General features: G+C 38.5%; 1 protein-coding gene across 1 annotated transcript; it reads left to right on the top strand.

Moving 5' to 3' along the window:
• The first annotated feature begins 4,887 nt into the window (after nucleotides 1-4,887).
• EGF (epidermal growth factor) lies at nucleotides 4,888-59,792 on the top strand. Its single transcript, XM_070948493.1, has 20 exons — nucleotides 4,888-5,014; nucleotides 8,552-8,683; nucleotides 12,420-12,619; nucleotides 14,512-14,690; nucleotides 15,081-15,311; nucleotides 15,759-15,961; nucleotides 21,579-21,701; nucleotides 28,157-28,279; nucleotides 30,010-30,135; nucleotides 31,220-31,356; nucleotides 33,440-33,588; nucleotides 35,247-35,351; nucleotides 37,655-37,878; nucleotides 43,790-43,957; nucleotides 44,815-44,970; nucleotides 46,308-46,424; nucleotides 46,970-47,095; nucleotides 49,637-49,778; nucleotides 52,766-52,930; nucleotides 59,654-59,792. Exons 1-20 carry the CDS (start codon nucleotides 4,888-4,890, stop codon nucleotides 59,790-59,792), a joined length of 3,072 nt encoding a protein of 1,023 aa, XP_070804594.1.
• Nucleotides 59,793-60,827: the final 1,035 nt, after the last annotated feature.

Genomic DNA, 60,827 nt, shown 5'->3' with positions numbered 1-60,827 from the left:
TTACAATGCATTAAGGAATAGCCTTCATACTTTTGTATATACCTGCTTAGTAGGGCTTCTATCTATCTTCTATTCAATGATATATTGCTGTTGATTTTAATATTTTCATTTTAGCCATTCAAAATAATAGTGGTTAATGCATCAGTTCTTGAGGAATGTGAATGAACTGATCAATCTGTTCTTAAATAACTAGTAACATTATCAGCCTTTATTATGGTTAAGAGGCTGAGGTGCCTCAGCGGTTCAATCAGCTGAGCTTGTCATCTGGAAAGCTGACAGTCCGGTTCAAGACCTGAGTGCCACGTGTTGTGATGAGCTCTTGTTACTTGTCCCAGCTCCTGCACAGCTAGCAGTTTGAACGCATGCAGATGCAAGTAGATAAACAGGTACCACTTTGCTGTGAAGGTAACAGTGTTCCGTGTACATTGGCTTATGGTCACGCTGGCTACACGACCATAGAAATGTCTGTGGACAACACTGTCTTCCTCGGCTAACAAAATGGAGATGAGCACTGCCTCCTAGAGTCGGAAAGGCTGGACAGGGGAAACTTTTACATTTACCTTATTATGGTCAATGGCCAAATGTATACATGTTTACATTATGAAGGTTACAGAACTGGAATTTCAGAAAGTAATGAAAACAGAGATAACATAGGGTGAAAGAAGTAGAATACTACAGAAGAATTCAAACACATAAAACAGAGCTAAAATTACAGAAATACCATATTCTGGTATTTCTCCTAAGAGTGTATTAAGTGTACTAATGCTTGTCTTTTAATAAGAAAAATATTAAGTTAGCTTGAGCTCCCATTACTTGTCCCAGCTTCTGCCAACCTAGCAGTTTGAAAGCACGTAAAAAATGCAAGTAGAAAGAATAGGTGTTCCTTTGGTGGGAACAGTGTTCCGTGCACCTTTGGCGTTTAGTCATGCCGGCCACATGACCACGGAGACGTCTTTGGACAGCGCTGGCTCTTTGGCTTTGAAATGGAGATGAGCACCACCTCCTAGAGTCAGGAATGACTAGAACATATGTGGGAGGGGCACCTTTACCTTTACCTTAGAAGACCTAATACCTTTTATTTATGATGTACCCAGAGTATATCGCCTTTGGAACAGTTTCTCCTATTGGATCTGGATGGCCCTGAGTCTCTTAGCCTTGAGGAATGTGTTAAAAGCTTCATTCTTTTCCATTACCCCATCCCAGGCACCAGGCAAGAATGGTGGATAAGCTTGTTTTTTGAGAGATGGTTTATACAATTGGTGACCTCCAGCTGTTTATGCCCTGCTTTATGAATTTAGGGTGTTTTGATGGTTGATGTGTAGGTATTTATTTACCATGTTGTTTTGGGGTTTTGATATATTGATGTACGCCACCTTCGAAAAGTTGGACAGCTATGTAAATCATAGACAGAATATCAATAAATTTCAAAATTACCCCAATAGTTCTTAATTTTTTGAAAACATGTTTTTATGTTTACGTTTTGGTTCCCTTCCCAGTTGTGCAGTTTCTTATCTGTAGCCAGCAAGAGAAACAACAGCTGTAGATGTTTTTTGGACTCTGTAAAAATAAGAACGCCAACTTTGGGATTATGGTTTTCATGTTGTAATTTGGTTCTCTGGGGTATGGCATGGCTGCCTCAAGAGGTTTTGTTGGGTCAAACTATCTTGACCTTTACTGTATTTATTCACTGCATATTATATCTTGATGGCATGAAGATCTATTTACTCCTGTTTTATAGTCAACAATAAGTTTCTAACAAGCCAAACAGCTTATGATAACATTTCCTCCATTGTATTTAAGGACAGATGGCAAATTGATGGAGTACAAGGCAACTGATATGGTACATACAACAATTCACTTAGTGACTGTTCGAAGTTACAGTGGCACTAAAAAAAAGTGACATGACCATTTTTCACACCCTAAAAATTGTTGCAGCATCCCTATAGTCGTGTGATTTACGTTCGGATGCTTGACAACTGAATCACCTTTATGACGGTTGCAGTGTCCCAGAGTCATGTGATCTCCTTTTGCAACCTTCTGACAATTGGGAAACCAGATTCACTCAACAACCATGTTACTGATTTAAGAACTGCAGTGATTCAATTCACAAATGTGGTAAGAAAAGTCGTAAAATGAGGCAAAACTCACTTAACAAATTTCTCACTTAGCAACATAAATTTTGGGTTCAGTTGTGGTCTACCTGTACAGATGTGCCTCTGTTGAAGGGCCGGTGCCAGGGAAGGCTGTTCCTATTGTCCTTCTCATTGTGTAAGACAGGGCTGTCAAACTCCCGGCCTGCAGGACTGAATGCGTCACACACTGGCCACGCCTATGCCCAGTTTAGCGAAGGGGGAAAAAGTTCCCATATATCATGTGACGCCGCCGTGACAACGTGAGTTTGACACCCCTGGTGTAAGAGAATGCACCTCATTCTTATGCCTAATAGGGATAAAAATAATTGCATAAAATAATAAAGACAGTACAAATCCATATTTACACAAATATACCTCTGAATAATTTTAGCAAGGCAAGTATATTTATTTTATTTTTATTTCCAATTTCTATATTCCATGACAGAGAATTTTGAGCATACACCTAGATTTGTGTAAAAAGCTAAGAATTTCTCAAGCACAGTTCAAATAAGGAAAGTGAGAAATTACCTTGTCAGATATAAGGCAATTAGATTCCCTTATCAACTTCATAGCAACAGATGGAATACATAAAGTAAATAAGATGTTACTATGTAGAGATGCCTCAACATGAAAGAACATTTTTCATGGTCTTGTTTTTTGGATGGGAGAGAATGATGCAGCCACTAATGAGTATTTCATGCTATTTCTTTTCCAGAGTGCAAGGGTATAAACTCTTGGTAATTTGGGCCAAAAAAGTCAACATTCCCAGGAATGGTTTCATATACAGCTGTGGTGCCGTCTTGATAATGCCAGGATGACCAGCTGCTGTAGCCTGCCATTCCAGCAGAAACGATACTGTCAACTTGACATTTACCAAGGCTATGTGTAAAGTTTCCCACTTAAGCAGTTGACTGAGTCCAGTGGTGAAATTCAATTTTTTTACTACCGGTTCTGTGTGCGTGGCTTGGTGGGTGTGGCAGGGGAAGGACACTGCAAAATCTCCATTTCCACCCCACTCCAGGGGAAGGATACTACAAAATCTCCATTCCATCTCCACTCCTGGGGGATGGATATTACAAAATCTCCATTCCCACCCCACTCTGGGGCCAGCCAGAGGTGGTATTTGCCAGTGCTCTGAACTACTCAAAATTTCCGCTACCGGTTCTCCAGAACCTGTCAGAACCTGCTGGATTTCACCCCTGATTGAGTCCCCAATTTCACTAGGAATAAATCAAGCCAGTGATGATGTTAAAGTTATATGTAACCTATAAAGCTAAACTCTCCCATTAGACAGAGGTCAATAGATTTCAGAGAGTGATAAAAGAGAATTATTCTTATGTCACATAGAATCTCCTGGATTTAAATAAAATGGAGGCACCAGATATATTCAACTTCTATTTAATCATTTTTTATTCCTGAAATGTGGTAGATAATATTCAGTACTTAGCTGGATTATTTTATATACAGGTAGTACTTGATTTATGATCACAATTGAGCCCAAAATTTCTGTTGTTAAGTGAGGCAGATGTTAAGTGATTTTTGCTTTATTTTACAATCTTTCTTGCCACCGTTGTTAAATGAATAATTGTGGTAGTTAAGTTACCACATGGTTATTGTGTGAATATGGCTTCCCCATTGATTTTGCATGTTAGAAGGTTGCAAAAGATGATCATGTGAACCTATGACCCTGCAATTATCATAAATATGAGTACGTTGCCAAGCATCTGAATTTTGATCACATCACCATGGGGATGCTGCAATGGTCGTAAATGTGGAAAATGGTCATGAGTCATTCTTTTCAGTGCCTTCGTAACTTTGAATGGTCACTAAATGAACTGCTCTAAGTTGAGAACTACCTGTATTTATTATATTTTCAGTGGTTCCAACACTTTTTGTTTCTCAACTACTGGCTTCAATGGGGGGGGGGGTTGAAATAGAAGAGTTAGAAGACAAATAACTATAAATGTAAGTTTAAATAATACTGCAACCTAAAGTAAAACATCTTATTTTAAATACTTTAATTTTTTTAAAAAATCTGATTAAAATCAAGCACAAACACACAGCCATCCTAATCAGGCATTTATAGCAAGAGGGGTCTCAGCCAGTTTTACTTCAGCAAGTTGGCTTCATTTCTATTTGCAAACACAAGCTTCACTCAAGTGGCACTAAAAAGAAAAGAAAGGGCGGTTGGGGAACAAGCTGTATAAAGAGAGGTGTCATTCTACCATCAGGGTAAAACAGAGATTTGTGTCTGGAAGATTCTAACACCAGCTGAACTGATAGAAAGGAATTATTTTGAAAGGTTCCTAGAAATTGACTTTGTTTCATTTTACTTAACATCTTTAGAGACCTCAACAGCTCGTTCATTTGTTGCTTTGTTTCAGTCCTGGAATTTGGACGTGTTCTTTGGTTTTAAGCCGCATTAAATTTGTAACAAGTGGGTCTGGCATTTCATACTTGGTTTCCAAAAGAAAAAAAGAAGAAGAAGAAATCCCCCACCATTACATAAAAAGGATGTGGAAGCACAGGCACTGAAGAGTTCACCCTGGAATTTCTTTGAAGTTCAGAGCTACTAATAAGGCTGCACCTCAGTTCTCAAATGAGGCAGGAACAAGATTTCTTTGGTTATTACAGACAAGTGCATCTTGAAGAATTGGTACACCTGCTATTTTTTTTTTTTTTTGCGCCAGGGTATGACAAAAGATAAAATAAACTGTGTACTACTGCAGAGGTTTTTTTAAAGAAACTTTTTAAAATGATGTTTCTCTTTTCCACACTTTTGCCTGTTGTTTTTAAAATGAGTATTATCGATCTGTCAATTCAGGAGATCAGAATCTGCCCCAGAGGATACCAAATGGGGAAGGAAAATTCCTCTTGCTTTGGTGAGTGAAATTAAAACTTCAGACACCCTCAGAGACTTATTGCATTTTATTAGTATTTCTATTTCTTTTATTTAATTGTGTCTGTTTTGATTTGGTAAATGCACAACATGTGTTACAATAAGCTAATTGATTGATAGCAGGACTTGTAGTCTTTTTCCCAAAGTCTTGTCAACAAAATAAAAGTGTCCATGAGAAACATTTTAATAAATGGAACTGTTGATCTGGAAAAATCAGGATTACTTCTTGAAGAAGCTAGATCTATAGTGAACTCTAATTCTTTCTTGGTTTCTGGTGGTGGTCTAGATTTTTGCACTCCAGATCTGATATAATCTCAGTAAGATGCTAGAAACTAAGTATTTGGTACTGATAAGACTTGGAGTACCTGAATATTTTTATATTGTTCAAAAATTTAAGGCTTAATCTACACTACAAACACACTTCGTTTTTTGTTTATATTATTTTAGGAATAGTTGGTTCTGTCAACCTATCTGACCTGAGAAATATAAACCAGAAAAATGACTTGATTTTTACATGGTTTAGTTTTTGGGAAATTCCTTGGGAAGATGGCATAGCTGTTAAACTAGCAACTTGCCTAGTAGCTATTCCACTTGATATAACTCTTATAACCTCTTCAGCCTGATTATTGGCCAGACTACTTAAGTATTATGCTTGAGGATTATAGGAGCAGTAGTCACACACCTCAACAAAACAAGAGGCTTCTATGCATCTAATGTGTATTAACTTCAATGTTATGCACGTTAAATTGGAAATTGGAAATAAATCCCATGAACCCTGTGGGACGTGTTCCTTAGATTGCTTCAGCGGAAAGTGTCCCAAAATCAATATATTTTTATCAAATGAATTATTATTGGTAAATGGTTTCACTATTTTTATTTGTCACTGTTATTGGGTCTTTTTTTTCAGCGCCAGTGTCCATCAATCCATCAGGTTTCTCTGTTTAAAGTTGGATTTCCATGGCCATTTTGTTTATTATTCATTGAATTTCCTGAGTTTTAAGGCCCTGTCAGCACTAGTCATGGAAACAATTCATCATTTACTCCTATCCTATACACTGAATGCTACATAGTAGTGACATTTGATCATCGTTTCAGATGTTATAGACCTGGTTTGCAATCAGAGATAAAAGATAAACAAAAAAAGTAAGATTAAAGAAAGAAAAAGTGTGTGTTGAGAAATTAAGAAGTGTGATTAAGAAATATAAATAGAAAAAAACAGAAAACGTACCGTATATAAGGAAGCAACTCCCAATTTTCTTTGCAGCAGTTACAAACAATCCTATCTCATTCCTAATTACACTTGTACTATAATTAACTTCTTTTTGTGTGCAACTTTTTAAAATAGTAAATCCATTAATCACCAATTCATTTTTTCAATTTTCAGCAAAAAAAAATAAAAATAAAATCCTTAATAGATTTCCAGTGTTTAATAACTTGTGAAACTTCCTTTGTAATTGCTAAATATCTATGGAGATTCTCAGTCATCCAGATCATGGTTGTCCCAAAGGTTCATCTCTGAGGAAGCTTCTTGGATGAGAAGCGAAACATCTTTAAAGAAAAATCAGAAAGTCCAGTGGCCTCTTGAAAAAAAGCACCTTTGGGACTTCCTTTGTTATTATTGCCAAACATTTTGTGGTGTTGTTTGTTGCTAAAAATGAGAAGTCAGTGCATTTGTTACATTTGAACGTTATACAAATGACTGAAGACATTGGGTTATTGTTTACGGGTTAGTACTGTTATTATTTCTAGTTCTGCTAAGTTTTTGGAGGGGAATTTTATAGCTCATCACTCAAAGTTTCACTCTCACATAGATTTATTGTGGAATATTTTTTTTTCTCACATAAATTGAGAAACCCTGATAACTACAGAAATCATTATAGGCAAATTAAACAAACAAACAAACAAATGACAGGATGTGCCACAGATAACTTCTTTCCCCAAAAATCCTAGAAATTCTGTTTTTTCAAAAATATATTTTAAAGTTGCACCAAACTTTGCTCAAATTGAAGTTCTGTATTTATTAAAGAGGACTGTGGTTTGCTTTGCAGTGAGTCTCTCTGCCTTCATACCATGCATACTAATGTTTCGCGTTCTGTGACTGGAACTTTGCTTTTATTCTTGGTAAATGTAGTTCCTTGTGTCTAAGGATTCTGAATTTTACTGCCAGCTTTGCAAAGACGTGATTCATTATTTAGACTCATTCTCTCAGGCTGTCTCTGCTGAGATGGCATAAAGAGGCTTTTGAGCCGAAACCCAGGCTTTCATTCACTACTGCCTGTCAAGTTTTTTGTGGATAGACTTTTTTGGCAGCTGCAGCTGCTTCACTTCAAGAATAAAAGAGAAGCAGGTGATGAAGGCAAATATACGTGTCCCAGGATAATGTTAAAGGATCTACGGTAATCTAGGTCGGTCAGCGGAACCAGAGGTTTTGTCTTCCGAGTTTTTGGGCTCATGCTGGAGCCCATCTTCAGGAAACCTCTCTGTTACACACTCTGCTGGAGAGAAGTTCCCTGAAGATGGGCTCCAGCATGAGTCCGAAAACTTGAAAGACAAAATCTCTGGTCCAGGTGACTGACGTAGATTGGATCCTGCATAAGCAGATGATGTTGGGTTAACATTTCATGATTTGGCTACTAAGAAACATAGCTGCCCAACTCTGGAATAGAAACAGGTTTTCTAATAAGAAAAGATGAGAAAACCATATTTTCTCATTAGTTGAAGTAGATGTTTTCAGGTGTGCCAGAAGAGATGATGGTGCTGTTTGGGTATCTTCATCTGCAGAATGATTTGGAACCTCTTGCTTCTAGAAAATGATTAGATCTGATCTCTGCATTAGTTAAGAAAAGCCCCTATTGTTAGGTAGAATGAAGCTCTCGTGCTGGGGAATGGATTGGGATAGGTGGGGAAACAGACCGAGTACCATTGCAGTAATCCTTCTGATCACCTGAGCATACAATAGGCATCACCATGAAATGATATTTTTTTTAAAAAAGAGATGCATTATGAAGTATTGGAATAAATATGTCAAATGCATAGGCATTTATGTAAGCAATGTTCAAAGTAAGTACTCTGCACTTTGGTTCACTGGGAATTATTAAATGATAGATGCAAAGCAATATAAATAGAACACCTGCTCCATTATCAACATGGGTCAAAGCCATCTTGTTGGATCAGGGCACTTGCATAAAAAGATGGATTTTGCTCTGGAACAACATCTGAGCGTTATTTAGACTTATACAATCACCAATGCTGTTTTAACTACTTGCAGCCCTGTCAAACTGGCAGCCTGCGGGCTGGATGTGTCATGGGCAGGCCATGTCCACCCTGGCTCCACAAAGGCAAAAAAAACATCATGATACATCACGATACGTCATGTGACGGGATCGAGTTTGACACCCGTGAACTAGAGGAATTGAAATGCATAGTCACTAATCACGGCACTGATGTCATTAGCCGATACATAGGAAAACATTTCTAAACTTCCCATTTCTGCTCTGATCTATACATTAATATTTTTCAGATATTGACGAATGTCTGGAAGGTAGGATTCAGATTTGTAGCCAAAATTGCCTCAATGTTCCTGGATCCTTTATCTGTTCCTGTATGCCAGGCTATTCTTTGGGAGATGACAAGAGGTCTTGTCATGTAAGCGGTAAGGTTGGTTTGTTGTTTTTGACTAGTCTGTCATAAAAGCTGTTTTGGTCAAAGGAAACGCTGACTCCCTCCCTCCCCAAGTTTTCATCCTTCATCTGAAACATGAAGATGGTGATACTTTGTATGTCTTTTTGCACATCAGCCCCCAAACTGTGGAAATACTTTCCCAGGGAAATCTGACTAATCTTATTTGGCTAGTTACACTAAATTCACTCTCTAAATATATTACTGATTCCTAGCTTTAGTGTATGATTTTCCCCCCACTGTCTGTCTTTGCTTTTTGTTCTTTGTATATTGTCCTTTTTATTTAAAAAAAGTATTTAAAAGCATCTTCTGTGGAAGAGAGCGTGAAGATACCTTTTCAAATGGAAACCAGACATCTCGACATGAATGTGTCTGTCCAGGATGCATATTGGCACCCGTGAATATGCAGAGCTGCTCCTCTCTCAACATTCTTTGAATGTGTGAAACTTTGCATATAAATGACTCAATTGTATCTTGCATTTTGCCAAGGAGCGTTCCAGTTCAAATCTTGGATTCACTTTTACTTGTATAATATAACTTGTAAATGAGGAAAGAAATATTAAGGGGATCATTTACATAGCAGATTTTAAAATTCATGGGTATGGAACACAGTTAGTTGCAGAATATTTGGTGTTAGCTCTTAAACTAAGTAACTAGTTTGCTGTAGGTAGAGGAAATAAGAACTCAAGCATATAAAAGCCTAGAAAGCTTTTTCTTCGTTGGGGTGGAGAAGGAAAGGAGGGGAATTTGCAACACACACACACCCAGCACTCAGTGGTGGGATTCAAGTAATTTAACAACCAGTTCTCTGCCCTAATGATTTCTTCCAACAACCAGTTTGCCAAACTGCTCAGAAAGTTAACAACTGGTTCTCCCAAAGTGGTGCGAACTGGCTGAATCCAACCACAGCCAGCATTGTGTCTCACTGGGACTTCACTCTGTGTAGCTACAAAGGAGATGATTAAACATATGCATGTGTGTGTGTGCACGCGCATGTATATCTAGTCATGACTTTCTCTCTCTCTCTCTCTCTCTCTCTCTCTCTCTCTCCCTCCCTCCCTCCCTTCCTGCCTGCCTGCCTGCCTGCCTTCCTTCCTTCCTGCCTTCCTTTCTTTTTTTCTTTCTTCATTAATTTATTAATTTATTCAATTTCTATAACTCAACCAAATCACTCTGGGCAGCTTACAATTCTAAAACTATAAAACAATTTAAAAACATCAAAAAATGAAAACTTTCACAAAAATAAATAAGTAGCAACAGCAGCCATGATTCTTAATCAACTGATAGCAAAGCCAACAAATTAGGCCTTTAATGCATTGCGAGATCCAGGCCCTGGTACACAGGCAAGTTTTTAAAACCTTGCAAAAGATCAACAATTGGGTTCAACTGTTCTAATCTCTGAAGGGAGAATGTTCCAGAAGGCAGGGGCTATAGCAGAAAAAGCCTATCTTCTAGTTTGACACTCTTTGGCTGACAGGATCTGTAGAATGCCCAATCTGTTGCATCGGTTTGGACAGAAAGAATCTCTTAGAAGATGACAGTTTCTCGGAGTTCCTCTCCACTTTCCCATGGTTAACACACTGCCAGGTGATTGCAAGCTCCATATCTAAAAAGCCAACACAACTTCATATTGATTCATTTCAATATGAAATGAATACACACACACTGGACCAATAGTCCATTAAAATATTGTTCCTTGAGTATAATTAAAAGCACCATAATTAGTGATTCTTGCCTTAGATAGCAGATGTGGGAGTGTACAAGTAGTCATCAATTTACAATCACATTGGGATTGGAACTTTTGTCACTAAGTGATAAGGCTATTAAGTGAATCACTCCTGATTTTATAATTATTATTTTTTTGCATAGTTGTTAAGCAAATTTGCTTCCTCGTTGATTTTGAGTTTCCAAAGCCGCCTTGGAAAGTTGCAAGTGGCGATCACATGACCCGAAGATGCTGCAATTGTCGTGAATTCATGCTGGTTGCCAAACACTCAAAATTGATCATGTGACTGCAAGGGTGCTTAGACAATCATAGACAATCATAAATGCGAAGACTAGTCATAAGATAGATAGAAGATGATAGGTAGGTAGGTAGGTAGGTAGGTAGGTAGATAGATAGATGATAGATAGAGATAGATAGATAGATAGATAGATAGATAGATAGATAGATAGATAGATAGATAGATCGATCGATCAGCATTACCTTCCATGATACAGGACTGAACTACTTACCTTTACTACCGGTTCGCAACGCGATCGCACATGCACGCTCGCTTTTCTCGTGCATGTGCCTTGCTTCTGCGCATGTGCAGATCACTTCTGGTGATGTCAGGGTCAGTGGGTGGCACCTCCCACCGGTTTTATTACCAGTTCTATAGAACCGGTCCGAACTGTGGGCAACCCACCACTGGACTGAACCCTTTACGTAAGGGGTGTCCAACCTTGGCAACTTTAATATTTGTTGACTTCAACTCCAGAATACCTCATGCTGGTTGTGGGATTCTGGGATTTGAAGACTATGTTTTAAAGTTGCAAAGACTGGACACTCCTGCTTTACACATTACTCCTAGACAAAAACCCCTGGCGCCTGTGAATTTAGATCCCCAAGAAATGTATATAAAATTATAGCAAAACTTTTAAATAAGTGTTCTGTCCCCATCTCACACACGCACCCCCACAGACAGGCAACAGTTAAAGTACTCAGCCAACAACAGTTTATCCGGTATCAGAATTGGCAGCAACCCAGTGGCTGGCTGCCAGGTATTCTTTACTCACGAGGGGGGAGTTTCTCCCTTCGTCTGGGAACAAAGCCAATACACAATAATCAACAAAGTCCAGTAAATACAAAGAAGGTCGTCCGATATCTGTTTTTTGCTTGTCACAGAGCTGAACTGGCCACCACACCCTCTTTTATACCCTGTGGGGTGTGGTCCAGTGACTCAGCCTAATCCCTGGCACGCCTCTTCTTCTGCTGCGCGCGCTTATCTCTGCGACGCTGCCGAGGGTCCAGCCAAGATTCATCTTCCTCATTACTGTCCACCTGTGGCTGCGTGGACATGCTTGGCCCCGGGCCTATCTCTTGACTTTCGGAGGACACCGAAGGCATTGCCAGAGAGGAGGGTCCTGGAGAGGGAGGCCTTGCCAACTCCTCTCCTTCACTCTCGGAGTCCTCTCCTGCTGTTAACACAGGCTCAGGTAACGGAGCCACAACAATAAGGCTGTTTTAAACAAAGTCATGAGTTATGGGTAATAAATATAAAATGCTTGGTCTTAATGTTGTCCATTTTCTTCTGTAATACATATATTTGTATCTTTTTAATAGATTGTCATCCTGCCTTTTTTATATACAACCTAAGGTGGCAAACGATATTCCTCCATTCTCCTTCTCTCCCCAACCAAAGCTCAGTGAGGTGGGTTGGGCTGAGAAAGCGTGACTGTCCTTAAAGCCACCCAATTGGTTTTTCATGCCTAAGAATGGACAAGAACTTACACTCTCCTGGTTTCTAAGTCAATAGTTAAGTAATTAAGTAACCATAACCCTAACCCTACCCCAAACTTTTTAATGGGATTGTTTGCTACATTGCATATTTTGGAAGGATACATTAAATGTTGAAGGAATATATAATGCAGAAAAAAAATAAAATAAAACTATTTGCTTTGGAGCCAGGCATTTTTTTCCCCCACTTTCCACTTTTTTTTCTCTTTAGATCCTGTACCATTCCTAGTTTTCAGCCAAGGAAATGCGATCTATAGAATAGATGTAGAAGGAACCAATCACCAAAGACTGGTAGCTGATGTTGGCTTATCAGCATTAATTGATTACCATTATGAAGCAAAGTATCTTTATTGGGTGGACAAAGAAAAATGTCTTCTCCAACGTGTACATTTGGATGGTTCAGATCAAGAGGTAATGAAACAATAATTTTCAAAATTCTTCCTGATGGTAAATAAGAAGGGACATTTTTACCCAAAGAGTATCTCTGTTTCTTCTTGGAAAGGAAGTGATACCGCATGCTATAGTTTATCTTGGGGGGGGGGGCTGATGAAGTTAATGCAATTTAGATGGCAGACCTTTCTCATCATTTATCCTTATTATAATTGAGGAAAGAAGAAGGAAACCAGTGTCTCAGGGGTGGGCTGCTGCCCTTGTAACAACTGGTTTGGCCGGAACCGAAAATGTGAGTGTGCTTTACTTGCACGCACGCCTTCTGTGCATGTGTGCGGCATCAAAAAACTGGCAATTATATAGGACATGATATAGGCGGATGGGCGGGGCCAGTCCTGGTTGGAACTACCAGTTCACCAGAACTGACAGCAGCCTACACTGCAGTGTCTATAGAACTGTTCTTCAGAGCTTGGTGGAAATTCTTTGAATGATCAAGGTCAAACAAACAAATGAAAATGGTCACTCAAATGTGACCAGTTTTTGTATAGAGCGATGTCTTTCATTCTCAGCAAACTTAAGATATATGGACTTCAATTCTGAGAATTCCCCAGCAGCATGGGAGTTAGTCCACACATCTGAAAATTTGCTGAGTTTGAAAAACACTACACTAGAATTTTGCCTCTGATAAGGAATTCTGGGACTTAAAACAATTAATAACCCCAGGGGGAGGGCCTTCTCTGTGGAGGCACCCACTATCTGGAATGAGCTCCCCCCAGAGATATGGAGGATCCCGGATCTGCGCACTTTCCGCCGTGCTCTTAAGACCCTCCTATTCCAGCAAGCCGGCGTGGCCTAATTTTCTCCCCTGTTTTAAAATTCTTTAAATTGAAATTTTAATCTGTTTTAAATTATTGGGATTTTTAATTGTCTTGGGCTAAATTATTTAATCTGGTTTTAATTATGTTTCTAACTTTTGTATCTATGTATTTTATTTTGTGCCTGTTCACCGCCCTGAGTCCTTCGGGAGTAGGGCGGTATATACGTAAATTTAATTAAAAAAAAATAGAATTTGTGGCTTGAAATGTTTAAAACTCCTGGTCTGTATTAGAAATGCATTTTGCTCTGCCTTTACTACATATGATGCTTGATACAGAATACAGTATAACTATACTTTGCACATAATACTGTAGATGCTCAGGTTTCCCAGTTGTCAACTCTTTTTTAAGCTGCAATCCTGCCATTCATGGATGGTGTCCCAAGACCCATTTAGATAAAGGAGAAAGAGAAATAGATCCATGGACAAATGTGGCTCATCTTTCCAAGTCTCGTGGTGGGCATGGACATTTCCAACAGTGTCATTTCAATCATAGCAATGACAAAACTATACATTCTAGAGATGTTTAGTGGCTGAATCAAGGTAGTTTTTTTGCATTCACGTGATTCTGAACTCTTGGGCTCTCCCAATAGATATTCACAATAGATATTGGCAGGAAATTTGGGCCAATGGGAGAGAAGGACTGAAGAAACACGAAAAATGAAAAATGAACTATGTTCTTGAATTTTTCTTATCCTACCACCAAGGGACTGTCTGCCCAAAGCATGAAAAGATTTATGAAAGTATAGAGAAAAAAAATCCCAGATTTGTGTTTCAGGAGTAATAGCTTATGTAGATTTAGATTGATTTTTCTTCTTTTTCTGAATTTAATAATAAATACCTAAAGGCATTTCCTTAAATGTTAAACCATTTAAATAAATGCCTAAAGGCATTTCCTTAAATGTTAAGGTAGTATCCATCATAATGAACATATAGTTGTAGTTCCTGAATTCCAATGCCTTAATAGTAATCGAAAAAGGGTTGGTGGCATTTTAGTATACCCATTTCAATTTTGTGTGTGAATGTGCTTATGTAATAGACCATCTGCTCCATAAAAAAGGATGTCACTGGATTTGCAATAGATTGGATAAATCGAGGCATTTATTTGGCTCACTCCCAAGGAGCTATTGAAGTAATCAGCTTGGATGGAAACAATTCTCGAATACTTATAAAGAACAATCACAATCCTACAAGTATAGAAGTTGACCCAAGTCAAAGGTATTTCCATGTTTAGTTACCACAGAAGCAAAACTCAAAGTTAAATGGTATGCAGTAATAGATTGGAGAAAATGTAATGGGGAAATGAACCCAATATTTCCTATCTTTCCTTATATGTTCAATTTAGTAAGTAAATGCCTGGTTTAATCAAACAACAATTTGTTTTTCTATCCATTTCTGCATGCACAGATACATTTCTGCATATTGCAGGGGTTGTAAACCACTTGTATGTTGATAATAACAAATGATGCATAAGTATTTTTAATAATTAAGCACTGGATGAAAACAAAATAAAGAATACTAGATAACAAATTAATGAATAAAATAATCTATAACCTTTACAACTGCTTTGATAATTTTTGAAATAATGATAACCGTTCTTATTGGCAGGTTTTTATTTTGGTCTACGGAAGGGATTTTTGATAGCATCTATCGAGCAGATCTGGTTGGAAATAAAATACGGAGAGTTCTAAGGAGCACAGAAAAAATCAAAACCATTTCCTTGGACTTTATCAATGTGAAGCTGTTCTGGATACAGCATGACACCATTAATGAAATTTCATATTTTGGAACCTGTGACTACAATGGGCATTTTATCAAGCTATACAGACAAATGGGACGGTACGTTTATGGATATAAAATGGCATTTTAAAAAATTGCACCCATTAGCTATAGCCCCTCTGTCTGTGGGTGCAGACCTCTACTGGGGTGCTGTTCAAGTGATAAGTAATTGTTTATATGACACATTTATTGTATGTCCTCCAAAGAAGGCCAAATTAAAGTATTACGTAAAATCAGAAGGAGGAAAAAAAGTTCTTTGCCAAAAGTGTGAATTATCCGAAGTTAACTAAAAGATCCTATTTCTAAATAGGAGAAAGTTAGCTTCATTTTTGCTATTTTGAATTAAATGGAAAAGGTTACTTGTAAAATCCCACTGATTCCAATTAAATATTATACAAGTATTTCTAAGATGCTAAACTACCTTGCTATATTGATAATGTATTTTCCTTATCTTGAGCATGAGCAACTTCATAAACTGATGCCACTACTTGTTTTATTTCACTACAGAAGTAAAGCTTATGACATATTTATCTTTGGTGACCATATATACTATTCTGACTCAAGGACCGGAACTATTCGGAGGGCCAATAAATACACTGGAAAGGATATTGTTGTGCTTAACTTGAAACAACCATTTCCTCAACCTACTGAGATATTGGTGGTGCACCCATTAAAACAGATTGGCAAAAGGATGGATTCTAAAGGACTTGGTAACTTTACTTATCCCAATAAGGAAAATGTTTGCTCCACAATGCAGCCTAAAAATGCTTCTTATAGAAAACATAATTATTACTTATTTTTCAATTTCAAAACAATTGAAATTTCAAAATTTCAAAAAAAAAATTGAAATTTCAAAACAAGAAGAATATACAGTGGTACCTCAGTACTCAACTACCTCAAAACTTGTCGAATTTGGTTCTTAATGCATTTTCAGGTGAAAATGTTGTCCCAGTACTTGGTCTTTGTTTAGTACTCAACATGCTGCCATAGGAAGAGGAGGATGGCTATGGGGAACAGACAGGAAGTCAGCCATGCTGGGAAGGTCGTTGACATAGGAAAAGAGACAGACAGAAAGTTCTTCTCAGCTGAAACAAAATATTGCATGGTAATTCACATGGTTTGCTTGGAATTTGTCCTTTCCAGTACCTATCATACCGTCAGAACAAATTAATATCGAGTACCAAGGTGCCACTGTAAAACATTAGAAAGACATTGATATTGAATAGTAAGTTAATAAATATGAAAATAAAAAGAGATGGGGGTGAAGTGCTAAGCTCTGAATGTATGTCCACTCAGGAAGTAATGCTGGAGGAGATGGCCCTGCTATCACAGAAAGGACTCTCCTGCTGTGGTGAAATGTTTGTAAGAAGTGGGTCCCCAGGATGGAGGGGGCACATTCCAGAGAAATAAGGGGCAATTTAGCCCAGATATCATGTGTGAGGAACAGAGGGTGAAATAGCCCAGTGGTGAAATTCAATTTTTTTTTACTACCGGTTCTGTGGGCATGGCTTGGTGGGTGTGGTGGTTTGGTGGGCGTGGCTTGGTGGGTGTGGCAGGGGAAGGACACTGCAAAATCTCCATTTCCACCCCACTCCAGGGGAAGGATACTACAAAAATCTCCATTCCATCTCCACTCCTGGGGGATGGATATTGCAAAATCTCCATTTCCACCCTACTCTGGGGCCAGCCAGAGGTGGTATTTGCCAGTTCTCTGAACTACTCAAAATTTCAGCTACCAGTTCTCCAGAACCTATCAGAACCTGCTGGATTTCACCCCTGGAAAAGCCCCTTCCTAATAGTTCACAAAGTATATTGCAGATGCAGATAGTAGAGTGCTCAATCTGGCAAGATTTTTTCTATAGCTGTGGAAATAATAAAGAATTCAGCTTGGAAGAATTTCTCCATATCATTCTTGGTTTGGGGCTTCACACCAACTTGACAGGTTTATAAACTGAGAATCCATCATTGAAATCAACTAATCTTTATAGATTTAAAGCTGGGTATTAAGAATATACATTTTGCCCAGTATTGGCAATGTAGGATTTTCACCACTGGCATCAGATGCCCTCCTAATTTTGGACCTTTTAAATTCAAATTGCTTACTTTACACCAATTGCAATTTCTGAAGAATTTTCAAGGGTAGTCCACGTAGAACCTATTTCAACAGATAACTTAATCTGTCATCCAATCCTATCACATATAGAAGATCTGTACATGGGAAAATCACAGGGTTTGTTTAGACCAGAGGTCTTCAAACTTGGCAGCTTTAAGAGTTGTGGATTTCAACTCCCAGAATTCTCCAGCCAGCATAACTATGCTGGCTGGAGAATTCTGGGAGTTGACACCCACAAGTCTTACAGCTACCAAGTTTGAAGACCTCTGGTTTAGACAAATGCAAAGACATTTAAGATATTGTGGGTAGCCTTTTTAAATCTTTACTTGTAAGTAACAGATGAGTAGATTTTTATTTCTTTTTTAGATTTATATCCCACATTTTCTCCAGGAGTTTTCTTGCAGTATCTACAAGATTCTCTCAGCTTTTTTCAAAACACAGCCTGTCAGATGGGATGGGCTGAAAAATGCTCACTATGGGTAGATGTAAAGAAGAGCAACTGCATTGTGTGATGAGTTAATCTGTTCTGGAAGCTAATGCAAGCCATGATTTAAGTTTAGAAGTCAAGTAACTCGTAGTTTAATCTTACTTCAGCTGGGGGCGTGTTAATAAAAATAAGTATTTCAATGTACATTTCCCATGTGTGGGCTAGGGGTAGACAACTGCTACTGAAATAATACAAAGGTAAGCAGTGAAGAGGCAGGGCTCCTGAGTAAGTAATACTGTATGTACATCTCTCTGACTAAAAGCTATATCGATGTTATTTTCCCTGATATGTGCACATGCTTGCTTTGACATTTTCTCCTTATATGCTAATAGAAATTTAAGACTCAGGTTTATAAAATCTAAACCAGATTAGTTCTAATATATCTCAGTTTGTTCCTCAAAGTTTGTTTCTTTCTTTCACTTTCTTTCTTTCTCTTTCTTTTTTCCCCTTCCTTCCTTCCTTCCTTCCTTCCTTCCTTCCTTCCTTCCTTCCTCCCTCCCTCCCTCCCTCCTCCCTCCCTTCCCCTTCCCCCTCCCTCCCTCCCTCCCTCCCTTCCTTCCCACCCTCCCTTCCTTCCCACCATCTCTCCAAAGGTAACTCTAGGCATCTTTACAGACATTCAATTGAAAAAATAATAAAGCTCATACATTTAAAATTGAATTAAAACAATAACAGAATAAAATAATAATTAACCAGGCTGGAGAGAGAGGGAGCAAATGCATACAGGAAGGAAGTTGGGTGTTATCTACTCCATTAGCTATGTCCAAAGGGCCACATCCCCAATTGGGATCCCCATTTCCATTTTAGTTAGTGCTGAGTTATTTCCCAATTGCCAATTTTCCCCTAAGTGTAACTCAGCTGACCTCTTTATCTGTTTTCCCAACTCCTTTCTTGAATTCCACATATATTGTACAATATCATATAATGATGAAATGTAATCATTTTCTGTGAGTGTTTTTTTCCTTGATAATGCATTAGCTTTTAAAGCATACCCTGTTTCCCCCAAAATAAGACATCCCCTGATAATAAGCCCAATCGGGCTTTTGAGTGTATGGCAATAAGCCAAGCACTTATTTCAGGGTTCCAAAAAACATAAGACAGGGTCTTATTTTCGGGGAAACACGGTACTATTTGTTGACTGCAATCCATTCATTCTTTTTCCAGCAAAAATGACTGAAAAAGAGAAATATGAAGGTCATGTTGTCCTGGTCTCAAGCTTCTTTTGTTTTCTTCTTTTCTCTCCTGCTAAATGCCTCTTTATAAAGCAGTCTCATAAGGAGCTTAAGTTTCCCTGTCCAGATGAACTCTTTAGTCTTTGCATCTGCCTTATTCAGTTTATCCAACCAGACTAATTAACCGTCCAAATTAGATTTACAAAGAGGCCTCACAGCAAGGGAAATTTCAGGATAAAATCATGTAAACTCTATGCTCAGTGGAGGCAAAACCATGATGTGCTAGAAATAAAAATGCACCATTGAACATGCTTGTGACAAGCAAATTACAGTAGTTTTCACTTACAGCACAGAAGTAGTTTTAATGGTTAAATGTTTGCCTGATTCAGATTCGGGTTAATAGCTGCAAGCTGTAATGCAGGATACAATAAAATGGATTACCATTCATTTGCAGAATGAACAGCCCTGTGGGTATGCTGTGATCCTATCCAGATGGCCAAAGGTTATTATAGCATAAAGTAGCATAGTCTGGAGTTCTTAGTATTCTCTGAGCATGACTTTGCTTGCAGACATTTCATAACCTGACTCGGTAACATCAGCAGTATGAGTGAATGTGGGATTTGCTCCCTGTTTATATACTGTACAGTAGCTGGCTCTGTCAGTTTTGTCCTCGGTAGTTCTTTGGTTACTATATTGTTTCTGCTAGATAGATTGTCTGGAATTAATTTCTATCTGAGTTTTGGCTGCTGGAGAGGATGTATTCTGGCCTTTCTGTTTCTCTCTTAACTTTTTTGTGACTTTGAATGATATGTAAATATGGCTTATTTCTATGTGTCTGTTGATGGCTGCTTTGTCTGAATGCCAATCTTCTAGGAATTCCCTAGCTTTTTTGTATCTAACTTGGTCTAGGAGGCTCATAATTTCCCCATTGGAATTATGGTTGAGTCTCTCTAATGTGTGTGAGATTAAAGAGTGTTTATGAAATTTTCAAGGAGACAGTTCAACCCTGACTTATGTATACTCTTTTCCCTTGGAGTAGCATGACTGTTTATCAGAATAAGTACACACTTACAAGCAGTGTAATATGTAACAATTTTGTCTCCTGTAATTACTCTGGATTGGGATAGCTTTTAATAATTTCAGTCATTTGATATTTTCTTGATTATTTGGAATCAAGACAGAGTAATTGAAAACATACAAGTTCGTATTTGAAATCTCTTTGACACAAATCTGATTATTATGTTTTGCCAATGGGTATGAATAATCCAAAACCAGAAACTAAAATACAGCCCAATACTTTAATTTACTTAGAAAAGCATTTCCATTCTGAATTGCTGTCATTGATCTTTTCAGGATATTAGCATTTTATGATGTCAATAACCAAATTGAATTTTCTTCAATCTATCCAAAGATATATATATATCTTGTTTAGTTTAGAAGCTATGGGTGTGTTGTGAGGTCGGAGCTGTCGCTTTTCTATGTTTGCTGCTGCTGATGTATGCTGGTTAGCCTGTAACTCTGTGTCCTGATTGGAGGACAGCAGTTTTTCAGGACATTTCTAAACTAAACAAGAGCCTGAAGATGACAGGGTTGTGAGCCTGTTGAAACGTTGCTAGAAAGAAAACTTTTAAGGTACTGGTAGGATTTTAGCTAAGGTTTTAAAGGACATTGCAGAGTGCTCTGTAAGGATTTTTGGAAGATTTTAAGATGGGATTTTAACCAGAATTTTAAACATTTTAACTAACTTATTTAACATGACGTGGGAAAACACCCGAGATTTTAATTTTTTGCATATACACACCCGCGAAAACTTAAGAAGACATATATATATATATATATGTCTGTATAGTTAATATTTCGGGTTTCTTTCTATACACACATACATACCCGTGAAAACTTACATAAACAAATATATATGTCTTCATATATATCTATATCTATATCTATCTATCTATCTATCTATCTATCTATCTATCTATCTATCTATCCCACAGAGTCAGTCTCCTCCGGGTCCCATCAGCTAAACAATGTCGGCTGGCAGGTCCGCAGGGGAGGGCCTTCTCTGTGGCTGCCCTGGCTCTCTGGAACCAATTACCCCCTGAGGTCCGGACTGCCCCCACCCTACTGGCCTTCCAGAAAGCGGTGAAGACTTGGCTCTTCCGTCAGGCCTGGGGCCGTTGATCTCACTACGGTGATCTTGTGAGACCCTGCCACGAATTGGAATGTATCAGTTTTAATGTTTTTTTAAACTTTTGTATGGGATATTGTTCGCATTGTTTTATTCTTTGTTGTTAGCTGCCCAGAGTCCCTTGGGAGTTGGGCGGCATAAAAATGTGACTAATAAATAAATAAATATATTGATCTGGGGTTTTTTGGTCTTTACATTGAAGAATAATTCTGTAACATAATTAGATATCTGTAATTAATTATGTAATTAGATATCACAAGATATTTAATTTACATTATTGCATTAATTATTGTTATAATAGCTTACTGCAATTAAGAACTCACAAGCATATGTAACCTAATTGTTTATGTATTTTTAAATTTATCAGATATCAATGAATGTGCATTATGGAATCATGGCTGTACCTTGGGCTGCGTGAATATCCCTGGATCCTATTATTGCACATGTCCAAAAGATTTTATTCTCTTGTCTGATAAGAAAACGTGCTATGGTAGGTAGCATCCTACAATTTTTTCCACAAACTTTTCCAAATAATTTCTCTTATATTCCCCATGTGATATTTGACAATTAGGTTACTGATCACAGGAAATAAGAAACTTCTATTTTATCTGCATTACACTGCAATACCAGGTTCAACTTCAAGCATCATATTTTAAAACAGACTGACAAATGAGTGCATCAACAGAAAAGCAATCAAGATAGGACAATTAACCAGTGGAACAATTTGCCTCCAGAAGTTGTGAATTCTCCAACACTGAAAGTTTTTTTTAGAAGAGATTGAACAATCATTTGTCTGAAATGGCATAGGGATGTGATGGTGAATCTATGGCACGTGTGCCATAGGTGGCATGCAGAGCCCTCTCTGTGGGCACGTGAGCCATCATCCAGCTCAGCTGCACCACGCATGCGTGTGCGCCTCCCACTGGTCAGCTGATTTTTGGGTCTATGGTGCGGGGACGGGGTGCACGTGGGAAATGCATGTGCATGCATGGGGGTTGCACGCATATGTGCAGGGATGAGGGTCATACACACATGCGCAGGTATGGGGGGAGCACGGAGGGAAGCAGCACCCCCCAACACCAAAACGGGCTGCAGGAGGATGCGGCACACACCCCCACGGCCTGCTTTTGGTCCCCAGGAGGCTTTAGGGAGGCCTACTAGGCCCAAAATGGGTTGTGGGGGGTCGCACGTGCATATGCGGGGGCTGGGATAGAGTGGGGAGGAGCAGGCACAGGCGCGGAAGCAGGGCATGCAGGGGGCATTGCATTATGGGTGTGGGCAAATGCGCCCATGACCCCCCCGTGCTCCTCCCGCTTTTGGCACGCGATGGCAAAAAGGTTAGCCATTACTGGTATAGGGTTTCCTGCCTGAGCAGGGGGTTGGACTAGAAGACCTCCAAGGTCCCTTCCAACTCTTCACTTCTCTTCTCTTCTCTTCTCTTCTCTTCTCTTCTCTTCTCTTCTCTTCTCTTCTCTTCTCTTCTCTTCTCTTCTCTTCTATTCTATTCTATTCTATTCTATTCTATTCTATTCTATTCTATGATGAACAGCAAAGAAAGCTGGAATAAAAAGTTTAAGGGGAGACATAATAGCAGTAGACCAATATCTGAAAGGTTATCGTGCAGAAGACATGAGCTATTTGCTATTGCTTTGGAGGAGGAACTAGAATGGAAATTGTGTAAAAGTAGATTTTCATAAAATACTGAGAGACACTTTGTAATGGTAAGAGCTATTAATTTGTAGACTGCAAAGGGAGCTTTCATCTGACGGAATTCCTTAAACCAGGGATGAACAGTTGATCAACAACATACTTTTTTTTGCAGTCTACAAACACTGGAAGTACAATTTCCTGGTAAGGTAAAAGTAAAAGTTCCCCTCACACATATGTGCTAGTCGTTCCTGACTCTAGGGGGCAGTGCCCATCTCCATTTCAAAGCCGAAGAGCCAGCGCTGTCCAAAGACGTCTCCGTGGTCATGTGGCTAGCATGACTAAATGCCAAAGGCACACGGAACACTGTTTTGAACCGCTGAACTGCCGACCTTTCGATCGACAAGCTCAGCATCTTAGCCACTGAGCCACCGCATGCCTTTTACAATTTCCTGGTAAAAATCTCAATTAAGCCCACAGTTAATCTTAGCACAAGTAAGATTTCAAAAATGTTTATATATTACTCTGTTCAACTTGTTTCATTTTGCAACATCATTACTTTTCTCCTCTGAAAAATTGGCCCAAGCAACTTGTGATTTAAGCAGAATAATCTTAGCGCCCTATAGCGCTGCAAATGTTATGCTGTGCAGTTTCTTTATATGATTTTATACATTTTAATTCTATAAAAGTGTATTCTTTTCCCTGGTTTCCTGTCAAAGGTAGAAATTCTCTTTTTCCCCCCATTTATGGATGTCAAAATAATTATTTGGTACATCTAATTACCTTATTTGAGAGAAATATAGTACTTCTCACCTCTAATTTTGGCCAAATCCTAGAGGACATTAGCAAAAAATATACCCTTAGATTCATTCATTTCCACGTATGACTAGGGGAGAAACCATGAGGAATGAAGATGAGAATACAATCTGTATAAATCAAACTTGGGTGGGATACTTTTGGCTGTTCATCCTAAGTGAATTACTGCTTCTATCTAGTAAGGCTAAAGCTGAAATGTTCCAAAATTGCAAATCTGCAACAACTGAGATAGATAATAGTAAACATAGATAAACCAATTCAAAATAAGTTCCTTATAGGTTCTCCTTTTTAGCTATATATTACAGTAAAGATATACCATATAGCTGCCAATGGTGCTATTTTATTTCTTCAATTCCTAAAGCTTTACATTAGTATGAATATTGAAGAGGAGTGACTGAAGAAGAGGTTAAATTTTTTTTTTAATTTTTTAAAATTTTTATTAATTTAAGAAACCACATAATACATTTATAAATGCAAGTAAAACAATTTACAACAAACATCATCTTTATAACATCTACCTATAATATCTGAATTGTTACAATATCAATATCCTATATTCTTCAATATACAATATTTCTCTCACCTTATATAATGATATTATTTTATTGATATCTCGTGTCTCTTTCTTAAATTTCATTTGATTTAGAACTTTATTTTACTCTATTGATATCTTTTCTTTTATTCAATTTTTCTTTCTTTCTTCTTTGATTTTAATTGTAGCCTGTTTGACCACCTGTGAGAAAACAAAAAACAGATAAACCACTGTGACTTGCATCTTGAAAATGACTTGTAAATCAATCCTTCAACAATCTAGTACTTTCTTATAATCAGTATCTAAGCCTCTCAGCAGCTTAAATAAAATTAAGAGAATATAGTTGGTCTTAATACAAATTTGTAAGTGATCTTTCTATTGAGCATTCTACAAATGGAAATAAGATAACGAATAACACACGAATGATTTTGCTTGCTCCATTACTTGAATCTATTAGTTCTAAGACGTTAATACTCTAAAACTAAGTCTGTGACTTAATCAGAATTATGTAGTATACCTTTAAGATGATTTTTATTATTTTCTGTAAAATGAATGACTATCTCCCCTGGATCCCAGAAAACAGCTGTAGGAAACTTTAATTTGTTCCAGTTTTAGAGTCTATGTCTGCAGATGTTTCCATATGGTGCCTTGAGTCCTGGCAGAAAGCAAATAAATGATGATAAGGAGATGTTATCCATTCAGTCATGTCCGACTCTTGGCGATTCTATTGGCCGGGTCTCTGCACAGCTTCCGATCTTGCACTACTTCTTTGAGTTGTTGTATATTCTGGTTAATGTCAGCTTTAATGGTGTCCAGCCACTGCGTCCTTTGTGACGTGGTTTTCTTTTACCGCTACCTTACATAATTGCTTTCGCCACTGAATTCCCCCGCATGACATGGCCAAAATAAGTGAGACACAGTTTTGTGATTTTGTCTTCCAGTATATGGAACACATATCTGGTGTTATCCATTCTAGTACTTGCTTGTTACTTCACTGTAGGAGGATATCTAAGGTTATTCTTTAACCTGACTCCATACCAGCTAGAAATAGTTGATTTCATACTGACTATGTGGGATAAGAAATACAAAACAAATTTGGTAAACATTTTTGCTACTGAAAATTGGTCAAGATAAAGTTAGGCAAACTTGCTTAGGTTTATGGAATTTGTCCATTATAGCCCGATGATAAATTCTGCATCTCTAAAAATCAAGATTAAAAAAACAAAGTTGTGGTTGGCTTATTCACAAAAGGACGCTTATCCTCAAAATATTGCCACTGCATTGTAGTTTCTGTTTACTCTTCCCAGATATTTCATATATTTTCACCATATCCTAAATTGTGATTCTGTTGTTCTGCAGGATTCTAATATAAGATGGTATCACTACTGAGATATGTTGTGAAATAGTTTGGTAGAAGATTATCTAGGGATATAGCGAGATGGACAAAAGCTGAGTTTTCTGAATCTTTTCATTATCAGTGCAAATAATAGAGGGGCATTTCCCCTGGGCAAGCTGTTGGATGAACAAGGGCATTAATCTTTTTTTCATGTAGTACAGAGACGTGCAGTTTAAGCCTCCAGGCCTCGTGAGCTCCCCAGAGTGTATACAAAAATTACTGCCAAATTGTGATGTTTGAGGATGGCAGCAATGAAACATTATCTCTATTGATTATTCTTAATCAAAAATTAAATGGGAAGTTAGCATGGTGAAAAGCAGAAGACTAGCTTTTAAGCACAGTGTTTCTAAGAATGCTTTTTGATCGTACACAATAGCAGCGTGCATAGCATTTGAAAGGGCGGTGTTGTGGCCCGCTGCCGCCCAGCAGAGCTGACAGCAGAGTCGGACAGTGAGGAGGTTGGGGAGGAACTTGGGCCAGTCCTGGGGGCTGGGGAAAGCTCAGACAAGGGCTCTACGTTGGAGGCAGAACGGAAGCTAAACAGCAGTGAGCCAGAGGAACAGTTCAAGCCTGTTCCCAGTGTGTGCATGTGCAGAGCTGCCAGAAGACAAGAAGAACTCAGAAAGCAGGGTCGACTTGGGAGTAAAGCCACACCTTGGAGGTGATTGGCCCCTCCCATATGAAACAAAAGAGCAAATAGGGAGTGGGCTTTTGCAGAAAACAATTGATTAGTTCCTTGACTCTGAGAGACTCTGTGCCAAGTTGTGCCTTGTACTGTGTTTGGAAACAAGTTATGTGGCAGCTTGCCAAGCGAGATAAGGTGTGTTGATAAATATTCTTCTGAAAGACTGTTTGGACAGGTCTTGCTGACTGTGAATGAAAGTAATTCACAGTCATGTAAATAAAAGAGGTCTTGCCAGGAACAAGACTCTGCTTCCTGCTTTTTAAGGGAGCCTAGGTCAGAACAGGCGGCGACAATATGTTAGTGTGAACAAGACATCTCTTCAAAAATCTTAAAACAGCCCTGTCCTTTACAACAAGGGTTCCCAACGTCCTTGTTAGGAACTGGGCTGCACAAGTGAGTGAAGTTTCATCTGCGCATCTGCAGGTTCTAGGTAGCATGCGAAACCACAGGACCCCACGGAAAAATTGTTTTCTACAGAACAGGTCCCTGGTGCTCAAAAATTTGGAGATCGCTGCTTTACAAGGTTTGTGTATCTCCTTTGAAAATTATCCTTGTCTCCAGCTGCATTTGTTTCACTGGCAATCAGAGAATGAGTCCAGAGAAGACGCACAACCAGAAGTACTAAATCTATTCTAAGGTTACACAATAGAATCTTGCAAAACTCTATTGTATTTCTCTCCTTCTTTTCTTTTACTCTCTGGAAAACTATGTTGTATACCTTTGAAACTTTCTTATGCTCTCCCTTCTTTTGTGGACTATGATAGCAATCACACTTAGACTTATATAATGCTTCACATTGCTTTATAGCCTTCTCTAAATGGTTTACAGAGTTAGCATATTGCCCCCAACAATTTGGGTCCTTATTTTACTGACCTCGGAAGGATGGAAGGCTGAGTCAACCCTGAACTGGTCAGGATCAAAGGAATTGAACTCCTGGCAGTGTAAGCAGAGTTAGCCTGCAATACTGCATTCTAACCACTGCGCCACCATGATTTCTTTTATAAACTTTTATAAGCTGACAGTCCAACATGAGGCTCTGTCTCATGACACAGTACCAGTGAAAATGTTGCTTGTGTAAACGTAAAGGTAAAGGTTCCCCTCGCACATATGTGCTAGTCGTTCCTCACTCTACGGGGCGGTGCCCATCTCCATTACAAAGCCGAAAAGCCAGCGCTGTCCAAAGATGTCTTCGTGGTCATGTGGCTGGCATGACTCAATGCCAAAGGCGCACGGAACGCTGTTACCTTCCCACCAAAGGTGGTCCCTATTTTTCTACTTGTATTTTTTATGTGCTTTCAAACTGCTAGGTTGGCAGAATACCGGATGGATGCTGGGAGGCAAGACAGTTTTTTCCCTTTGTTTTCCTCCCCAAAAGCTAGGTGCGTCTAATAGTCCAGAGCATCTTATAGTCCAAAAAATATGGGTACTTTAAAATTCTTCAAATTTTAAAAGAAAGTTACATCAGCGGTTAATGAACAAGGAAACAAATAAAAGGGAAGGGGAGGGTACAATGAGAAGAAGCTTTCTCATGATGTTTTTAGTCATGCTTTATTAGTTTAATTATTAAATATTTACCTTTTGTCAATTTTTTTCTGTCACTTATACACCCCTTCTCTAGAGAAGCCTTTACCTAACTGGCTTGCTCTGTTTTTAGCTTTAGAAAGTGGAAATATATTCTTTTTTTAAAAAAAATACCTATCAAGTTAGCAATTCTTGGCCTATATGACATAAGTACTGGAAAGGAGTGGATGGAAATAATATCAGTGATATAACACATAGCAAGTAGCTTGTATTTAACTCTTGCTTGAATTCCTCCAACTTATTTCTATCATTTTTTAAAAACATGTTCTTTTTTTTAATGCATCGTAGAACTGATTTCCTGTTCAAGCAATTATATTCACTGCAGTTATGATTGTGGACAGACACCCGAAGGGCCTATTTGCTTTTGTCCTGAAGGATCAGTTCTCCAAGCCGATGGAAAAACATGTTCAGGTAAACAAATATAATTATTTTTCAGTGCTTTTTCTGAAAATTATGCTGTAGATGACAAATGCTAGACATTGAAATAGGATAATATTTTATAATTAACAGTGTTTAGCATTAGTATTGTATTTCAGCTTTCTCTAGCCCGGTGTTGAACCAACCTGGCACTGGAAATATTTGATTAATTCCTATAAAGGTAAAGGTTCCCCTTGCACATAAGTGCTAGTCGTTCACAACTCTAGGGGCAGTGCTCAGCTCCGTTTCAAAGCCGAAGAGCCAGCGCTGTCTGAAAACGTCTCCATGGTCATGTGGCCGCATGACTAAATGCCAAATGTGCATGGAACACTGTTACCTCCCCACCAAAGGTGGTCCCTATTTTTCTACTTGCATTTTTTACGTGCTTTTGAACTACTAGGTTGGCAGAAGCTGGGACAAGTAACGGGAGCTCACCCCATTATGCGACACTAGGGATTCGAACCGCTGAACTGCCAACCTTTCGATTGACAAGCTCAGCGTCTTAGTCACTGAGCCACTGCATCCCTATAATTATAATAATATAAGGAGTATAATCCCTATACTCCTGAGTTAAACATGAGGTACTGGACAGGAGTTATAGAAGCACAACATACCTAGAAGAATCCAAGCCTGGCAAAACAATAGTGTTTAAACCATTTTCTTTACCTTCTTTCAGTAAAAAAGCAGTTGGAATCTGCTGGGGATGGGGGAATCAAAAGGTATAATATCTTTATTGTGAAATAAGAGTGAAAATTAGTGTCAATTAAAACTATTTGCAGGCTTTAAAGAACTTTTGAATAAATAAGGTTGTTAGAAGGTATAAAAAGAAGAAAGGAATGAAAAAGTTGGCTGACATTCATGCCATGTTTACTATACGCCACAATTGGTTTTTAGGTAGAAAAATTGAGACATTGAGATTTACAAGTAAAGAGTATGCGTTGCCAGGAGTTCTCATACAGCATTCTAGGAGTAGGAAGCAAACATTTTTGTAAGCTACCCATCGTTTGAAATATAAATGCTACTATTGGATATTTTATCATATCTGTACAGTAATAAATTGTGATAAACTTTTTCTTTATTTGAAATAAAAATTTGAGCTGTTAAAGTCCAAACTATTTAAATCCTTCGTGAGATATCCAGAGATATGACTGGTGAGAAGTAGAAGAGGTATCAAGTATGTTGTTGTAATATTAACAAGAGATAATTTAAGCTTTCACATTAGGGAGCAAAAACCCAAATTGGGAAGAAATATAATCTAATGGAAGAAAGTTTCATGCTGAGTGAGAAATTTGGAAGTTGTGGTCAACTGAATTTGAAGGACACCAGGGTCGGAGGAGGCTGATCTAAATGATATAAATATAAATATAAATGATATAAATGTTTGAAATACTTTAAAACTGCCCTATTATCCATTATTGACCCATATTAATTACTGCCCAAGACAGACAATTTAGGAAGCAGAATTCCTTTGGAATATTCTTTTGTTATTGACATCCTGATGGAATACAGTGAGATATAGAGGGTCCTTATCTCCATCTCCATCTACCCTGGGAGTCCCTAAATTAATAACCACCAGCCATAGTTCAACTAGAGATCATCTGTAAAAGATGTTTACTATAATACTTACTGAAGCTCAGCAGAACGAAACATGCTATTTCATGTCAGTCTAAGACGTGCAGTGACTTTAGATGAATATCCATTTTTAAAAAGTGAATCTGTTTTAGGTTGTACATCACCTGATAATGGTGGTTGTAGCCAGATTTGTACATCTTTGAGTCCAACAACCTGGGATTGTGGTTGCTTTCCTGGCTTTGATCTCCAGGAGGACAAAAGACATTGTGCTGCTTTAAGTAAGTATTGTGATCGTTGGACTCGTCCTCATATTCTTCTAACTGAGACATGAAAATTCCCCCATAAATTGCTTTTAAAAGACATGTAGTGATATCATATAGGATTTTCCCTCTTCACTCAATTCACACAATTTTTGCAGTGGATCTATGTATAGTGGATCTATACAATCTATGAATCATCCTTGAAGATATAGTAGATGACATTGTGATAATCTTTCTGCCTCCAATTTAGGCCAATTTAGGCTGATGCAGGAATAACCCTTCTCTCAGTAACAGGATACTGATTTATGGACATTTTGGCATGGGTTGCAAAAGGGATTGGACAAGTGCTTTTTGCAGGTGCATCTGTTCATGTAATGCCAGACTGGTGTTTCTGGTTGTTCTGAAATAAACTGCTCTAGCACATGGTGCATTTTGCTAAAATGTATGGCTAAATATAAGCTTAGATGGATCTTAAAGAGATCTAGGACGATTTTCTTTATTTGCTTTTCCATTAATACAAATGGGGGCTGATATTTCACCTTTTTTTAAAAAAAACATACCCTGTAGATATCCATGATAGGACAGAATTGAAGGCATAGCTAAGCAAAATAGTCCAGCTTAATATGGGAAGCATTATTGAGTCACAAATTGGTGTTTAATAAAAGACTGAAATTGATAGGGTATTTTTTGGGAGGGGGGCTGGCTAAGGAAAAATTTACACTTATATTTATGTTCTACTTAAATTTATTATGAAGTTTTCTTTTAGCCAAGTACTACTGGCATATCTTCAGAGCAAGATATATCTAATGCAGGTAATTCCTCTCCTGAGGAAAAAAATGGAAGTATGTAGTAATATTCATCTACTTGTTTTGAAAGATATAAGCAGCTGTCCCATATAGCATATGTTAAATTTATTGGCAGGTTATCACCTTGGTTTCTTATAATCATTTTGTAGTTAATGTAATCTGTGATTAGTGCCATGTAAGGATTGTACATGAGAAGAAAAGAGAGAAAGCCCATGCTACAATTTGCTTTTTTCCATTTTTATCTGCAGAGTGTTGAAGTAGAAGACTTAACATGTTACTACATTTATTACAAACAGGACCAAAGCCGTTTCTGTTGTTTGCGAACAGTCAAGATATCCGTAGCATTGCTTTTGATGGGACGGAATACTCAAGAGTCCTGGGCTGGCAGATGGGAATAGTCTTAGGTCTGGACTGGGATCCGATGGAAAGTAAGGTAAGGCTTTTCTTTAGACAGGGGGATTTCAAAATATTGCAAAGATCAATGCTCTTACTGCATTGAATTTTAACTGTTCAGTTCATAGTGCTCCATGATATATATAAAGTCCTTCTTATTGCTATATGCCTTGGGCCAAATGACTTGGATTTCCTAAAACAATGAGCACTTATCAGCATTTATATGTTCACATGACATATGTGGGCTTCACATAATTTAACAACTGGTTCGCTCCAGCACCAAAAATGTGAGCGTGTGCAGCTAAGTAGGGCGGCATAGCGCCGGGATGGAAAGGCGGGAGGGTGGGCGGGCCCACCTGCAGGTCACAACTACCGGTTCACCCAAACCAGTACGAACCGGCTGAATCCCACCCCTGTAAATGTCACACCTAAACTTGCCACATTTTAAACATACTAACTACGGTAAATGATTCTATTAGCAATAGCAATAGCATTTACATTTACTCTATATACCGCTTCACAGTGCTTTACAGCCCTTTCTAAGTGGTTTACAGAGTCAGCATATTGCCCCCAACAATCTGGGTCCTCATTTTACTGACCTCTGAAGGATGGAAAGCTGAGTCAACCTTGAGCTGGTGAGGATCAAACTGCTGGCAGTTGGCAGAATTAGCCAAAAATACTGCATTCCAACCATTACGCCACCATGGCTTTATTGGTGATATTCACACATGGTGATATTCACACATTTAGCACCTTGATTAAACACTATCTGTATATCAATAGGTTTGGGACAAACACAATCTCAACTTTGTAAATAATGTAGCTTTATTATTTATTTATTTATTTATTTATTTATTTATTTATTTATTTGCTCAAATAGATGTCATTAATGTGAAAGTTGTGAGAGAAGAAATCCTATCCCCAGCTAAGAATTATAGTACAGGTGGTAGTGAACTTACAGCCATTCAGTTACAAAATAATTGAAAAAGTGACTTATGACTGGTGGTCCTCACACTTACAACCCTTGCAGCATCCCCACAGTCATGTGATCAAACATCAGGTGCTTGGCAACCGGCATGTATTTCCAATTATTGCAGCATCCTTCAGCAGCCTTCCCAGTCAGCATCTGATAAGCATAGCCAATGAGAGGAAGCTGGCTTTGCTAGCTAAACAATCACTTGATTCATGGATGTCAAACTCGAGTCAAGGCCCATGGGCCACATCGGGCCTGCAATGTGGCTGGATCTGGCCCACGGGACCGTCCTGGAAAATGTAAGGGGCCAGCCCATGTTGCTTCCACCCAGTCTACCCGTATTGCTTCAGCCCAGTCTACCCGCGTTGCTTCAGCCCAGTCTAGCCAATGCGCCTTTGGCCCAGTCTACCCAATGAAAAGCGGAAACATGCCAGCAGTTTGGGGAGTGGCATCAAGCTGGCCATGCCCACCCACCTGGCCATGCCCATCCGGCCACGGGTGAAATGTAAAATTTGTTACTACCGATTCTGTGGGCATGGCTTGATGGGGGGTAATGTGACTGGGTGGGCGTGGCCAACTTTTTTTAAAAAAAACTTTTCAAAGCATTTTTTCTACAACCTCTTTGGCCGAAGAGGTTGCAGAAAAAAATGCTTTGAAAAGCCTCTGATGATTTCAGCTGAGCCGCGCGATCATCAGAGGCTTTTTTTTTTTACTTTTAAAAGCATTTTTTGGCGGAAGAGGTTGTAGAAAAAATGCTTTTAAAAGTTAAAAACAAAAGCCTCTGATGATCGTGTGGCTCAGCTGGGCATGTGGTGGTGGTGGGGCGCACAGATTTTTGCTACCGGTTCTCCGAATCACCCGCCACCATCGCTACCGGATCGGGTGATCCAGTCCAAACCGGGAGCATTTCACCCCTGCACCTGGCCCCCCGAGGTTGACCACAGCCCTGATGCGGCCCTCAATGAAATTGAGTTTGACACCCCTGACTTGATTCATTGTAAACAACTGCAATGAATTGTTTAACAATCATGGCAAAAAAAGGTTGAGCACAACTCACTTAATAACTCACTTGCTTAGCAACAGAAATTCTGCAGTTATAGGTTGAGGACCACCTATAATCATCTATAAACCTTTGGTTTTCTTCTTACAGATTTATTTTACCCATACAGACCTGAACTGTATAGAGAGATCTGATCTGGATGGCACCAATCGTGAAAAAGTTGTATGTGACGCAAGTGAAAGACCAGAAGGATTAGCATTGGATTGGATTAATCGCAAATTGTACTGGACTGACTCCAGGTATGCTTTTTGCATAAATATTGTAGGACACCTACTGGTAGTGAAAAAAATATGGTGATAACTAATCAAGTGGGAAAGAAAGAAAGAAAGAAAGAAAGAAAGAAAGAAAGAAAGAAAGAAAGAAAGAAAGAAAGAAAGAAAGAAAGAAAGAAAGAAACTGAAATGTTTCTGAAATGGTAGCATGCATTTGTGTACTTAAGATTAGTCATAATAGAAAGACTTAGAGATTAAAAAAAGACTCAAAGAGACCCTTTGTTGAATAATATGCTAACCAGAAGCATTCATATAATGCAATTTCTTTATTGAACAGTGAATGTATCTCCTTTCGTAAAAACAGGAAACCAAGGAACATCACTAGAAAAAAAACACTCCCAATCAATTGTGTCCGAGATGTTATTTTTAATTCACTTCACAGATCTCCCTTCCAGGAATTACACATATGAAGGGAACACTTTTGATTATATCAACAAAACCATAAAAAATACTGCCTTCTTAAGAAACAGGTTAGCAATTGCTGTATTTGCCTATAGTAACAATTGGTTTTGAAGAAATGGAGGTAGTGACAGATTTTATTTTCCTGGGCTCCAAGATCACTGCAGATGGGAACTGCGGCCAAGAAATTAAAAGACACTTGCTCCTGGGGCGGAAAGCTATGGCAAATCTAGACAGCGTACTAAAAAGCAGAGACATCATCCTGCCAACACAAGTGCGTATAGTCAAGGCTATGATTTTCCCAGTTCCAATATATGGCTGTGAAAGTTGAAGCATAAGAATCGCTGAGTGCCAAAGAACTGAGGCCTTTGAACTATGGTGCTGGAGAAGACTCCCTTGCGAGTCCCTTGGACTGCAAGGTGATCAAACCAGTCAGTCCTAGAAGAGATCAACCCTGACTGCTCTTTAGAAGGCCAGATCCTGAAGTTGAAACTCAAATACTTTGGCCACCTAATGAGAAGGAAGGACTCACTGGAGAGGAGCCTAATGGTGGGAAAGATTGAGGGCAAAAGAAGAACGGGACCACAGAGAACGAGGTGGATGGATGGAGTCACCGAAGCAGTAGGCGTGAGCTTAAATAGACTCCAGAGGATAGTAAAGGGCAGGAAGGCCTGGATGAATGTTGTCCATGGGGTCACAATGGGTCGGACATGACTTCGCAACTAACAACAACAACAACAATTGGTTTACAAAGCCAGTTTGATCTAAAGATTAAGGCACCAAGGTAGAAACCAGGATAGCTTGAGTTCTACCCCTGCCGTAGGCATAAAACTAGCTGGATGATTTTGGACCAGTCATTCTTTTTCAGCCCTGAGAACAAAGCAATAGGAAACCATTTCTGAAAAATCTTGTCCAAGAAAACCACAGGGACTAGTCCAGGCAGTCAGCAGGAATCAAAAATTGACTTGAAGACGTACAGATAATAATAGATGCTTTTCATGAAGTTACTAATTTAATTTATGGATTCTGGTTGCTCCTACTCCTGGTCCTATTCAGTTCTTATTCAGTTTACAACTTCTGTTAATAGAAGAAGATAGAACTGAGGAGAAATGTTTAAAATGTTTAATTAATATCATGGTATAAGAGAATCAACTCGAAGGAGGCAAGTAAAGTGACAGATTAAAGTTATTGCAATATGAAACCCCATTCTGTGTATCTACTTGTAGGAAATGTAGTATTGAAAGTAGTAATCTAAATGGAATGCAGAGAAAAATAATCATCCAGGAGAAGGCGTTCCATCCTCAAGGAATTGCTGTTCATCCATTTACCCGGTAATATATCAAGTCAAATTTGTTTTCAAACTATTATTGGGTGATATAGACACCCAAGAATAAAGTCTGTGAAACCATTGCTTCTGTTGCAACTATTTTATCTGTGCAGAGATTTTGCAGGTATAATTATTGAAGGTGCAGATTGAGTGGAGGGGGGGGGGTGGCCTAGAGGTGGAGCTCTTGCCTCACAATTAGGAGGCTATGAGTTCGATCCTAGATAGAGGCAGATATTTCTCTCTCTGGGCACAATGAGAATAAAGCTGCTGTGAACTCTGCATTGGCGACAGGATGAGCATCCGGCTAGTAAACACTCAGCTCCATTCAGTTGCCCCAACTCAACCCTGATGCAAGGGATTACGGGATCATTAAAAGACAAAAAAAAAGTTATTGAAGGTGCAGATCCAATGGCTTCTAATTCTTTAGCACCTCATGAGCTACTGACCACAAAGCAGAAGTAGAATATAGATAAACGGTTATTTATTCTGTGTTCATACATACAAGACCAGGCTAGTTAGAGCAATAGTCTTCCCAATAATGATATATGGGTGTGAGTGATGGACACTAAGAATGGCTGCTTGAAGAAGAATTGACACCTTTGAACTATGATACTGGTGTAAATTACTGCGTATACCATGGACAGCCAGAGTAACTAACAGAGAGGTGTTAAATCGTACAAAACCAGACACATCACTCAAAGCTAAAATCATAAGACTATGTCTGCTCTACTTTGGCCATGTTATGCATGCAAATTCATTGGAAAAGTCAGCGATGCTAGAAATGATTAGTGGAACAAGAAGAAGGGGCAGGCAAAGAACATGCTGACTTAATAACATCAAATCTTGCTTAGCGCGTTGTAAGCCACCCTGAGTCTCCGGAGAAGGGCGGCATATAAATCAAATTAAAAAAAAAAAATCTAGTACAAAATTCAGTGGTGGAATTCAAATAATTTAACAATTGGTTCACCCAGGGTCATCAGGTTGGCTGTCGTGGGAGGCGTGGCCCAACCTGACCCTGGGCGAACTAGTTGTTAAATTACTCCCCCCACTTTCAAAGTGGATCCTGGACGCTATGCTGCAATAGAGAAACAGGCAACAGAGCAGCCGGCACAAGGGAAGGAGGAGGAGGAGGAAGAAGAAAGAGGGAAAGCAGCCTTCTCCTTCCCTTGCGCCGGCCACTCTGTTGCCTGTTTCTCTACTGCAGCACAGCGCCCAGGATCCACTTTGATAATGGGGTGGGGGGGTCAATTTAACAACCCCTTCACCCAAACCAGTGCGAATCGGCTGAATCCCACCAATGACAAAATTGAACATCCAACAACTGAAAGAAGCTGTTTTTGGAGGGTATTATGGAGAGCACTTGCCAGTAGAGTCACCAAGAATCAGACACAACTACCGTATTTTTCGGCGTATAAGACGCACCTACCTTTTTTGGTGAGAAAAAGAAAAAAAAGAAATCTCCCTCTGCCTCCCAGCAATTTTACCTCATTGCAGCAAACAGCAAGCAGCCTGCTTTACTTTCATTTTCGTTTTCAGCATAGCTTGATTAGCACAAGGGAAAAAAAAATCTGCTCCAGCAATTTACCTCCTTGCAGCAAGCATCAGAGCCCTGCGCAAAACAGCTGAGAACAAAACAGCTGAGAGTTGGGAGGCCAATCCAATCAACTTGTGCTAATTAGGATGTGCTGAAGCTGAAAGGAGCTGTTTTTTCTTGCTGCTTGCTGCAAGGAAGTAACTGCTGGGAGGCAGAGGCCAAAGGGTGGGGGCTAGTGGGTAGGCGGGGCTACATTCAGTGTATAAGATGCACCTAAATTTTCACCCCCTTTTAGGGGGGAAAAAGGTGCGTCTTACACTCTGAAAAATATGGTAAATGGTTAAACATAACAAATTTTATGTTCTGTCTGTTCATCATTCTGCCTGCTCTTTGTTTAAGAGATTGGTAACCGGAGGTCACTTCCTTCTGCCTTTCTTCTCAGACAGCCATGCACAGAGCACATGCTCTTTGACTCTTCTCCAGATAGTTAGCTAGATGTTTGATTTTCTTTTATCCCCATGAGGCATTTCCTCTAAATAAATTTCATTTTCTGTTCCAGTCATAAATCCGGTAATTGTCCAATGACTTTTGCCTCCTATATTTTAATCATGGTTGAGGGATAAACGATGGATTTTAAAACACAAAATTATTACCTATGGATATTGTTTATATTTCACTCTGACAGATATAGATTTTTATGTGTTCTTTGTTCTGCAACGTGAAAGGATTTTTTTAAAAAATGCAATGATTTACTTTGTTTTCCTTCAATAAAGGGAACTGTTTTGGACAAACCTAGGGATCAATCCACATATTGGAAAATCTACTTTACAAGGCTCAGAGCGTGTCATTATAGCAAATTCAGACTTACTTTGGCCCAGTGGAATAACTATTGACTACGCCGAGGACAAGCTGTACTGGTGTGATGCCAAAATGTCTGTTATTGAAACTGCAAACCTGGATGGTTCTAACCGCCAAATACTTACACAGAATGATGTAGGTGAGGCTTTGGGATGCTAGTTTTCTATCCAATGATGCACATATCAAAATGTCAAATGGAAGAATGACCTCAGTTGAGTGACCTCCCTTTTTTTTGTACTACTTATACGTCACTGCTGTTCCAGAAAATTGATTAGGGTCCCAGTCAGTGGTGGGTTTCAAATTTTTTTACTACCGGTTCTGTGGGTGTGTCTTGGTGGGCATGGCATTACTTGGTAGACATGGCTTGGTGGGCGTGGCAGGGAAAGGATACTGTAAAATCTCCATTTCCTTCCCACTCTAGGGGAAGGTTATTGCAAAATCCCCATTTCCTCCCAATCAGCTGGGACTTGGGAGGCAGAGAATAGATGGGGGCGGGGCCAGTCAGCATTTTTACTACCGGTTCTCCGAACTACTCAGAATTTCTGCTCCCGGTTCTCCAGAACCGGTCAGAACCTGCTGAAACCCACCTCTGGTTCCAGTGATGAAAGCAGCAAGTTCTTGCAAATATCCATGATAGTCAGCTGGTTATTTGCTGCTGTTGGTCACCCATCCATATTGTATTACTTCTCTGGTTTGATTCCACCTTGCCCCAAGATGAGGGTCAGGCAGCCCTGTGGAAAATGAAGAAGAAAAATGGGGGGGGGGGGGGGCGGGGTTGGAATGGGAAGCAGGAAAGTGTTAAAGGAATTATATCTAGACTCTGTTTTGGAGAGCAAAGAGCAATAGGACTCACCTGGTCCACATTCCAATGTATGTTTGTTTTGATAAATCAACAGGGCCCTAGTTAAAGGAGTAGTGAACTTAACAAAGGGACTGGTGTATGTGTCTCTCCCCACCCTCCCTCCCTCCTGACTTTCTTGAAGTTTTGTGTAAAGAAATGTGAACAAATTTTGAAAATTGAAGTACTGTGTACCCATAAAGGGAAGAAAATCGAATACATACTTCCCTCCTCCCTTTAGCCCAGCTATTAATAGGTTAATATTACTGTAGTGATTCTTATTGCAGCACTACTGCCATCTAGTGCCCATTCCTGTAATTTAAGGTACTGAAAAGATGCTTCTGTGGAGGAGACAGATCTAAGGAGGATCAGTCTTGAGATTCAGTGTTAGCTCTGAGTTGGTGATAATATGCTTCCAACTACCAGTTGCAGGGGAAGAAGAGCAGAGGAGACCTCTGCTTGTGAGCGCCATAAATGCAAATCTATCTAACAACTAGCAAGAAAGTGTTGGACTAATCCAGCAGGGTTACTTTTTATGTTCTTAGATAAAGGTATTATGTTTATATGAGAACAGAAGAAACATTTGTGTATGCATTCTAAAACTTCCAGTGATTTTTGTGCATTCTCTGGTTGTTGGCTGGTACAAGGGCCAGGCTTTTAGGTGAAGATGGGCAATCATTTGCTGGCTTGGCTGCACTAAAAGAAGGACAAAAAAGTGAGGATATGTCATATATGCAGATACAGTCAAGATTTCCAATATTCTCTCTGTTTGGAGTGGGGAAAATGTTGAGGTTTTTCTGTCTATACTTTTTTGTGTGCGTCCTGTATATAAAATGGCAAGAAGTGTGACTGATTTTTAAAAATTGTGCCGTTTTGCTCCAGTTGTGCGATTAAAAAAAAGGATCACCGGTTGTCTTTTTATTTCACCAGGCTGGTCTGGCCTAACCTCTCCCATTCTCTTTTTAATGTAAATTTTAATGTAAATTTTAATTTGTTCTTAACCTGGGGTTTTAAATTTGTCTTGGGCTAAATTGATTTAATTCGATTTTACTTCTGCTCTTAAATTTTTGTATTCTATGTGTTTTATCTTGTGCCTCTTCACCGCCCTGAGTCCTTCGGGAGTAGGGCGGTATATAAATCAAATAAAATGAAAAAATGAAAATAAATAAAGAAATGAAAGTCGGAATATATATCTCCCTAAAGCTACAGATTACACCCTATTGTGTTAAGAGAGCAAAGATAAAGACAATACTTATAACTGATGTTAATACAAGTAGTCCTTGCTTAGTGATCACAATTGGGACCTGCAACTCAGTTGTTAAGCAAAGTGGACATTAACTGGGTTTATGATTTTAACAGATTAACAGAGTTGGAAGGTCATCTAGTCCAAACCCCTGCCCAAGCATAAGATCCTACACCTGCCTCTACCTAGGATCGAACTCACAACCTCCTGATTGTGAGGCAAGAGCTCCACCTGTAGTTCAGCTTTCTTTTGCTTTACAGACTTGTGAAGGTTGTAAATGTGTAGATTGGACACAACGTTACTTTTTCGTAACCCTTGTAATTGCAAATATTCGTTAACTGAAAACTACCTGTGCTATAACTGAAATCTGGATTTTGTACCCTTGGGCTTCCCAGTTCTGACAAAATGATCAGAAGTCATAAAAATCCTAGAAGAATGGGACTTTTTAGATACAATTAAATAAATGACTGAAGACTGGCAATACAAAAATATTTTGGATTACAAATAGTAATTTGTAGTATTTAAAGTCAATTAAACATCGGTTAGAACCATTAGAACAGGAGCCTGAGTGGCGTAGGAGGCTAATGCCTCCTACTAAGGCAGCATTTAACATCCAGCTGCCTGCAATTACTGCGAGTTCAATTCTCACCAGGCTCAAGGTCGACTCAGCCTTCCATCCTTTCTAAGGTGGGTAAAATGAGGACCCGGTTTGTGGGGGCAATAAGATGACTTTGTATAAAATATACAAAAGTATGAAGGCTATTGCATTGTAAGCTGCCCTGAGTCTCCAGAGAAGGGCGGCATATAAAAATAAATAAAAAATAATAAAAAAAAATTTCTAGTGAAACAAGCTACCAGTGAGCTGACATCTCATTGCTTTAATGCTTGCACAGATTATTCCCGTCTGATGTTCCTGATATAAAGTCACTTGGTGATCGAAAGTCTGCATATATTGTTTGAACTGCTTTTCTTGCTTTTATCCATCAATGTTGTGGTAGCAGTGGTGACATCTGGAGTCCAATGCCCTCTGGAAGGACACTTGTCTTTCCCTCTGCATCTAATACAGATTGATTAATGTGCTTTAGGCAAGAGTCTGACCTAGGAATTTAAAAGATTCTGCCTCACTCTGACTCTAAACTTTGATTTATAACAAGGAGGGGCAGTTCTAATACAGTGTAGGGTATATAACTAAAGCTGCAGATGGGACTAGGACTCTTTAAGGATTGTTCAGGGCTTTTAAGGGATTTAGGCAGTGGTGGGCTTCAAAAATTTTTACTACCGCTTCTGTGGGTGTGGCTTGGTGGGCGTGGCAGGGGAAGGATACTGTAAAATCTCCATTCCCACCTCACTCCAGGGGAAGGATACTGTAAAATCTCCATTCCCACCTCACTCCAGGGTAAGGATACTGTAAACCAGCGGTTCTCAACCTGGGGGTCGCAACCCCTTTGGGGGTCAAATGGCCATTTCACAGGGGTCGCCAAAGCCCTCTCCCGCCCCCCCCCATGCCTTCACTCACCCTCTGCCTCTGTTGGATCGCCCGGTCGCCGTTCGCTTACCCCGCCCACTCCCAATCTATTGCTGCTTCCGGAGTCCCAGCTGATGGCTAGAGGGAAAAAAACCTTTAAATTCTTGCCGCGGGGCTTCAAAGAGCTAGCTGCAAAGAGGTAAATTCCTGGAGCAAATTTTTTTCCCCCTAGCTATGCTGAAAAGCGAAATTGAAAGTAAAGAAGCAGGGTCTTTGCTGTAACGTGACAAAATGAGGCAGAGAGATTTCTTTTTTCTTTTTCCTCACCAAAAAAGGTAGGTGCAAAACTGCAAACAATGGGAAATTTAGGGCAAGAGGAGGTTCAAGATTTTAAAACACAAAAGAAAAAAAGATGTATTTAACTAGGGAATTGTAATAATTGAGATACTATTAATTGTATATTGTGTTGAAAACAGAAATGGTTAAATTGTGGTTTGGAGGAATATATGGGGGAAATTATTTGGTTTATTATTATTGATAAATATAATTAATTGATTTGTAAGAAAATGGATTGCATGGAAATAATTGGAATATTCATGTTCATATTGATTGATATACAAAAAAGGTAGTTATATAACTAATTGATTTATATTAAAATGTTGAATTTGTATTAAACAACTGTATTACATAATTAACCAATGTGAGGATGGATATAAAAATAGATGACAATGCGAAGGGGTATAATATAGAATAGAAGGGAAAAATTGAATTTGATTAAGATTAGAGATGAGGATGAAGGGTAATATTGGTTTTTTTAAAAAAATAGATGAGGTATAAATATGGTAAAAAGGAAATATAGAAATTGTAAATTTAATTGAAATGACTAAATACTGTGTTGGAAGAAATATCCTTCTGTGTTCTGCTCCAAGTGGGGAAAAGGACACTGGAAACATGGAGACTGCTTGGAAAGATGGTTTAATAGTGGACAGGATCACATGGCTTGATGGGGCCCATTGTGTTAGTTTCTGTTGCTATTGTGTTGCAAATGTCCTTTGACAAAGGATTGACTTTCTGCCTCTGGCCCATTAACAAAGGGTGGGGGGCAGGAAGGTGGGAGCTGCTTTGTCTGTAAAATATGCTTCTCCATTTCTCATCCAGGGAATTACAATATTCTGCCTTTTTAATATTTCCCAAAATACTTCATTCTTCTAGGAAAGGGGTGGGTGCTAACCTCCTACAACTGTTTAAATTTGTGAACCGGCCAAATACTCTGTTCAAAGAAAATACGTTGTATGTTTGTATGTGTGTTTCTAATTATTGCTATTTATTCCTATGTGTTCTCTTTTATTCTTTAAAGTTTAACAATTCATTCTTTATCTTAATATCTTTATATTTGTTTGGGGTTGACTTTCTTCCCTTTCATCTTTTTTATTGTACAGCAATCTTTCTCCTCAAACCTACCACCTCTGTCTTTTCTTTCTTACTTACTTTCTCTCCCCCCTCTTCTTCTTCTCCCTACTTCCTCTTTCTTTCTCCTTCTCCTCCTCTCTTCCTCCCTCTCTTACCTTCACTCCTACTCTAATTTCCCTTCCCTTCCTTCATCCCTCTCTATTGCTGTTCCTTTTATGCATGTGGACTATTCAGAGGGCTGAAAAAGTTATTTTTGACTGGTCCTCGCACTTTTGACCAGTCCTCGAACTTACGACTGTCCTCACAATTTACGTTTTTGCCCTATCTTGTCACCTTGTTGAAGAGAAGCAGTTGTGAAATGAGTGACACGGTTGTTAAGAATGCTACAATGGGCATAAATGATGACCAGTCATAACTGCGAAGACCGGTCAAAAGTGCGAGGACCTGTCAGAAATCACATTTTTCAGCCCTCTGGGTAGTCCCTATACACATAGCCATGGCCACCTGGTCACATGACCAGCTAGCCACGCCTGCCCAGTCATATGACCTCCAAGCCACACCCACAAAATAAGCCACGCCCACAGAACCGGTAGTAAAAAAATTTAGAACCCACCCCTGGTTGGGGTTCACCATAACATGAGGAACTGTATTAAAGGGTCACGGCATTAGGAAGGTTGAGAACCACTGCTGTAAACTCTCCATGTCCTCCCGATCAGCTGGGACTCAGGAGGCAGAGAATAGATGGGGGCAGGGCCAGTCAGAGGTGGTATTTACTGGTTCTCCGAACTACTCAAAATTTCTGCTACCAGTTCTCCAGAACAGGTCAGAACTTGCTGAAACTCACCTCTGGATTGAGGGATGCCTCCTCCAAAAACAAACAGATTTTAGTCTCATCTATTCTGGAGTGGGGGTTGGGGGGGCCAATCTGCAAGTTGCAGAAGAGATTATGGCACAATCCATGCAATCCCTGGAAATCTAGATTTGGATCTTGATCTGCAATGTTCAGAATAGAAATTTATTGGGTGCATGTTAATTGATACGTTTACTCAGTACATGTATATAATGGAACTGTTAATATTTTATCTGCATTCTAGGCTATCTCTATGGCATAACGGTTTTTGAGCATCACGTTTGGGTATCTGACTGGACTAGGCCTTCATTACTGAGAATAGAGAAGAAAAATGGCCTCAAGAAGATACGCCTTGGAGGAAGCATGCTGAGACCTTCTTCACTGCTTGTACTTCACCCTTTAGCCAAACCAGGTATACTGTATGTCAAGTGTACTTCAGTCTTTTTCTGATTAGCTCTGTATCAGAGCTTATCAGAGCAGAGGTCTTCAAACTTGGCAGCTTTAAGACTTGTGGACTTCAACTCCCAGAATTCTCCAGCTGTGCTGTGTTGAAGTCCACAAGTCTTAAAGCCGCCAAGTTTGAAGACCTCTGTATTAGGGGCTCTAAAATGTTAGAAGCAAGCTTGCTGGCAAACTACTATTTGGCAAGTGCTGCAAATAGTGATAATAAAATAGCATTGTAATACATTTTATAATATAGCAAAGCCTGCTCCAATAATCAATTAACAACTTTTTAAAAAGAAAAATATTCTGATTGTCATTTTAATGACACCTATATGATAACCAATGTGATTCTATTACTGGTCTATTTTGACAGTTACAATATATTTCCTTTTTTGCTTTAATTTAGCAGTTGAATACATTACAACAGGGGTGAAATCCAGCAGGTTCTGACAGGTTCTGGAGAACCGGTAGTGGAAATCTTGAGCAGTTCGGCAAACCGGTAGCCGGAAATTTGAGTAGTTTGGAGAACCAGTAAATACCACCTCTGGCTGGCCCCAGAGTGGGGTGGGAATGGAGATTTTACAATACCCTTCCCCCAGGAGTGGGGAGGGAATGGAGATTTTGAAGTATCCTTCCCCTGCCACTCCTACCAAGCCACGCCCACCAAGCCACACCATGCCCACCAAGCCACACCCACAGAACTGATAGTAAAAATATTTTGGATTTCACCACTGCATTACAGGGATATTTCTCCACTAGTAAATAACAATTTTGAAATGACACAGTGCAGTGGTGTATATCACCTACTTATTTTTACTCTTTCAGGCCGTATCTCTACATACAAGGAAGATGCATTAGGAAAGGAAATGTTTGCCGGAGAAATATCATCCCAGCATCTTCTGATTAACAGCAAATACGGTGATAGCCATGGGGATGACCGAGAGAAGCAACAGACACTGACTGCTGAAATTGTGGTGTCTAGTAAAGATTGCCTTTTCTTATTTCCTAATGGCAGAAGGATACGTGTGTTGTCAGTGTTTATGCCAATGGCTGTTGTGATCATGTGCAATTGGAGCATAAAAAAATCTGCCTTATACTAACTTAGATCATTGGTCTGTCGACTCTGCAGTGGCAAGTTAAACTGTGCCAGCAACTAGCTTCGTGACAAATATTACTTATTTTTTTATATATAATTTTTATTAATATATTCTATACACTAATACACAAATAAAATATACAATCCTGCCAAAAATTATTTACTTATTTTTAAGTAAATAAATTACTTATTTATTTATTTTGCAACATTTATAGCCCCTTCAATCCAAACGGACTCTGATTATGACACAAAAGCATTTATAAAGAAGAAAGTACAAAGTATTAGCTAGCAATATTTAAATTAATCCAAGGGGTGAATGAGAGCAGCTTGCTGTAGTGATTAAGGCAGAAGTGGGGAACGATGGCCCCTTTATGACTGATAGACTTCAACTCCCAAAATTCCTGAGCCAGGATGGCTGGCTCAGGAATTCTGGGAGTTGAAGTTCACAGGTCATAAAAGGCCTATCATTCCCAACCCTTGGATTAAGGCATTAGGCTAGAAGCTGGGAGTTTGGGAATTCTAGTCCCACCTTAGGCGCAAAGCCAGCTGGTTGACTTTGGACCAGTCACTTCCTATCAACCCCAGGAAGGACGCTAACTAACTGACTAAAAAAATAGAAATTTCCACTGGAACAATACTGTTTTGATCAGTTGCAAAATGCAAATAGGGAAGAAGGTATAGATATCTTGGAAAGAGAATATTCCATAAAATAGAGTCTGCTACTAAGAAGGTTTCTCATCCTGACCATAACCCATGTTTCTTGTAAAGAGGGGGCAGATCAGGGGTGAAATCCAGCAGGTTCTGACAGGTTCTGGAGAACTGGTAGTGGAAATTTTGAGTAGTTTGGAGAACCGGCAAATACCACCTCTGGCTGGCCCGAGTGGGGTGGGAATGGAGATTTTGCAATATCCTTCCCCCAGGAGTGGGGAGGGAATGGAGATTTTGCAATATCCTTCCCCCAGGAGTGGGGAGGGAATGGAGATTTTGCAGTATCCTTCCCCTGCACACCCACCAAGCCATGCCCGCCAAACAACATCACGCCCACCAAGCCATGCCCACAGAACTGGTAGTAAAAAAAATTGGATTTCACCAAGGGGGCAGATGAATAAAATTTAAAAAGTTAGCTCTAGTGAGTTTTTTCATAACAATGTACTACTGTGAACACATAAACTATGGATAACTGTAGAGTGATAAATTTTCTTATCCTTATTTTGTGCCACAGATCAGGACAACTGTACACCATTGGGTTGTGATCTCAATTCTCAATGCATTGCACATCAAAATGGTGCTGTGTGTGAGTGCCAGGCAGGGTTCATCATAGAAGATCAACTGTGCCATGGTAATTTTACATGACAGATTACAGAGTAATATTAATATTATATATTTTTGCATGGATTTCATCTTGGGTCGTCATTTTGAGATCAGAAATATACCTCTGGCAGCATGCTAGTGCCTTCAAAAAGCAGACAAGCTATGATTAATAAGGAATACAGCAACTAGAAATTCAGGTTTGAAGTTAGAGCTTTTTAAACTTTTTAATATGCCTTGACGTTAGGATTATCCTTCAGTTTAGAATAGATTATCCCTGACAGTCAGGATGGTCAGCGTTCGGAAGTCTCACCCAGATCACATTTAAAATCAATATACAGTAGTTATCAATGTAATAAGTTCGCTAAACAAATGCATTCATATATGAGTGAGGTCCATCTACAGCAGATTTGATTCATTGCATTTATATCTTGCCTTCTCAGCAGGAATTTAAGGCAGCATGCATGATTCTCCCCAGTTTTCTTTTATCTTCCCAACTCTTCTGTTAGAAAGAATTTAATTAATTCTTTCATGGATAGTCTCCCAGCTATAAATACTTTTTTTTTTATCTTGTAGATGTTGATGAATGCCTTCTTAACAAAGAACAGTGCAATCAGAACTGGTCTAGGTGTATCAATACCGAAGGAAGCTACTTCTGTGAGTGCCTTTTGGGTTATGCTGAAGATGGACTTCATTGTTCTGGTGAGTTATTAGGATAAAGGATGTACCTCTGGGCATTCTGAATAATTTCTCCATCCTACTTAGAGGGGTTTTTATGCCAAGCTTCTAGATGTACTTATTTATCACATTGATTTAGCATATTTATATGCTGCCCATCTCACAGAAAAATGAGTCTGGGTAGCATACAATCAAACTATAAAACAATGGTTATAAAAGTATTGTAAGATTAAAACATACATATTATTATGTATTTTTAGAAGCCAAAAAAGATTGGGAGATCATAGATGCTATACACAATATAACTATCTCATCAAATCCCCATTTCCATGATACCCCAAGCTTGTTGACCAAACCAAATATAAGGGACTTTTGAAAGGATATCAATACATGCACAGAGCGTCAAAAACAGGACATGATGATGTCCAGGTGGCTGATTGGAGCCTCCCACAACCGCCGCTACTGAATACCACTACTGGCTGAATACCACCACTGGTTCCACATCATTTATTTTCCTTCAATTTAGGAAAGCAGTTTTGCACTGTGACCTATGGGGGATAGTAGCAGGATAACTAACTTTCATTTTGATTTTAATATTGATATGATAGAAAGTAGAGAAAAGATGGGTGCCCAGGAGGGAGGGGATGCATTCCAGAGAAGTAACAGGCAACTCAGCCCAGATCTTATGTGTGAGAGAAAGAGGGTGAAGACAGCCACTCCTTAAGAGTTCACAGAGTTTATTGTAGATGCAGGGAGTAGAGTGCTCAATCGGGCAAGATTTTGTCTACAGATGTGAACCATTAAAGAACAGCTTGAAAGAACTGACAGCTGTCATTCTTGGTTTGGGATCTGACAATTGCTAAATATGAAGATTCAATGAATTGCCTTAATGAGTTCATATAGTAATTTATATCCAAGGTAGCTGGAAAATGAAATGTAACCTGCAGGCCATGGACTGCATATGCTCCCCCACAGAATGTCAAATTATAGTAAAACAAAAAAAAAATGTTTCATAGATATGATAGTAAAGAGATATTAAGCCTGGTGGGTCTGGTAGCCTTATTTTATGTTTTAAAAATGGGTTCAAAATTCCAGATAGTTCCAGAGATGCTACATCAAGGCAACCATCACAGTATGTAAATAGTTCTTGGTGCTGAAAAGACTATATTCCCTTCTTAAAAGTTTTAAGTACTTGCTGACGCTAGACTTCCAAACTCTGTAAGGTTGCTGGCATTATTTATCCCTTCTTCCAGGCTTTCTGCATTCTAGGTGATGTTTAACATCATCAGTTCATCAATATGCAAAGCCTCTAGATGTCAGGAGATGTTTTCTCCTTCTGTTATTTGGCAGCGTTAATGGAATGAATGACCCAATAGAGATTTATTGGAAATCATTACCCTGCCTATAAATGAACGCGCGTATTGAGTCAGTCATAATACTCATCAAATAATTTTATGTTCGTTAATAGTCATGAGATTTGAATTGCTGACATTTCCAATCAGGGTTCATTGAAAACTATGTTCATAATCAAATTCCCTGATCTGCATAGTTAGAATGCAAAGGCTGACATTAAATCATAAGTTTAGTGTCTAAAAGAACTGCTTGGAGATATGAAGGCAGCAATTTTTAGCAATTTGTCAGCTTATCCCAAACTGGGCCAATTCTGATGCAGGTACACGTTTTTGCAAATGGGCAATTAGACTTTACAAATGTACATTCCTTTCTCTGACATCTCCACTTAAATTCCCCCTTTCTTACTCTTGCTTACTGCATCGATATATCTCGATTTGTTGTTTTGCTGAAATAACAACTCGGGAGGAAAACCTTGGTTCATGGCTATTAGCTTGATAGTTACAAATGCCACATCTTTTGGGAGACCAGTTGATGTCCTGTGCAGTTGGTTATCCATTATGAAATTTTATCCATCTGCTGTACTAGACAGGACAGGAGTTCAATTTAGCAGGACAGTACTTATGTTCTTATGTTTTCCTAATTAAAACGCTAGCTACACAATGGAAGAAAATCGTAGTATTATATATGAACTGGAATGTTCTCTCATAGTAAGGGGAGAAAAAGACCCTAATTTGCTTAGTAACAATCTTCTTTAGTTCTTCCTCAACTGCTATGGACCAAGTTTTTCTATCTCTCCCTCCTTTCCTCTCTCCCCTCCTGCTTTACTTTGAGAATAAACCTATAATAGGCTTGTAATGAATAACCATTCCAAAAGCACTCAGTTTTTAAGTGAAGACTTGCATTTACCTTGCTAAATACAGCATCTCAGACACTGCATCACATTGATTGTCAAATAGCTATTATTAAGAAAGTGATATTATGCAATGACTTTAAGTAACATAAAGTCATAGGGAATTTCATATTTTGTATCCCAGTTCTGTTGCATTAAGACCTGCTAAGTAGACATTTCACTGTATCTGCCTTTATTTCTTCCAGCAGCTGTTATTTACTGTTTTAAAAGTGGGAGAATCTACTCAAGTAGAAAATCAAGTCATTCAAATTTGGCCCCAGAGACTCAAACACATTAACTCCCCTTCTCCTAAATTGTTTCAGAATCTGTCATCGCTCCTTCTATTGTAACCAGGGATGACTCTACATTATCTGAAAAAGAAGGTCCTATGGACTGCTCACCATCATACTGTTTCCATGAGGGAGTTTGCATTTATTTTTCAGATCTGCAGACTTTTGCATGCAAGTAAGTACTGAACTCCAACGTATTTCTATAGTTATTAATTTGGTTAGTGTCCAGTGAAATAACAGGCAGGTTAAATAGTGTTGCTAGACATGTGAATTACATGTATTTTATTTATATCCCATGCATGTTTAAGGCATGCATAATCTCTTGTTTTCACAATGATAATCTTGTAATTTGGGATGAGAGAAAATGTCTGATCCTAATTTACTCAGTGAGCTCTGTCATCAAGAGAGGAGTTTAGTTTTCACTAACCTAGTTTTGAGTATTTGGCCCAAGTCACTTACAAATCTAAAGCATATGAGGCAGGGGTGGGTTCTACTTACCTTTACTACTGGTTCGCAATGGGATTGCGCATGCGCAGATTGCTGATGACGACATCCAGGGCAGTGGGTGGAGCCTCCCACCAGTTTTACTACCGGTTCTTGCGAACCGGTCCGAACCGGGGGCACACACCACTGATATGAGGATATAATGTTTGGATGAGGTATAGAAATATTTATTTCCCTTTACCTCACAAGATCCTTGTGTGTATCAGCTCTAGCTTTGGTATTTTTACACTGAACATGGGGCTTTTGTAAGTATGGTTAAAAAAAATCAAGATGGCTGCCACAATGCTGCGATCTAAGCTCTGTCTGATTTTTATATGTGTTACATAAACATAAAATCAAGGTGGAACTTCAGTTATACCATTGTGGCTGCTTTCTTAGCTTTCTTGACATTATCCCCTTCAGATAATTCTGACTGAGCAGGAAGGTATGAGAGGGATTTTGTGCTGCAATCTTCTTGTAGATATACTCATTCCATTTGAGAATATCCAAAGATGGACCTTTGTAAAACATGCTCAGTATACTATTTCAATTAAGATATTCCATATCTTGTTCTTAGGTGCCACATATCTATGACAACCTGAGTTTGACTTCAAACATTATTTTATACTTATTGTTCTTGTGTACAGTTTTACATTAGGTGGCAGTGTTTCATCATTCATTAACACAGAGATTTCACTCCATTACCAAATTGGAAAAAATATTTTTGTTCCCATTTTCAAGACATATCAAAAGGCTTGTTATAGCTTCCTTTAAAAATAAACATGCTTGTTATGCTAAGGTTGTAGCATAGCACATGGTTTCACACTATTATAGTTCAGAATGTATTATTACTTATTTAACAGTCCAGATCTCTTTTTGTCAGATCTCTGAGTGAGATGGGTCTGTAGAATTCAGTAAAAATAAAAATTGCCTTTTTATTCATCATGGGATGTCTACACAGTGCAATTCAAAATAAAATTAGATTTAGTGAATGCCCTACAGAGGAGAAAGAAAAATATTACTTTCAATCATTTACTATTTGTCTTTTAGTTCCCAAGTAAGCAAAGCTAACATTGTAAAATGTAGATCTGTTGACTAGAGTCAAAATAAAGCAATATTAAAGCGCTCATTCATTTAAATATTTTTAAAAGTGCTGTCCTTGCACTTCTCAGTTTGGTGCCTTCTTTATGATATGGGCCGCATCTCCCATCATTCCCATTTTTACTAACTGGAAGGCAGAGATTGTAATTCAAATCTGTCTGGGGATAGCAGATTAAGGAAAAAAATAGTATATCCGTCCTTAATCTGGGTGTCTGCAAATATGTGGATCACAGTTTTCAGAATTCCTACCGTGGCTATTGTGAAAATTCTGCAATTGGAGTCCAAGTTAAGGAAAGTAACAGAAGATGTCTGCAGGGTCATGCTATGTTGTGGCCCATCAGCGGCCTGTGCAGTTGGTAGCTGATTCCGACAGCAAGGAGGCTGGTGTGGTGCTGCGCCAACAGCCTGTGCAATTGGCAACTCGAGTCTGACAATGAGGAGGCTGGAGAAAATGTGGTGCCAGAGGCGTGGATTCAGCCAGGGCCTTCAGAACCTCCAGAAGCTCCCATAAGTGAAGAGGAAAAAGAGGAAGAGCCTCTTCTCGATGCACGAGCATGCAGAGTTGCGAAAAGGCAGGAGTGGCTCCTCAGGAGGAGATCTCTTCGAGAGTAAGGCTTGGGGCTAATTGGCCACTCCCCTAGCATATTTAAGGAAGGACGACAACTGATGCAATTTGCAGGAAACAACTTCGTTCAAATTCCTTCGCGTCTTGATTACAGAAAGCATTTGTTTTGGCTCCTGTTTCTCTCTTATCAGTTTTCCTGCAAATTGCTTCTCGGCATTCTGCCAACCACAATAAGATTATGGTTATCTGAAATACTGTGCCTCAGAACTGAGTTATTATTCTTTGAATTCTTGTCGGCTGTTAGTGAAGTTAAATTAACAGCCCTTGTTCAGAAAAGACTGATTTATTGTACTTGTGTTCGAACAATACTAAGAAAGCTCATTAGTAGTCTTTAATTAGTAAATTAAGGTTTGTACGAACCTTGTGTGTGCTGCGTTCTTTGGGGTCCGTAGCTGGGGCAGAACATGCTAATGGCTCATTTAATCCATTATTCTATACTGCGTAATGGTCGGTCAGGTGCATAGTGAAAAGCTATAAAGATGGAAACAAAGGTGATAGCATCCTCCATTGTTATTCTCCAAGCAGATGGCATTTTAAAGTATTGTTGCTCAGGATTTTGATGATAGTAACTGGCCTTCAAAACTAGCAGCCATGGTAGCTTGATCTTTTTTGAATTTGTCCAAGGCGTTTTAAAACAAAACATGATGGCAGAAAAAAAAAATTCACAGTTTAATTCTCCAAGAAGTTTTCTCAGTCCTGAATGTTTATTTTTAACATATGCCCCATTCTGTTGTTGCAATGCTATGAATTTCCATCAAGTTTTGTTTGGCCTTCATAGCAAGTTCAGTAGCCTTCTAAACAACTTGGTTGTCTTTTCTGCGTATTTTCACTGCTGCTTTTTCTCATGTGATGACTAGAAATCATAATTTTCCAGAAAGACTGTACTTCGTTGAGTGAAATCAGCCATTCCTGATAATTGGCATTGCCTTCTTTGTTGGTTTGCCCATCAACAGCTGTGCGAAAGGCTACCTGGGAGACCGCTGCCAGTTTAGTGACTTGGAGTGGTGGGAACAACAACGTGAGATGCAGATTAAGAAGCAAAACATCGCAACTGCTGCAGTCTTGGCTGCGCTGTTCTTGGTCCTGCTCCTTGGAGTGGCTGCCTTCTACTTCTATAGGTAGAATTTATTTCCTGTTTATGATAATCCATTGCTATGTTGTTTGTAATCTTTATAAATTCTTTCATACAACATAAACCCAAGATTTTGATTTGTTTGCTCATTAATTTAATATTCATGAACATTATTAGTCCTAATATACATTTACAGTAATAAGGATGATGATTCTATTTTAATTTGCAACTGGATATCCTACCATGCTTGCCCATTTTTAGCAATATGTTCGAGGAATTTAAATGAGGGATTCAATGGCTCAGTAGCTAAGACGCTGAGCTTGTCGATCGAAAGGTCAGCAGTTCAATGTTCGAATCCCTAGTGCCCCATGATGGGGTGAGCTCCTGTTACTTGTCCCAGCTTCTGCCAACCTAGCAGTTCAAAAGCATGTAAAAATGCAAGTAGAAAAATAGGGACCACCTTTGGTGGGAAGGTAACAGCATTCTGTGCGCCTTTGGCGTTTAGTTATGCCGACCACATGACCATGGAGACGTCTTCAGACAGTGCTGGCTCTTTGGCTTTGAAACGGAGATGAGCATTGCCCCCTAGAGTTGGGAATGACTAGCACATATGTGTGAGGGGAACCATTACCTTTACCTTTATCCTACCATGCTTGCCTATTTCTAGCAATATGCTTGTGGAATTTAAATGAGCAACTTTTGAAGGATGAATTTCAACGGTCATATAATGTTTGCAGACAAAGTATTTTGGCTGGGATATATGTGAAGGTAAATGATGAGAGCAGCATTACACTATCCAAAACAAACTCTGTCTTTGGCACATGTGTCGTGATGTCATATGCATATATGAAAAGGGCAGAGCTTGTGTCACAATGTCACAATCCTGTTTCGGTTATTTGGATGAAAGTAGTAGCTCCTGCCCATTGGACATCTGAGACTCCAGCCAATTATTTTTTAAAGAATAGGATGGAATTGGATGCAAAAAATTGTGGAGAATTATGAAATCCAGTATGCTTATAGTGGTTATTGGGTTAGCTTGGAGAGGGGAGATTGTGATTTCCCTTTGAAACATAGAAATGATAGGGGAGAATGAGAGAAGAAGTTCTAAACTGCTAAAAAAAAAAAAAAAAAAAAAAAACCATACCAAAAACTGCTAAAACCTCCATATCAAAGACAGAAAAGAAAATTCAAGTGAAAGACAATTTCCTTGGAATTCCCACAAAGTTGATTGCACAATAAATCTTCTGATGACTGCACTCCATCTAAAATGCCCTCTTATTTTATTCCCTAATTGTTGTAACTGTCTTAAAAGTATAACAACAGGATGGATTTATTTTGACAATTAAACAGCATATAATGAGTGTGTGTTATCTACATTGGGATCAACACAACTTCTAAAGAAGCAAATTATTTCCCCAATATTTCTAATTTATGTCAGAAAGTTGGTGAATGTGTCATGCTTTTAAGAAACAAATGTAGAAAAAGGATGAGCTAGAATGAAACTGAAATAAGACCTTCACTTGGCTAGGTTTATATGTTAATGGTGTATATAAATCTTCTCTGCCTATATGCAATTCTCAAAATATGAACTAAGCATCTCTTCCTAGAAACAAGTAATTTCCATCAGGTCCTTTACTTATGAAATATTTATATCTTTTATCAATATTATTTGAGCCCACTATTCAGGCTAACAATTTTCCTGGCAATCTACAAGCAATATTGTAAATAAAACAGTAAATTTTGGGATCCTTCCTGAAATAGATGGTAATAAGTCTCCTTTTGGATGTGAGCAGGGAAAAATGCCTGCCATTATCCTCTCTCTTCTTCAGGCTTCCGTCCAGCTGTTCAGCTAGTAATAATGGCGGGAGATGGGATGAGGGACTATCCAGCTGGGCAGATCTTAGTGGTCATTTTTCCTGGGTTTCCTCTGGCTCTTAATCAATAAGCTGAGGGAAATACAAGGGAAAAATACTTCAGTTGAGAAAAGAATCATTTTTTTTTAAAGAAGGGCAGAGTACATTCATCTTTTTCCTTAAGTCAATTTATATGAAGTAAGAATACATTAAAGGTAGAGTATCATTGTGCACTTGTTCTCAGCTGCTGAAAAAAATAAGCTATGAGGTCTGCAGATCTAATTTCTCAGAAGGAATAGCATCAAAAGCTTTGGCTCAGGGCTCTTAATTGTTAATTAACAAGGCCAAATTTTAATCCCCCGCTTTACGTGCCCTGCTTATTCAGCTGTACAATCCCTAGCTACCTCTGTATTTTGTCTCTCTGCCTTCTTGGACTTGCACAGCTCATCTTTGTTTGCTGGAAAAATTTAATTTCAGTCAAACTGATATCTACCAAATTCTTTGCTGAACTGATTTTTTTTTCTTGAGAACTTGTGATTTTTTCCCCTTAATTGTGTGTGTTAGACCACTTCATGTGCCTTGTAGTTGGTGGTAGGCAAATAACAGTTGGCTGGATTTTAATATATTGTTCGGGTAAATTGAGCATTGATTGTGGTTTATTGGTACCATTTGTAGGTCTTGCTACAGGTGGTAGAGGGTAAAGCTGGTAATCTTGTCTACACCCTCTATTATTAAAAAGCATTATGTAAAAATCTCATTTGATCCACGGTTAGTGCTGAAAGTGAATCTCTATAGGCCCATCTGTTTGGTAAAATATGGAAGATTATGTCTTACAATTCATATTTTTTTTTGTAGTGTTTATTCCACATGTTGCAAGATTTACTTATCTTTGCATTGGGCTCATTTAGTTCTTACAGTGAAACTATCAGTACATGGTGTGACAAGGGATTTATTTATCAGCTGGCTTGTTACAGAGTGTAACACTGATTATAGTTGAGAGGGTTTGAGTGCCCAAAATAATCCAGCTGGATTCTGCTCTCAAGGATTATTAGATTCTGGATCTCCCTGCTCTTTGTACAGTACTTTAACCACTACAGAATGCTCACTACCACAAAAACATGGTTGGTTTGATTATCTATGATGTAAGATTGAGAATGGATAATTATTTGATAATGTCAAACTCATATCTTGGAAAAATGAATGTGGGAGGGGGGAAAGGAAAAGTGAAAGAAATGTGAATAATAATCAAAAGATTGCAGAGGGAAAAAGCATCAAAACAAAATATATTGGAGAGATTAATCTTGCAACATTATGAATAGAAAGAGGACATAGAAGCTCCATGCAGCATAGTGAAAGAAAATTTATTAGAGAGTACCACAGTAATCCGTAAAGTTGCTTTAAAATTGAATTGAAAGAAGATGCCAATAAAAATGCATTATCATATGTAACTACAATTGGGATAAAAGTAAGACTTGTATTATGTATAGAAAGAAAAGTAGAGCGAGGGCTAATTTATATATAGAGCTGAATAATATATAGTGATGTGTGTCTATTGAAAAAAAGACAGTTGTAATCAAAGACAGCAAGGAACAATCAAAATTAGAAGAGGCAGAGACAGTGCAGAGCATTTTTTAAGGAAATAAAAGTTATTCTGAAAATGGGTGAAGAATAAAGAAGGAATCTCTAAAAGAGAAAATGTAATCAAAAATAAAACGAATGTTTGAAAGGAATTCTGTTGTGTGTTGATTTAGAGTAAGCACACAATAAGATGAATAGGTGTGAAGATTTCAGAGGGGTGGGTTCGAAAAAGCCAAGAGTTTAGCAGGAAAGAGCTATTGAAGTTAAGATCCTCAAAATGCAGTATATAAAATGGTGTGTATAGACGTGGTGAAAACAATGATGCGTATGGAAGGACTAAAATATATGGAATGAATGGGGTTCGGAGAAACTACCTTAAACTATATTTCCTTATCTCATTTCTTCAGTTTCTTTGGTTTATACTTCTTACGCTTTTTCCTCTGCTTGGTATAATGCTGCTTAGGCTTGAAAGGGAATAGCATAATGAATGTTATGCATAATATCACACTTTTTAAGGCAAACCTTTTAAAAAAACGGTTTTACTACATAAAATCTAGCATTCCTAACTATAATAGTCTTTTAGTTTTATGTTTTTTAATTGAGTTGTTTATATCGGTTCTTTGTATGACAAACTGATTTTCTGAACCTATATTCTTGCATGTTGATATACTTGCTTGTTGACACATGCTGGATTTTACATTTTTATACTAAGGACTACTAAACCAATCTTGGCAGAGCTCTCATCTATCCCGAAACACCTTACCTCACATGCAAGATGGTCTGAGAACCATCATGTCCAGAGCATGCTCAATGTATATATTGTTTGTTTGAAAGCAGTATTGTTTTAATTCACCTTCAGCTGGTGTCAGAATGCTACATTAAATGTTAACTGCTTTTGTTGAGTCCTCAGTTCATCTGAATGGTCCATATGGATCATGTATTTGAAATATAGAGCCGTCCAAAATGATGAAATTGTATTAAAATTATCATCACCACCAGCACCATTATAAAAATACCCTGAACATTTGAAATTTAGAAACTCTGATTCGTTCCTCTAATCCTATGTGTCCACTTCTATAAAAACATCCTATTATTATTTTTGTTTTGTCAGCCAAATGTTTAGACTGTACTATTCTATTATTATTCTATCACTCTGTTATTGTTGTTGTTTATTTTTCCCTGATCCATTTCTCTCTTTTACCAAATGATTTCGGACAATGTAACTGTTTATCTTGAAAACAAGTTTTCAATTACATGCTTGGCTGGGTTTATATTACCACTATCAGTAGGCTAACTAGATCAAAATGGAATCACTGATCTAAATCCCCCTTTAACTGGAGTCCAGAAGCCAATATTTGAATTGAGATTGCTATTTCATTTTTACTCATACTCTGCTGTATTTTAAGACGTATTGATTATGTTTTGGAAGCAGGTCAGTAAGAGGCCTTCGCTTCATCCATAAAACATGAAGTCATATTGCTGTTTAAGAAGCTTGCAGATCTAACAAAATACACTCACAAGAATAAAAATAACGTGGCCTGCAGGGATAAGGCTTATAAAATACAAACAATATCTTCATCTTGCAGCTATAATCATTTACTAAGAAGTCTTACTAATGGAATCTACAGATAAACAAATAAAGAAAATGATGTTTTTTCTTCAGGGTGCTAGTCAGAGAGCCATACTGCAGCCTGTATAATGCCATTCACTTTCTTGAACTACTGTATGCCTATTCTATACCTTGGGGAGGTTGTATTGGAGAGGTACTTCAGCAAAACCCGGGGTCTACGTATATATGGATAGTGTCTTTGATTCCATACTACATAATTATGTACAGTATGTATGATATTTGGGACTATGGGATTCCTGCTTGGATAGTGAGTTCACTATCAGAAAAATGTTAACTTTTGAATTGTGAGATTATTCTTGAGTGTAATCAGTGGTTATATATAAAAAGTAACACAATTAATACAATCTACTGTTAGTATCCTAAATGCTTTACTTATTATTTAAGCAATTTTCTGACAATAATGTAAAATGTGCTGCTCGCATACAATACTTCTCATATCTGATTAGTAATAGATTAGCAATAGCAAAAACAAAAGGGATTTTTTCAATTTAAATTAAGCTGAAATGATGAAAGCTTAGTAGAGGGAAGAGTGGACTTGAATGTGAAAGATTGTGAACTTGGTTTAGTTTTGGAATGTAAATAAAGTTTCCTCAATAGCATTCTTGTCTTTAGATCTAAAGAGATTGTTTGTACTTGAGGGTCTAATAAAAGTTAAAACGTATCTGGTTTGAAGTCTGTTCATTTTTATTGTGGAAGTCAGTATTGATTATGCTGAAAAGTTGAAGCTTTAGGAAAGTGACTTACGTAAAGTTAATCAAATGGCTCTCATTGCAGAGAAAACTATTAAGCATCCAAAGATGGGACTCAATTGTGGTTGAAGCAATGTGCACATTTTTAGGCTAAGGTTTGCACCTTTGAGTGGTATGTCATAGGCCTGCATTCCATTACATGTATAAAGTGGGAGTGAACATAACAAAAGTAATTTTGAGTTTCCAAATTGAGTTTAAGTTTAAATACAGTTAATATGAATAGTGCCATGCTTTTAAAATTTGGGGGGGAAAAACAGATTAGGGATAGATTAGAGAGATGGAAAAATCTATGTGGTGGCTAGGAGTTGAAAATAACTTGATAGCACATAATCAATCAATCATTTAATATTTTTCAGCTTCTGGTCTATTAGTTAAAATTAAGTGCAACAATCGGGGAACACATATACTCCAAGGATCTGGCAAAGCACACCTGGACGAGCATTTTCAGATAGATTAATTGAAATTGAAGTTTCTGTTGGGTAAGAGCCATTGATCATCCTTTCTCTACCCATTGGGAAATAAACAAGTTTTAATTTTGACATCTTTGTAAGCAAAATGACATCTTTGTAAGGAAAATATATCTGAGAATTGTAGGCGAGGGAAGACTGAACTCAATCTCTCCATCTCTCAGGTTCTGTGTCAATCTCATTATCCCTAGTTATGACTAATAGCATAACCTCCTCTTCCTTCTTCAGCAGGTATGTTGCGGAGTCACTGATCTACAATTCCTATAATTGCCATCTAGGCAATCAAATTATAAGACCAGGCAACCTTATAATTTGAGGAATACCACAATAATAATTTCAGCCTCAACTGTAAAAGATTAGTGTTACTCTGCAAGGTAGGGATGTATTGGAATTCAGCTAACAAAACAAATGGATGCTTGAACTATATTTTATAACCATAAAATGTATGTCCACAGAGAATTTTATTCCTTGATTTTTTTTTTCCTTTTACAGGAGACAACAGAGATTTTCCAAGAGAGAACCCTATGCAGAAGACAGAATAGCTGCTGACATGAGCTGCAGCAGCACTCCTACTAGCCCTAAAAATGAAGACACGAAGCTGCCAACTATTAACCCCTCGGTAATTCTATAGTAACAAGAATAATGCAAAACAACGGAGAGATCAAAGGATATCAGGGATTCACTTGAGATTATCCATCAAATACTTCATTTATTAAATATATTAAATAACCATTGGGAGGGCTATCAAGTATTTTTCTATGGACCCAAAGTTCTTCTTAGCTCATTGTTATGTGATCCTTCAAAGTTCACAGCTGCCTGAATACATTGCAAGCAAGTGACAGTGTTATTGTTAGCTGTGCACAAACAGTTGGAGGGATGTTCTAAATTAAAGAATGCCAACATGATGACATGACCGATTCACATTGCAGAGATGAAAATGAACTTTGTTTCTTAGAGACCACTGCTGGCTGGCTCTTCTTTCCGTGTTGAGGGGCCTAGCAATGCTTAATCCCATCTCCCGCCATTATTACCAGCTGAACAGTTGGAAGGAAAGTGCAGAATCCCAGTCCAAGATTTTGCAAGCTACTTACGACATTTGGCCTGGAGGGGAAATGCTTTTGGATGTATTTGGGCAACTGAACAGTGAAAGAAAAGAATGAGAAACTGGATCTCATGATCTCATTCATTGTACTTCACACGGACAACAATTTATTTCATTGAAAATAATAAATGGAACAATGCAGAATTAATCAGCTAACAGAGTTGTGTTCCCTATTTGCATTTTTTCCCTGTTTACTACAAACTCAAGTGAAAAAGCCCAGCATGTAAACGTCTAAACTAAAACAAGAAAAGTGCATTAAAACCACAGCTATCCTTCTATTTCAGACTGCTCTAAATAAAGATGTCCTTAGGAGCACTTGTTGCTACAATTAATCCCAGCATCTAGTGTCATTTTCATTGAGTTTTAATGTTTATTAGATAAATAAATATTGGACCAAGTTGATTAAATCAAATCTTATTTAATCTTCAGTAACATTCTTTTCACTGTTTTTTTCTCGTCTCGTGTAAGGATCAGCTTTGTGAAGTTATACACAACAATCAGTAGAATCCTAATTTATTTATTTGGTTTATTTCTTGTCGTTCTGTTTTGTTGAAGAAGCTAACG

The sequence above is a fragment of the Pituophis catenifer genome, unplaced genomic scaffold (assembly GCF_029215685.1).
Source record: "Pituophis catenifer annectens isolate HBS135680 unplaced genomic scaffold, rPitCat1.0.hap2 SCAF_8, whole genome shotgun sequence".
Classification (NCBI taxonomy): domain Eukaryota; kingdom Metazoa; phylum Chordata; class Lepidosauria; order Squamata; family Colubridae; genus Pituophis; species Pituophis catenifer.
Note: the sequence above shows the minus strand (reverse complement) of the source record. Positions and strands in the feature narration are given on the sequence as shown.

Bases quoted from the DNA above. Each gene is read 5' to 3' on its own strand.
- EGF (XM_070948493.1), top strand. From the start codon at position 4,888: ATGATGTTTCTCTTTTCCACACTTTTGCCTGTTGTTTTTAAAATGAGT. The intron at 33,589-35,246 runs GTATGCTTTTTG...ATCTACTTGTAG, and splicing joins TTGTACTGGACTGACTCCAG to GAAATGTAGTATTGAAAGTA. The intron at 37,879-43,789 runs GTGAGGCTTTGG...TCTGCATTCTAG, and splicing joins ACTTACACAGAATGATGTAG to GCTATCTCTATGGCATAACG.